Here is a 61,169-nt window from a genome sequence, read left to right on the forward strand (position 1 = left end):
AAGCAAAATGTGTCACTGTACCTATCAGGTTTTGAGCATCAGAAATGAACATCAGAACTGAAACAGATCTTTCAAAAGAAATATAATTTTTATTTAACCATTAACAAGTAAAGCACATACAAGTGTGGTAATACTGCTTTAAGGGAAATATTTTTTCCAAGTTTTTAATATTTTTGTCTTTCTTTTTGAAGGAGCACAATTATCAAGTACAAGGTCACTGTATATTTATTGTGGCTATAGATATATATATATACTTTTTTTCCTAAAAACTTGACTCAAACAGTTTCTCACTCTTCTTCTAAGCCCTGTGACACAAAGAGTCGTGTTTGTTGATGTATAAATTACAGCTGCCTATTCTTCACTGCTCAGTGAAGAAATAACTGACATAGCAGCTAGAGTGCATGGAGATAATGCTCAGTGACTGCTGCCAGCCCCGAGGAATGTGGTGTGAATATATTTTGTGAGACTCTCCCTGCTAAACCAAAGCTTCTGGCCCACCCAGAACGCCACAAGTTCTCCAAGGCAAAGTGTGCTGTTAAAATATAGGCCCGGATCTGCCACTGATACAAGATGTTGACTGTGTGGGCTCAGCTCAGATTTGGTCATGGTGGCTTGGCAGCTTCTTAGACTAAAAGTTTCCTTTTCTTCTATGTGGATGCAAATGGTGAAGGACGTGATGGTGTGAGAGCTGGCTGGTGAGGGGCAAAAGGTTGCTCACTAGTATCAGGCACAAAACAAGTCTGAGAGTGAGTCAGAAAGAACTGGTAAGTGGGAATCAAACAGGAAAACTGGGGAGAAGGGAAGAGGGAGGGGAAAAGGTACGGGTAAGGGGAAAATAATGTGTGGGTGTGGAGGTAGCCATCACACAGGAAGGATATGTGAATAACAGAGTTATCTCGGATGCCTAAGTCTTAAATACGCTGTCCCATCCTGACAAGTAGGACATCACTGGGAGTAATGTGTAGGCTAAATGGCAGAGTATGACCCTCATCTAAAAAAAGTAGCAAAAAGGAGAAACAATGAATATAATGAATATAAGATGAAAATCAAAACAATGAAGTGGCAAAGAGCTTTGTAAAACTTCATGCTGTATGCTCCACAAACTAAGCAGTGGTGAACCTTTTACTCTTTGCCACCTAAATGTAACCGTAGTCTCCAATCTTTGTCTCATACTAGGAATATATGTGCCTGTGAATAATTTTATACCAGCCAAAATTTACAAATGTGATTGTTCATAAATGAACTGAAGATGCAGTTTTTCTAAGACACAACTGCACTTTTAAAGACATTAAAGGATCTTTAAACTTTAAACATTAAAAAAGGAAAATTCTACATACACACACACAAATGTGTATGTGTGTTCTGCCATTTTCACAGAGTTTGAGAATGATTTTTTCTTCTGTGCTGGTCCTGAAACATCTGTCAAAACATTGCTGTCATTTACCCAATGAAGTGCCTTTAGTTCAGCTGGTAGAAGGAACACGTATATTTTCAGCTCCTGTACCAATGGCATAGGTGATGTCCCTCAGGCAGCAAAGAGCTTGACAGCTCATCTTCTAGAAGTGTCACTACATGAACTGTAAGCCGATGTCAGGCACAAGTGTCCCCCTGTGACTGATATAGCTGGTATTATAAAGGCCAGATGCCCAAAGGTGTCCAGTTCCAAGCAACCACTGTGACAGTATTGATAGAAAAGCAGCAGATACCACAAGTGTGCTTTTAAGAGATTTAAGGGGTTAAATGTTTTAAAGAGTGGGACCTGAGGAAGTAATAATTTCACCATCATCAGTCAAAAGATTCAGTGTTGACTTAACAAAGTGGTACTTTGGAAGAACTGAACTTGAATAGCAAGTTCAGGTTTAGGTGTTGGGGAATATTTTGTTGGTCCTTTTTTTTTTCTGTTAAATTGAGTTTATTGCCCACAAATGTGGAAAACTTAGTACCGTTAATAGTTACAATTACTCTGTTCTCATGCTTGCATAGTGGCCTTACCATCATTGCATAGGCAACAATATTTATGGCAGACAGCATCAAGACAAATGAAAAGAGCTCTAATCCCCAAACCTCTCTTTCCTGCCATCAGCAACATTTGGTAGATACAAATTCAAAGGAATCCAAGAACAAAATTCATTCCCCGAGGATGTAGGTCAGTTTGAGGGGCTGCTGTAAGACTACAGGCACATTTTTCCTGGATAAATTATTGCTCACAGTGTCAAACACAGACTCTAATTGAGTAAAATGTAGTGATCTTCCTCAGTGGGGCTTTGTTTTCAATTAGGACACAGTTCCCCTTGGCCTTGAATTTTTCAGGGGTGATTTCTGGATGAGACGAAGAAATCCTGGGGATTGAGAAGGCAACAGACTAAGGAAGCCTGAGGACCCTCATTAATACTGACTTGTGTGATACAAACTCACTGCTCAGCATAGATGTGGCTGTCCATCCCTGTATGTTAAGATAGCATCAGTTGGTCCTAATTATAGGCTTTGCTCCAGGAGGCTCTCAAAGTGCTTCATAAACTGCTTACTAAATCTGAGAATATTTAGCAATGGTATTTTAGTAGCAGAAAAGACCATTTTGATCACATAATGTGATCACATAATGCTACATAGCAGAGGCTGCTTCCACCCTGTAATTTCTGCTGCAAGTCCTAGTCCTTAAACGGAAAGAGGTTTTCTATGAAAGGAAGCTGTAAGAAAAGAATGGGTAGACCTTTATAGATATTGAAGCAATCTTCAAAAAAAAAAAAAAAAAAAAAATTGATCTTGTTCCTTTTTCAGTAAGGTAGAGAGACTACATCCTTTAACTCTTCTTGGCCCCCTGCCCACTCCTTTGTCCTCTAAAACTGAGTCTGATTTCTGTTGTCTTGAAAATTATCAGCCTAGTTTAATTGCTGTTGTCTTTCTTTTCATGGCAGCATGACTTGATGAGACTGTGAACAATGCCTCTTGTCTGACTTTTCTCAACAACAGACATAAAAGGAAAAGATACAAAACTTTCCACTGGCACTGAATGACACATGCATTCTCTGCTAACGCAGAACGAAATTATATTTCTACTAGCTGTGAGCAATTTCTAGTATCTTCTCATTCTGAGCATTTTCAAATGTTGCACAACCAATAAATGACGGGAGAACTTTACAACTATAACAAATTAAATCGCAAACATAATTGTGTGGCCTGACTGAAAAAGCCTGTTATTGCTTGAATTAAGGGATTAATTTCTTTTCTTCCACCTAGATAAGGCTATATTTTTCCTCAGGCTAATTAAGATGGTATAAGACAAACAAGAAAGTTTTCAGTCTACTTCTGATTAATAGAAAACTGTATTTTGAAAACTTGTATGTCAATGTCCTAACACTTTGAAACTCAGTGAGCTCTCCAGGGCACAGGGACAGCTCAGTTCCCCTGTTGGACACTATTAAATACTCAGCCAAGGGCATGTACTTATCTCTTCTCCACCAAAGCCAGGCTAACAAACCCACTGATTTTCAGATCAGGATCTGCAAGGAAGGGCAGGCTTGGTGACAGGGAAATGAAGGACTTTGTGGAGAGTGGCTACTGTTGTGGCCAGGGCTGCTCCTTGGCACTGCCCTTGCACATTGCTAATGCTTCTCGTCGTGGGTAATGGCACTGTTCTCTGTCCTGGACACGGCCTGGGAGTCAAGAAACCAAACCCTCTAGTCTGGATGCAGACATGGGAGCTTAAAGAGATTTAAGTGTTTCCAGAAAGTTTCTGAACACATTTAATTTTCTAGAATGGACAAAGAGTTCCTCTGTGTTTTTTTTTTTTTTTTTTTTTTTTTTTTTAATGGCCAAATTAATCTGTGAAGTAAATACTTGGGTATTTGTGACAACTTCAGGAGGCCGTGCATCTTTACAAGCCTCCTCAGCACTGACTTGAGTTTACGTAGGCCAAACCCTAGGCCCCGGGCCCTGCCTACATCCCTGTCCCCAGCAGCCACTGCTCCAAATTCAGCTTGGGACTGAAGACGCGTGTAGGCCTGAGAATTTCCAGTGCAAACAGATTGGCCAAAACCATGTTTGTATTAGCTACAAAGAATTCTTACAAACACAAGGAACAAATAACTAAATCCCAACTGAAAGACACAGATGCCAGTGGGCATATGCCAAGTTGAAATTCAGTGAAAGTAAAATTTAATTTTCTATGGCCAGCTCCTCGGCCAGAATAAATGCTGCCTCTCAGAACTTGCGCCACAGTTTCTGCAAGCAGTATTTGTCCCGAAGTATCCACAAAAATGGGAGCTACAGTTTCTGAAATCAGACTTGGAAACTTACTGATTCAACTAATTAATGGCAATGATTTACTGAAGCAGCTTTGTTCCTGACTGAAATAACATTCTGCTAGATAAGAAACTACAGAATTGGAGATAATTTTGGGTTATAGACTTGTTCACCAGTATATGTATCCCATAAAAATTAACAGTATGACACACATAAAAATTAACAGTATATAACTTATCACTTTTTAAAACATTTGGATCTTTAAAACATAAGAAATGCTGACTAAATTTAAATTTCTTTCCCGTGAAGACATATCCTCTGTATCTTGTTGCTTTTCTGACAAGACATTCTAGTGCTGGATGAAATGGACTCAAAAAACTCAGCTTGAGTCTGGAAAAAACAAACAAACAAACAAAAACATGCAGCACACAAATCATTTTCCCCTGTGTAAATACTACATTATTTAAGCCCTGTCTGGGGCAAGAGGTGGGCAGTCCAAGTGCCCAGCTGCCAGCTGGAGACTGGGCTGTGTACCTCACAAAAACTTTTCTGACATGCTTTACTCCAGGTTATAGGTTTTCCTGTTCAAAATTCCATCCTCTCTCCCCCTGCCCATTGGGGTATTGGCATCTTGCAGGGTGCTTTGTGCTTTGGGGATTTCTTTGGGCTTGGCTCTGAATCAGTCAACACCTTTAGAAGAGCAAGATTGCTGGGTGGAAATACCTTGTTGTTGGGAGAGTTTGGAGGGAAGGTGATAAAATATTAAATTATACAATTTTCCTGCAAGAAGTGAATTTCAAACTCTCTTCAGAAAGCATTGTGAATTACATGTAATGGTGGTAATGCTGCTCAGTTAAACATTAAACAGCAATAACAGACAGATTTCCCTCAACTTCTATAAATGATGAAAACTGTGCACCAAGTTGTCTTAATTGCTACAAAAGTGATGAATACCATTCAGCCACTACAACACAGAGCATTTAATTTACTTCAATTTACATGTGCATATACATTTTCTGTGATGTTTTCTTTTGGTGCAGCGATTGGGAAATCATTTTAACCTTGAATTTTTATTTTAGGACATAAACTGTAATGACAGAGAAATATTGCTTCTTTAATTTATGCTTTTGGGAAATGGTACACAATTCTCTGAATATTAAACAAGAGTATATATATAGTATTTAGGGAACGATGCATACAGTATGTTGAGCCAAAATAATGTCAAAAATGTTTCAGTGAACATACGTCACAAATTTATGCATTTGTACAATGTTTTACACTCACAAGCCAACAGCTGCTTTACTTCGTCTCAGGGACCTCTGCCCAAACATTCAGTTTCACTCCTACATTTAGGGGCACTTGAAAATGTGTCCTAATGGTAACAGATTTTCTAATACCATATTTACCATATCGATCTTGTTAGAAAAGGAAAAAAAAAAAAGTCAAGGAAATTCTCTACAGTGACAGTATATTCATTCCAGTCCTTGAGAAAGAAGAGTCAGTGAAATTATGAATTAGAAATTTATGTAAAAATTTGTAAATGTGTATTTATTATAACACACTTTGTTAGCAACTAAACAATTGAGATTAAAAAAAAAGAAATCGTGCAAACAATCTTTGTAATGTTTAGGTAATTTTAATAGAAATAAATAAATTGCATGGATTTATCCATAGGAAGTCACTTTAATCTTGTAGCAAATATTTACACTGACAGTCTAATTACATATTTTGGAGTATTGCTAAGGACAGTTTTTGTAGCACCCTTTCTCTACTTACCGACACACACACAGAAACACACACAAAATCATTCCAGCATAGCTAGAATTACATAGCCATGCTGTCCAAAAAAAAAAAAAAAAAAAAAAAAGACTGTATCTCTAGTTACTTTAATACAGCTGTGTTTTTCCTGCAGCAGCTTATCTCTTTTGTAGGTAGAAACTGGAATTAATTTAAACCGATAAAGTATAACTCCATCTACACTGGGCTCTTCAGCTCCTAAGACTGTAAACCACAGACCATAGCTTTGCATACTCCTAAAGGAGATAGATTTGATGGCATAAATTTATACGCTGGCCTTGGCTTATGTGGGGTCAGTATTGACAGCTAGGATAGAGCACATTAATTACCCATGAGGAGTCATCACTGGCAGCAGGGTTTCTTGTGGGTCCTCACAGTGGGCAGCCAGAGCATGGCCAGAAAGCTTGGCTGTTCACTGGTTAACACTCATATCAGTGGTTTGGAGAGAAAACCTTAAAAGCACAGAAAATCTAGTTTCCAGGTGTCCTAACGGCAGATAATGGAGAGGATGGACCAGTTCCTGGTGTGATCTGGGCAGCTGCACAGTCCAGGTGCAGCAGGTTGTTTTCTGGTGCAGCCAGACATCCAGGCAGGGTGAAGCAATGGGACTGGCAGTGGGAATACAATGAAGCATCACCTCCAGGAGGGCCTCTTCTGCTGTGGAAGCTGTCTCATTTCTCTTCTTCTGGCCAGATCCTTTTCATCAATATACCCAGTGACAGCAAAACTGTCAACCTCCCAAAGCTCATGTGACATGTGCCATTTGCAAAAGCTATTTTGAGTTCTTCCCAATATATCGTATTTATCCCTCTCTGTACTAATTCTTGTAATGATCCTTTCACTAGTTTTCACCAATCTATTATGAACAGCATTGACATTTTAAACAGGGAAATAATATTGTTTCTCCGTATCATTGTGGTGGCTTTACTTTCTGTACCCCTTATGTTTTGGTGTGACTTCAAGGAGATTTACTCAAACAGAAATACTGTGTGCCTCAATGCTGTTCCCTGCTTCTGGTCTCGTACTTTCTCACTGGAATGGAGATCATAAGCCAACGTCTTAAAGGGTAGGAAGAAATAAATCAAGATGATGATACCAATGCTTGCGCTTACCAGGACAAGTTGATTTAATGTTATCTCTTTTCTTTCTAACTTGCATTTTATTCCAAACTTGTTTAGTGTGAAGAGATGATGAAACTGTTCCACAATCATCCAAAATGGAAATTGTGACAGATGGTAATAAAAAAAATAAATAAATCCATAATAGGTCCTATTTTGTTTTATACTATTAGGGCAAGGTTATTGCTGTGGTTATGATCTTAAACTCTGTTTTATTTTTATAGCTATGACAGTAGTTAACATATCCTTTTTCTAGCCAGATGCCTTTACTGAGTAAAAAGTCTGTAACAGCTTCATGCAGCCAATTGGTGGAACAAATAATACATTTATTGCTTCAAACTGCTGGTTTAAAGTCCCAAAGGGAAATAAACAGAAGTTCCTATAATACAAAGGTAAAATGCCTGCAGAAGAAGTGTCAAAGAGAAGGAAACACTGTTTTGCAAAGCAAATTGAACCAATGGATTTACACCTACTAGGTCAGTAGAGGTAACTGGTGAGCAGCAGCCCCAAACTGTCTGTCAGACTTTTATTTATTTATTTATTTATTTATTTATTTATTTATTTATTTATTTTAAGCAAAAGCATATCTTTTCAAATATTTGCTTTTTGAATAAAACTTTTATTTTCAATTGTAGGTAAGCTTTGGTACATTTGTGAGTAATATGAAAGGTGTTTGTATAGTCAGACTGATTTCTCATAGGCTTAATTGACTTGTTTTTCAGTTACAAGGTGATTTTGTGGGGGGTTAATTTATGAAATCCTTTAAAAATACTAATATGATTTATGGCTTTAGAATGCTAAAAAAATGAATTGTTAAATAATTTATTTTGAAGTGAGACCATCACATATCATACTTGCAAGTATCAGTGCAGTCATAAACTTTTCATAAGCCAGATCTGGGAGTTTTACCTATTCCACTCTGTCAATATAGGCCAAGTTATCTATTTCAGGCAACAGGAAGATGCTGTTGCTTAGCACAGCCTGAAATTTCATATATGAAGTATGGCTTTTTAGGATGGGTAACACAAGGGAGAAAAGTTTGTTACATGAAGCAAAGCTACAGCTATGCTCGATAGAAATCCCCATTCAACAGATCTGATGGGGCTCAGTTCTGTGGTAGGACATTTCATTTCAGTTATTACAGTCACCATACGTAATGGAACCACTACAAAGTGCACACACAGCTATGGGACATTCCTTCTAACTTCAAATGAAGCATATCACCATGAAGAATTGTAACACAAAGCTTTACTTCAAATAAGAGGAGCCCATCGGCAGCAGCAGACACAACTTTGGCCAGGGAAGTGGTGGAGTCCCCATCCCTGAAGCTATTTAAGTAAAGTGGGGACATGGCTTTAAGGGTTTAGTGATGGGACTTAGTAGTAAGGCTGATGGTTAGATGTGATAATCTTGAAGGTTTTTTTCCAACCTAAATGATTCCATAATTCTATGAAATGCTCCCCAGTATCCCAGCATCATCAGTGGCTCATTGCCCTAACGATGCCGGCACTGGCCCTGCACTATGGGGGCCTGTTGCAAGCCCTGCTAAGCAGCTGGAAGATTTAATTGTGACTTTGGAGGGGTCTTCACAGTCCTGGAAAAGTTGTTTTGCTGTCTTTGTAAGGTACACATTTTGCCAACTGAAAGTCACTGATAACTTTAAGGAGGTGATGGGAGAAAGAGCTGCTTGAAGAGCTATGTTAGTGTAGAATCAATTAATCCCTTCAGATAATTTTCTTTCAATGAGTGTTGCTCAGCCTAGATTTTAATTTCTGTACAGCAGCTCCTAATAGCCAAATTGCCAGCAGAATTATCTTTCTGAGAGAAGTAGCAACCCCATAAACTGATGATTTTTTTCTAAGAACACAGTAATTTTGAAACATTTAATAGTAATACTTGTAATTCCATTGTTCCTTTAGGTAAAGGAAAATAAGTCAAATCTCAGTGTGTCACCTCTAATCACTTTTAGCTTTTTCCATAAGCAGTTGAACAAAATGCTCAGCACCTGTCTGATATAAGCCAGATGTGATTATATTAGAAATAGAACACTCAAAGTAATAAAATAGGTAATTTTAATTGCAGATCTGTACATAACACTCAAGATGGGAAAGCAGAACTATCATTTGAGCTAGATCACCTTTTATACCAACTCAGAATAAGTGAACATATGGTGAATTAGGATGCAAGTCTTCCCTATGTATGGAAGAGCAAAATGGACCCATTGAAACTTGTGTCTCTGTTTCCATGTCCACCTCTGCTGTAGGGGATGCTCCGCAAGCAGTCAAAAATCTGGAAGGAAATTGGAAGTGTGGGGTGGCCAAGAGTTTCAAAAGCGCTCATTAGGTGATGGTTTCTGTGTAGTTACCTGAGGGCAGGTTTGAAAACTGCTTTGCTCTCCAATGGGCTCTTGCAAGGCCAGGAGAGCTTTCAGACATACATGGACCCAGAACCCTGAATTAAACACAATTTTGGTGACTGCTCTCAGAAATGAGGTCACTAACATTTAGAAACAATGGTTCTCATGGCTGTAAAGCGAGGTAAAGTATTATTGATACTAAAACAAAAACAAAAACAAAAACAAACTTCAGAGAGAGAAAAAAATCATCTTGAAGCTGCATTTTGATAAATTATACTGGTTTAAGAATCACTCTTCATATTACTGTGAGAAATATAACTGGAAACCAGCAGTATATTTCAAATCAGAGCAAACTCAAAATTCTTGATATTATCACACACTTTCTTCAATAAATCATTCCATGGTTCTCTTTCCTTTGGCAAAGGAAAAGACTGTTCTCCCATGCAGAAATACAAAGGACAACAAAACACCTTCTGAAAAGAGATGAAAAGAGAGAGGCCCAAAACATCTATTTCCTTACTTGTCTCCGCTCAGAGAGTGCAGCGATGGAGATGAGTGTTGCAGCATGTGTGATGAGAACAGTTTCATGATGCCTGCATTCACTGCCAGGAGATTGCTGTGCTGTGGTGTAAGGACAAATCACGCTCAATCAAGCACCGGTTGAAGGAGACTTTGGAGATGATTCCTCTTGAAAAGATGTCTTAATCACTTGATGGAGCAGAAATGCAGTGAAACTCGTCAAGCCTGTCTTTCAGCATAAAGGAACAGACATATCAGTGACTGCACTTCGTGCTCAGCTATGCTTCTACCCTGACCCAGTCAAGCTATTCATATATCCACAGAGTCACTGGAACCAGAAATAACTGCAGTACATGGAGATTTATTTCAATGTGCCAATGTATGTTTTAGGTTTATAGCAAGAAACTCTGAGTAGTTTAACATTTGCAAAACCATTGCATTTTACTTTCAATATATTTACTCGTCTTTCAGCATTTTTCTATGTCTTTTTGCCTCTGATTTAATCCTTCCCCCTCTCTCCTCTCCTTTTCCTCTCTGTTGTCATTCCTCTCCTGCTGTGAAATGTGTCTAAAACATGGAGTTATTTTCATGGAACTGTCTGACTGTCATTTTCCAAAAACTGTACTCACACTATTACACACGGCATATCTTACACAAATTTGAATAAATGTCTATATTTCAATAATACATTTGCTATGAAAAATAAAGCAGATTAACATTCTTACACTCTAAGCAATCATAATATGCTAAAACTTCAAGTGTTACATATGCAAGCGGGGTTCATTTTTAGTGAGTGTAATTTCAATTTAGAGGACCCAGGTATAATCTTTTGGTTCTTTAGCTATTCAAGACACAAGCAAAATTATTCCAAGTGTGTCTGAATAGAGTAATGTCTGTATTTTAAAATATGACTTAAAAATACATCAAATTAGAGAGATTTTATTAATTGAAAGTTAATTACGTTTGTTGATTAGTATATTTCTTCTGATAAATGCAGGTAGCTGAAATGATTTAAAGTACTATATTATTCTCTGTCTCTGTTTCCTGATGGAATTCACCTTGCCTTCTGTATTGATCTATGTGCAAATGTATCCCTCAAAGTCAGAAGAACAAAGCCCTTATCAGGTGGAATATAGTGGGATCAGCCCTTATTAAATCAGGGGGGAGACAGCGGGATTCACACTCTTCGTGATTGAGTGGCGATATCATCTGACATTAAATGAAGGAATTTAGAGCCGAAGAACAACATTGTATGCTTTGAGACTTCCAAGTTCAACTGGCATATTTGGTTCCAAAGGGCCTGACGTGGATATTATATTTTAAATGACTTTGCTAAAATGTTAAAAATAGGACTTTTTGATCTTTGTCTTGTTACCTAACTTAGTATTATAACTGATACCCTCTGTAAAATAAAGCGATTTTGGTTTCCCAGCAGACATGAATTGAACACAACACAGACTGGAAAGAAAGTGCTAACTTAAGCAACATGATAATATATAGAATTCCTACGACTTCTTTACTCTTGCTAATCACTCTTATTTGAAGATGAAAAATGCATAACATGCCTAATCCCAGAGGGTCATATGAGTTTTATACCTTGAGCTTCAGTGGTTTTTATGTGGGCTATGACTTTCTAGCTTTTCATGAATCTGTGCTTTGCTTTCTCTTTGGTTTCTAATATGCCATTTTTGTGTTATTTATAATCTGATCTGCTGCATTATGGAAGACACTTTGCATACTACAGACATCCTTAAAAAAATCAATAAATCTTTAGTCCTCTAAAAGGTTACATTGCTTTTGTCTGTATTTGTCCCTTGAAAAATAAGATCTTGGGCCACGACCAGAACTTCTATATCCTCCCATAGTACAAATAATAAATAATAGCAATGACTTGAGATCTTAACAGAGAGACAGCACATTCAGCTTTGTCCATTGCATTGGCTTTTCCAATATGAAAGACATGGGAACCAGGGATGTGGACCAGGTACAAATCCAAGCTATGTTGCTGGGTGAGGTATGATTGTTTCCCCTCTTTTTTTTTTTTTTTTTTTTTTTCTCTAAAAAAAAATTGTGTGTGCTACTCAGAGGAATTGTCTCAAATTGAACATTTATCAGTTCTTCATTTATCCTTGTTCTGCCACTTCCCTTCTCTTACTGAACAAACCAAGAGGAGTAGGGGAAATTGAAAGGGGAAACATTAAAAACCACAGCCTTAATAAACAGGCCTTAGTAATGCTGCTGTGGTCTTTGTCTCTCTTTGAACCCTTCCCCCTTCACTGTTCTTATACAAAGCAAACAGCAGTGACATGCTGCAGCCACTTCAATAGCAGAACAGACTGCAGCTGTGGATATTTAGTAGACAATTTGTATTCCTAGGCATCAGCTAAAAAGAAGGGTTGCTCAGCGTCATTCAAACAAAAAGCCTGAAATCATGTAGCAGATTGCACGTCTCCTCTTTTCTCTAAAAATGATATGTCTTTATGCTCCCTCTAGAGTTATTTCCCTCATCTGTGCACTTCCTGCAATACGGAAATGTTATTTTTTCCATCGTTTGATTTTTGCTCAGGCACTTGTCTGATATTGTTGATGTTTTTGTTTTTAATGCCATGGGTACCACATTAATAAATCGCTTCCTCCCATTGCCTTGATTGTTTGGATCCATTGCAGTGGAAATAGGGTAGGGGCAGAAAGCACGGCAGGTGATGCTGAAGAACTATCTGTATTTAGCCAGGTCAGTGACTAGCAGTGGAAGAGATAGTTAGGGCCAGACTAGAGCTCTAGTTATTTTTGAAAGATGTGCCAGAATTAGACTTTCTCTTTGGTTTCTAATATGCCATTTTTGTGTTATTTATAATATTGGGCTCATGTTGGGTGCTACTGTGATTAGTAATAATGAAATATTACAAATAAATAAATAAATAAATGAAAGGAGAAGCAAGGGATATTTTAAAGCAGGCTGTTACGAGTATAAATCAAACAGAGGAAACTACATGCAAGCTGGGAATGGTACACCTTGGAGAGGTTCAGCTCAGGGAAACAGCTAGTTTACTCAGTCCCTCCTTCCTCTTAATCCTTATTTTTTCAGCTAAAGTAGACACCCAGGGACAAAGAGCATGTTGACTTTCATGGGAAGTTTCCGCTGAAGGCCCCTTTGGATGTCAGACAGCGAAGGCCATGTATTTTGGAGTCCTCAGCTGCTGATGGTACCTTCACTTGCTGCTGTGAAGATCAGCTTATTCCACAGCGTGTAAGGACTGGACAAACACCAAGTCACTTTGGTTTCCTCAGACATGCTGTGTGGCCCTGACACATGATGTGTTGGCTTGGGTAACTGTGGCTATGCTTCATGCACTTGCTCCGTGCTGCCCTGCTCAGAGGAGCTGCACAATGTTCTCCCTGGTGTCCCCATCACGTGCAGTTCCCAGCAAGCAGCCTCTGTCAGCTCCAGCTGTAAATGTCACATCACACGGACGTAGTGTAAGCATATACAAAGGCATTATTATAGTTCTTCAAAGCATGAAATTCCTTGGTTTTGCAATCAGCAGGATGGGGTTAGAAGTTGTTCCCATGAAGAAATATGAAACAGTTAATGTGAGCTGGACTTTCCATGCTGCGGCTGTGAGCAGCTACTTCTTCCCGGCTAACAAACCGTGTCTGCCCGTGTGGCTGCAGCCAACACCAGCATTTCTTCCTGCTTTCCTCTCCTGCATGCTTTGCTTTTCATAAGACTGAGCTCCTTGGAGCTGGTAACCTTGCTGCTGCCCTCCCACTCCCTGTCCAAAACCAAAACAGCTCACCTCAGAAATAAGCAACATCCCGGCTTGTCTGGAGATATGGCACACAAATCATAAACTCCTCTCCAGAGAGGCAAGGAAAATAAATCTATGTTCTTGGAGAGGAGCCGTGAGCTTTCAGTAACAGTTGCTTCATGGGCAATATTGTCTATGCTGTATAACTCACAGAGATATAACTTACTCTCTAATGCAAACTGCACTACTGCCTTTAATCTTCTCCAAAACCAAGAGTAGATCTTTAGTAAACGGTGTAACTTTCCTTGGAGTTTAGCTTGAAAATAGTTTGCAAAAATGTTTCCTTTTCTGAAATTTCAGAGCAAGCAGATCTTACTTTTATTTTTTTTTTTATTTTTCTTGACATGTGCTTTTGAAGATTTTCAGAATACTCTGAGCCAGAAGAGCTGAGAATCAGATCCAGAGCACCTATTCTCCTAAAATACTTGTGAAGCGATACTGAATTCTGGGGTTTACACAGTGCTCAGCATTAAAGGTCTTGGCTGCTCTCTCCTGTTTGTTTTTTTTTTTTTTGTCTTGTTTTGTTTTGTTTTGATTTCCTGAGAGCTTTTGAGCCCTGGCGGTTTGCTCAGATCCTCTTGCTGAAGACGGGGGTTTTGTGTCCAGCGAGGAAGCCCCGTGTCCCTGGACCAAGAATAACCAGCCCAGGGTCTGGCAAGACAACACCTGAAATGGGCTGCTCTCTGCCTGGCAGCAAATCTGTGCACAAAGCACTCCCCAAAGCAGAGACAGTCAACAGACTCCTGAACTGCTGGCAGGATTACCGTGGGCAGGGGAAGAAATGTTATCCATTGAATTACTTGCCATGAGTTGCTCCGTTTCTGACAGTGAAATCAATTATCCTGTGAAATACACCTCCACCGGAGCCTCACTACTTGACACATTTGAAGTTAGACCAGGAGGAAAATACACTTGTTTGTCAGTAGGGAACGAGCCTGCATTAGCAGGGCTGGAGATTAGCGGAGCTGGTGCAGAGTGCCCATCTCCACACCCACGATGCCATTTAGTGCGTCCTGAAGAGAACTGGGGGCGGTAGGGCAACACCAGACAGCAGGCGGCACAGCCTGCAGCCTGCAAATCCATTTTGTTCATTAGCTGGCTACAGTTCCTGGGTTCTGTGCAGACCTTGATGTTGTTTTCAATGTTTGTCCAGTGTGGATAGAATCAAAGGCAGCTTATGCACAGAAAAGTGTGCATACACGAGGACACACATTAGTTGTGATTCCATCACAAGTGAAAATGAATTTGGTACACTATCTTTATCTTTTGGATTGTCTTATCTTTTATCTTATCTCACCACCTATTAAAATAAATGTCACATTTTTTCTGCACTTAGTCATTTGATCAGGAACAAGTGGTTTCTCATTTACAGTCTTCCTTCACAGATTAACGATCATTTTCTGCATGCACTGAGGACAAGAATACTTGGCAGACTTAAAAAGTACGCTGCTACTTGAGCAGCACTTGATCCTGAGTGGACACTGCCCATTGCAGCATCACAGTGGCACTAATGTAATTTGGCCTTCCTGACTCCTTCTTCTCTGTAATCATTTAGCTGTGATGATTCTTAGAGAACAAAATGCTTATTTTTGGTGTTTTTTTTTTTTATTATTATTATTATTTTATTATTTTTTTTTCCCTGAACTTTAGAAAAATGTTGATTACTTCCTTTAGGCTGCTTTATTCCAGAGATGTGCTAACGTGGGCAGGCATCCTGCTGCTGCCTGCTGCTGTGAAGAGTGAATTCTCTTGCAGTGCTACCATGTTTTTCAGTACAAAGTGCAGAGAACAAGCCACTGTCTATGATTTCAAAGGTTTTCACAGAAAAGGGTTAGAACCAGGGCATCCTCACCCCCTTTCAACTTCTGGGATTCGCCTGGAGCAGGGAGAGGCATCTTGAAGCCTTGAATCAGTAGGAGTGGTCAGGCCTCAGGGGATCAGTATGGGTATGGTGTGGTGACCAAAGAGGACTATAAAGTCCCCTAAACTGCAGAAGTCATAACGTTGGAGAGGTGACAGTCCCACGGTAAGAACAACACGACCTGCTCTAACCCATGCGGCAAGCAGCGATGGGAAACTCCATGACACTCGCAGAGGGGTGAGAGCCAGGCTCTGCCTCTTGTCTGCAGCGGTGCCGAGCAGGACCAACTCATATCATCATTTAATCCAAGTAGCTCACTTCCCTGAGTGGGTACTTCATTTAGAGAAGAGCTATTGCTTTGATTTATATGGCAGCTGGAAGTTGCTGTTAATTTGTAACAGCTTTCCCATGTGCCTCAAAGTTTCCAAGTGATGAAATATTTGCATATATATTTGGGAGGATACTGTGATGGCTCTTTTATGAGTACATCCTAGCATTTTATTGCATATTGCGGGTGATCATTTTGAGAGGAAAAAAAATGAGCGTGCTGCCACATTTCTTATGATATCTCACAGAATGCATTACAGATCCTAACTGAGACCATTATTTCCAAATGTACACAGACTCAGGTTGTTTTATAGGTTTATAAAGCCAATTCATTATTCTCCTCTACTGAAGTTAAGAAAATTTTATTTGTATCTGATAAACTGGTATGCAGCTACATCTTGGAAAGGAAAACACAAGAGCGTCAATGTTCACAGGAAAATTTATTAAAAATGAAGATATTACTTGGATCCTGCTTGCTACCTCTCTCTCTCTTTATTTTATTTTTTATTTCTTTCCATGTTTAGATAAATACCTGTTGCACTTGGGGAATGTTAGAAACATCACCAGTGTAAAGACAAAGAAAAGAATTGCTCATTATCTGGTTTTTGTTTGCCTGTTCACTTTGGACAATAACAATACAGGAATTATTTTCATTTATTATGTAGGAGCTTTGCATCTAAGACCATTTGCATAGTTTAAGCCAGCATATGCATATGGTTGAAAATAATAAATATTTTGTCAATTGTTTTTCAGTAGTGCTTTTGGCAGCTCTTCTCCCCAGGCTCCTATAAAAGTGCCGGGACACACTCATTATTCCTAATTCCCACGTGCATTATAACTAAAGGAAAGTACCTTTGACTTAGTATCTGCTTTCATCTCCTGCAACTGTTTGCCCATTATAAACATGCCTGTTTACACGACATATGCACTCTTGCATTTTAGAATAGGCTGTGGATCTATAAATAATGAGTTCTGCTGTCACTTAAGCCTCCCTTGAATTCATGCAGTAATTACCATTGCATGACGATGAAATACGTGGCTACAGCAGCTAACGAAGTAGCCAGGATTATTCAAAGCCAGAAGTACTCTGCAGTGCAGTCCAGCATAGATGCAAAGCTGAGCCTGTTGCAGTGACTAGCCCAGGGCACAGCTCTGCTCACAGGAATCTCTAGCCTGTAAGGAAAAAGGCCTTTCTCACAGTGTGTCAAGATAAATCTTAGGCAGCCGTACTACACAACATAACTACAAGTTAGCCCAGTCCCTGTGGCAGGGATATTTGCATCCTGTTGCTTTTTCCTGAGACAGCTGCTTCATCACAGCTCACTGACCACTTCCCACAGCCTCCGAAACACCAGGGATCCATTTCCCTGTGCAGCTGTGGGCTCGCAGCCTTTTTACTGAAGGCCACACGCTGATTCCTCTGCCTTCAGGATGATTATTAACCATTTGGCAGCATCTTACCTAAACTACTGAGTGCTCAGCATGTGCCTTTCCCTGCCTGGATGCCGCAGCCTGTTGGTGAGCAGTGCTCCTCTGCGTGGTCTCCAGGCCCTCTCCTCGCGTGCTGGTAACTGAAGCAGTGCCTGCCAAGAAGAGCTATGGCAATTCAGCTGAACTCCAAAGTTTTTTGTTTCTTTCTTTGTTTTGTTTCATTCTGTTCTGTTTTGGTTTTGTTTTCCAAGTTTTAATGAACTCTTTAGGTCGAAGTAACACAAAAGTTCAAATTCTTTTTTCATAAAAAGTACAACCAAAAAAAAATTGTACAACCAAAGCTGAAATAAATAACTCTTCTAAAGAATAAACCTCAGGATGTGTACTGCACTGTATAATTAGCAAACCTCAGTGAAATTAATTCTTCCAGTTAGCCGGATTCCTCATTCAACCAGATACAGGAGATACCACGATACTACAGAGATTTGATGCAGGATCAGTAACTGCTAAGCACCACTTCTTTCTCTTTGGCTCCATATCTTCCTTGAGAAAAAACATTCAGGGAGCTCTTATTTTGAAAAAAATAAGGGGTTATTTTTATCTGCTAAGACTGATAATAAACTGTATAAATAATGTAAAAAAATACGAGACTTCATGTGCTGCAACTGCAAATTTCACTCAGGAGCTAAAGGTCAAGTACCTTCCTCTATTTCCAAGTAGTTTGATAATTTTTGACCCATTTCTCTCCAAAATAAATAAATAAATGGAAAGCCAAAACAGAATATGCTGGAGATGACAAGCAAAACTCCCCTTCTAATATTTGGTAACTTGAGTTGGTTCTCAAAAACTTTATTTTCTTGTCTTTCCCAATAAAAGCGTGGTTTTCTTTTTGTCAGAACACCACGGTAATCAAATCAGGCTTGTGCCCTGCTAACAGCAAACACATTTAAACATGACAGATTGCTGCAGCTTAGCAAAGGTCTGTCTGTGCTCCAAATCTATACACGCCAATTTTGTATAGCAAAGAGTCTGCAGTTTTTCCAGCTGTTGAGAGCACTTAAAACCATTGGTCTGAGGAAATGCTTTAGATGTTATTTGATTTATACTTGCAATTTTGCAAGTACATTGAATTTTCAATTTTGGTATCCATGCCCAGAAATACTCTCAAAACTATGCGCTAATATATTTAATGCAGTGGCCCAAACCTCTCTCTGTCATTTAAATTAATACCCGAAGAAGGAATATAAATCATTAAAAAGTGTTTTATGAAAATCAGCCCCAACAAGCCAGGTTCTGTTCCCACACTAGAGTGCCAATGTTGAGGCCCGTAACAGATCTGGCCTGACTTCCACCAGACCAACAGACACATACGTTTCTGCTCTGTGCTTGCAGACTGCATTTTGTATTCACCCAGTGACAGGCTGAAGCAAAATATGCAAGTCCTCTCCAGCTGGAGATAAGTGCAGAGCAGCTGACATCCATATGAGCAGGGAAAGGTCACGGCTGACCCAGAAATAGGCTGCTGCCTATAGGACATGCGAGCTCTTTGAGCTGGCTGCTGTGGAGAAAAATGACTGGTTCTGGTCCCTGCTGCCAGCAGAGAGCTGTGATGTGCTCACATCGAGCACCACGAGGCCCGTGCAGTCCTCCGAAAAAATCCCACATGCACAATGCTGCAGACTGCAACTGCTGCAAAACAAGTAAAATTTTGTGGCTCCCCATAGTCCTGCAGGACCTTCTTGGGGAGCAGAAGCCACCACGCATCTCCCAGGCTTCGCTCCTTGTGGTCATAAGCGCTGCAGTGCATCCTGCTTTAGTAGTGGCAGAGCTTGTCTTCGGGCCAACTATGTGGCTGTGCTTCTTCCTCCTGAGTCATCCTACTCTCCTTCTTGGGAATTTCGTATTACATAAGATCCCAAAGTTACTTGCCTGTCACGTTGTGTAAGGTTGCATGTGCTGGGACATGAGCAGTGGAGCTGGGAAACAATGTAGGGTAGTGCCAAAAGCAATAAAATACCACATTTCTGATAGCTTCATGAAACAAAATCCTAAACACTTTTGTCTTGTGTTTCTACTTTTTCCCACAGACATGAAACATTGGGTTTTTCCTCCCCTGGAGAGGTAAAATTACTTCTGAGAAAATAATATTTTCTTAGTAATGCCATAAAATATTTGCCCGGACTTAATATTTCTAAGAAAAATAAAAAATAAAGCAACAACTGTATTCTTGTCCATAAGGAAGCTCCTATGCAATAATACATAGAAACAAAGCCATCTGACCTGCATTAAAACATTGGCTCCTTTGAAATCTCAGAAACCTTTCAGCTAAATACAAAATTAAGATTTCTGGCTGTGGGGCACTCTGACAGGAGTTTGTTTTTTTTGTGTGTGCATTTTTCCATTTTCCAGTGGGATGATTTTTACTAGGAACCCAAATGGCACAGATCATGAAAACAGCATCAGTCCCTGAGCAGCTGGAAAGCATGGAAAGCGCTGTGTCTGGCTGGGCTGCGCTCAAGCTGCAAGGTGTTTCAAACATGCTTGGCCTGTGTCAATCTGTAACTATAAACTGGTGATTTTGAGAATATTTTTTTTCTTGTTATCTGTGAGGGAAAACAAATAAACAAATCATAAATTGGTTTAAATTTTAAACATAATTCACACAGACTCAGCCCCTCTCAACTGTAAATATTTCCTTCATTTGGTTTATTTGATTGAAATCCAGGATCCAGGTCACTGAAATGTCAAGTATGAACAGTCTGTGTATTTGGAAGTATATTTTGCAAGTATATTGGAAGTATATATGGAAGTATATCTTTATAATAGATTGAAGTAAAATTCTACAGGTGAAAATTCCTCAGAGACATTCAACTCGACATCTACACTTATGGCTTAGGTCTGTCATTAAAAAACAATCAAAAATTGTTGTTTTTACTCTTCATAAAAAAGGATTGCAAACAAATGCTTTTATTACTTTTCTACTGCTGGTGATGAATGTTTAATTCACAGTTAATTATTTATTGGATGAGCCTCTCCAGTTTTCCTAACCATGAGCATGTCCACAAGCAGATTGCAAAATCCTCATTTATTTGTTATGCAAAATATTACTGTAAATAAATGAACCGTGAATCATGAATAATTGTACTTTTCTGGTTATTCTTACAGTATTACAGGACTAGATGTTATGGTGCCACTACATCCCTCTTGTTCAACTGCATGGTCTATGCATGTAGCCATGCAGGGCCAGATCCACCTCTAATTAAAGTTAATTTAGCCTCTCCATTGGGAGCACCAAGTGGGACTAAGTCCCTTTACCCCACAATGAAAAGCAAATTTATCTATTAAACATTAAAAAAAAAAAAAAAAAAAAAAAGTATATAACTGTTGCTGCTTCGACTGAATAAGGGACCTTCAAAGTCACAAGAAGATTATTTTTTTATTACTGTTCTCACTAATAACTGGGTTAGCTACTGCTGCTGCTCTCTTCATGGGGCTCAGGGAGTGACAAGGCTGCTCCCCTTCCACAGCAAATAATCCTTGCTGATTGAAGAGGGACAAAGATATTCTGCAATGTGTACCTATAAAGATGCTCTGTATAGACTAGTAAAGCCAGGGCTGTAGTTCAACTTGATTAATCAAACATTTGAGGAAAAGGTGAGAGAAAATACCACACATGTGAGGGAGGAAAGTACGACAGGAGGCTTAATGAATCCTTTTCTCATTATCAGCTGAGCTGCAGATCAACCGTGACAGTGCCACGATCTTTGTGCCTCAATTTCACCCTCTCTATATAAAATGGAGATAGCAATGCTTCTCTTTGTGCTGTTCTAGTGAATTCATGCCTGCTCCTTTCAATATGCACACATGCACATAAACAAGCATGCATAATAGGTATGCCTATTTTAAGTAGGTATGTTACTATAGATCTCATTTTTATCTTTTCCTTCATTGATATCAAACCAATTAGGTTGATACTAATTATTTGATTTCATGAGCCTCAAAATAACATAAATGAACACTTTCCGTATTTATATGTTGGCCATGTAAAAAGAAAGCTGAGGATTTCTGCCTTAGAAATATTGTTTTACTTCAGCTGCTGTTTTGTTCAGCAAAAATGATGTTAGTGTCATCTAATTTGCTGGAGCTGTACTGCCAGGGGTGTCTTATTCCACTGGTATTTCCTTTCTACACAAGGTTTTGGGTTTGTTGTTATGAACAGCCAAGTGGTAAAGCAGAAATAATGAAATATATCCAAATAAGAAATATTTTAATACTTTAATTTCATTTGAATGAATAAAATATATCCAAAATAAGAAAATAAGAATAGATAAGATTGCATGTTATATTTCGGTCATTTGACTTTGCAAACTGTAAGATGCAGAACGAGGGAATAAAGCCTACATTCCTGGAAACCTGAAGGAGACCCATAACTTTAAAACTTTCTTTCTGACTGTGCTATGCCATTTTATGACTCTACTTTTTCTCATTCTCTTCAGCTGTCTAATCGGAATGACATTTTACAGCAGGATAGGAAAGATTTGAGTGATGATCCAGGGAAGAAGGATGGATAGCAATAAATTCACCGAGTCAGCCAGTGGGGTATGCAATTTCTCAGTGCTGCAAAGGGCGCTCTGTTGTGCTCCTGGTCTGCTCCAGACACGGAGGATTGATAGGCAGCACTCTGTAAGCAGGGCTTTCATATCGGGCCATGCTCTCTGCTGCCTATGGCGTACCCTAAAAAGTTTGAGCTGTATGGGGTCTGAACACCAAAATGCTGCGGAAATTGTGACCTCCATGTAGTTCTGCACATTTCAAACCAAAAAGGGAATGGGAACAAGAAGTTGGTAAAGCTCTCCAGACTTTAAATTTCTCTGAGAAAAGATAGAAAATCTAACTTAGAAAGCCTTCCTGAGTGCTGTCTCCAGGTGTCGGAGGGCTGCAGAGCCTGGCTGGATGATGTCTCATTTAGTTACCTAACCTAGAGCCATAAAGGGATTATATTTTACCTTTCCTGACTTATAAGAAAGATGTTGCCTTCTGACGGCCATGTGGTGTTATACTAGCAGTGCTGCCAGTTTGCCCATCATTGACCAGCACCACACATGCTGGATGGGCCCCACAGAAGGCACCACAATAGTTATTAGTGTCAGCATCTGCCAGCATTACCCCACAGCAGCTCTCACTCATGCAAGGGCTCCCTCGCCTGCACCTGAGCAAGCTTGGTTTGGCTAACCCCCTGAGCAGAGAGGAAGGGGGTGAAGAGGGGTGGTGGGAACAGCTGGACACAAGGATGGGGGCTGCAGTGGTGGACAGATGGAATTCTTATATGAAAACTCTCTTATCTCACTTCATATAGGGCTAAATTATAAAAGTTACATGCAGTCAAGGGATTTATGGGATAGGAAAGGGATAAAAATGGAGGAAGCATGATCAGGGTAAACAGTCTCCTGTGCAACTATACAGAGATGATCTCTGTGCTTCAGGGTGTGAGGAGAGAAAGAAGTTTGATAGCCCTTTTTGGAAATGGCAAGGAGTGTTTTATGGCGGGATTTTGTTAGCAATGACCACTCATAAATAAAGATATGAGACTCAGGGCAGAGATTCATTTTCTATTTTATTTTTTCCAGATTTTATTCATATTTTATTAGCACTAGTAGCCTATAAGTTATCATTCTCTCAGCTTGCCCTTCGTGTTACTCGGACCATGGTCTCCTCAGAGGTGCCCTCAAGGACCTCAGTCTGGTCTTGTTCTTGGCACAGCTGAGGGCTGGTTACCTCCCTACACATCACAGCCTAGGCAGCACTGGTAGCAGCCTGCCCATGCTGCTAGTGGTGAGGCTTTCCTAAAACTTTTGGCCATTTCAGGTCTGTCAGCTCATTCCTGACTCTTAAGAGAGACCTCGTGGTTATGGTCTCAGCTCACAACCTAGCTGTAGCCTTGCTCTCCTGACCTTCCTCGAGACATGTCTTCCTACAACATGTCTTTTTTCCGCTTTATTTAGGTCTCTAATAACTTATTTAAATATAATACCTCCCACAGTGCAAACCCCCTCAGAGCTTGGGTCTTGCCTTGGTGTTTGCATTAAATGTCTTCCCAAGCAGCTCATGTTGATTGGGGGTTGTACCACCAATTTTTCTTGCCAGTGATGGGTACTTATAGCACCTACGGAAAGTAAATTTCTTGCTCTTCTGCAATGCTACTCTCCCATTTTTCTTCGTTTGGCATAGCCTTTGCCTTTTGCATATTAATGTCCATTGTGACTAGTGGAACACAAAGGGGCTCCATTTTTCTTACCGCCAGCGTACTGTACATATGCTTGATATGTTCCCCGGGATGAAATATGTCACTGCGCTCTGTGGTGCTGCTCTGCTGCCAAAGAAAGCCATAAGGTATGGCAGTAATTTGAATTTACAACCCCAACAAGCAACTTTTGAGACAGAAAACACTTCCCAGAATTTCAGAGCAGCAGGAAAAATGCCATTTTCTCTCAGAACAGCTTCACATTACCTAGAAGGAACACAGCAGAGACAAGGTACACATAGAAGTATTTCAGAAAAATAAAGTTCAAGAGGACTTTACAATTAAGAATTTACTTCCTTGGCAAGATGCATGCCTTTTCTGAAAGTTGAAGTGTTCTTGCACCTCAGAGGTGCAATATGGTAGGCAGAAATACTGCCTTTCTTTTCCAGCTGTGTGGAAGCCAAGACCACGTCAGTCCTAGTGCAGCAGTATATGTGTCATCTATTTTTTACAATGGTTTGGCAAAATGTCGGGTCTCCATCAACAGTGCTGCCTGCATGGCTGTTACAGCCTGAGCAGCTGCACTATGGCTGGTGAATAGAGGCACTGGAGGGACTGTGTTGTTTTTGTCTTTTATCCTAATCTAGTTATTTATGGACCTCAGAGCTGGACTGTGGGGAATGTTTGCCAACGGGATACATCTTCAGTTCATGGTTAGATATTGCAGTGGTAGGGCTTCCAGCACCAGCTCCAGTATCCGCTGTGGTAGGGACAGATGTCCAGTGGAGATCCTCTTTTCTCCAGGGTCGCTCAGTAACCATCAAACTGGCACTGCAGTTGGGCTCTGGACTGCATTCATGAAGTCAGGTTCCCCTCATCTCTCATCCACCCACCACTTAAACTCAATTACGTACGGAGCCATGTCGAATGTCTATGCCTACACAAGAAGTTGCAATTGTGTTCCTCTAGCTGGCTGCCATTTAAACAACAAAGTGTAATATTAGATTAAGAGTAATTTCACAGATTCCCTCTGCTGACAGACTAGCTCCTTTTTGAATTCTCCACTGGTTAAGGAAAAGCTCATTTCCAGGCTGACCTCAAGCCTTGGTGCATGTGCCCTAGCTTTTGGCTTGCAGTGGCTTCTTGCTCCAGTGTATTCCCTGTTTTGGTTACTGGGACTGTTTACCCTCATTTCCACAGAAAAATAAAGGAGAAAAGAAAAAGAGAAATATGAGAAAATGAGAAAATGTAGCCTGTATCAAAAGAATTATCATCTTTAGTTTTCTGGCCAATTATTATTTTTCAGAAAATGCTGGGATTAAATATATATATATTGCAGAAGGCTGAAGATTATACCTAATTTTACTTGTGTTGATGAATCAATTGGTATCATCAACATGCTGCTTTATTTAAACTATGTTCTTGAGTGCTTGTCTTTCCTGGAAATCAGTTTCTGCCTGCTTGCTTTAATTCTGCATACCAAAGATTGGTATAAATCGTCCTTGCTGCCCATCTGAGTCCTGATCAAGCACACTAGCTGCTTTTGGGGCATACAAATACTGATCTGTGATTGACAATTGTTCCCCATCATCAGGGCTATGAAGATGGTTTCTACATTACTTCTGCAGGAAATACTCCAGCTATTCTGACTGTAATTTAATTCACTGTGGGTGGGAGATTCAGAGAGCACAAGTGCAGCCACCAGACAGGCAGCCCAAACCTTTCCAAAGACATTACAAACTGCGCTATGGCAATAGCTGGAGTGATCGCACTGACTTAAAGCAGGGTTTCTGCTCCTTAAGTTGGTGACAGTTTTTTTACAAACCCAAATAAAATCTAGGGTGAGATTAATAGCTGGAATTGTCATAATCAAAATGAGTTAGTAAATTAATTACTTTGATTGTCATAAAGATTAGAAGGAGTTTGATACTTGTCTGACACTGAACTCTTTATGCCCAGTCCCAGTTCTTATGTTAGCAGGGAAATTAACAAAAAACTTTAAATAATACTTGACTTTAATAAGGAAAGCTGACAATAATTTAAGCTATTTTTATTCACAGAATGCCTATCAAATGTAATGATATTCCTCAGATTCTTAACGGCCTCGTTAATTGTATTAAAACCTTTTCATGGGTCTGCTGCTGTACAAAATATAGTCAGAACATATGCTGTGGGTATTTTGGAGTCTAACGTCATATTCCACAAGTTTTATGATGGTTATTGTTGCTGGTATAAAAGCCTTGAAATATTCCATAAGTCACTTCTTATAAGAAGCTTCTGGGTACAAAGCAGCTAGAAAATAATAACTGGGTTTTGGCAGGTCTTAAATTTAACAAATGCATACTTAAACTAGTCAGGGACTCAGGGAATGCTATATTTCTCTCTCCGTTTTCAAAGCAGAACTTAGGTCAGTCAGAATTTCTTTTTAATCCTTCCAAGGTAGTATAATTAATAGTTCAAGGGCATAAAAATGTTCAGTTGTTTGCACTCTCTTGCTATTAGAGTAGCTTTAGTTTTTGTCAGCATTTCTGTTAGCTATTCTTTAAGCTGGAGGCTTATAATTTTGAATAACACTCGTTCTGACCTTAAACTCAGCAATATATGCATATTAATCAGAGGACTTCACATATTTGTCTGCTTCTTTGCCATATAGCTAGAGTTATGACCCCTTAGTTCCACTAAGAAAAAAATAAAAAAAATGAGTATCTTAAGGGAAAAAGGTAGGGATAACTCTGCAGAAAGAGGTAACAGAATGATTTGCAAAACAAGAACAGCAAGAGACCTTGTGAATATCTATAAAGCATCACATTTATTTCTTGAGGCCAAAACAATCTCCAATCTCCTTTTTCTTTTTCCTTCTATAAAGGAATTACAGGAAAAAAACCTGCTGTCAAATCAGTAACTTGCAGTGCTTTGTGAATTTAGGAAATCCATGTTATTTCCTGTGGTGCAGGCCAGTGTTTTGGGCTGTTCTGGGCACTTCTGTCTTGGAGGTAAGGGGGTGGCTGAGGAGGTGTTGGGCAGGGCTCAGTCCTCTGGGGCACAGGGAATGAGGCCAGAAAGCCACTGGGTAGGGCCCGAGGATGCCTGGATTCCCCACCAGCTTCCTCTTCAACCTCTAAGGTGATTGCCTCTATGTATCCAGTGAAGAAGCAGAAATAAAGGCAGGAAGAGTGTGTTAAGTAATATAAACTCACTGATTAAGGAGCCAGAGTCCTGTTACAGAGTATCTGTGTATCTAAATACACCCACATGCACACGTCTGTATATGTATGTAAGTATACACATACATAAACGCTCACACATACTGAGTTGCTTTGGGGTGAAGTGTGACCTGCCCAGCCCAGGCATCTGAGAGGCAGCCATTTATGAAACTTTTCATTCACCAGGATATATTTTGATTTTCTATGGTATGATTAAATAGCTTTCTTACACAGAATCATATTATTTACCACAGTATTGTTTTAAAACTTTATTTCATCATGATTGCTGTTTTTTTGTTGTTTGTTTTGTTTTTGTTTTAACAGATATTTATTCCTTCTGTTTCTTTAATTTCTTGACAAAGACATTTGATTGACAGGCAGGGATGACACTTGTTACTGTGATCAATTGGTGGCAATACTCGTCCTTCACTATTGCAGTACGCTTCCCACAATAAAAGATATTTCAACATATACGAGAAAAGAAGCACAAAGTATTATAACTGCTTTGTAGCTTTTCTCTGTAAAACATACCTGTAAGATGTATTATATTCCATTTATAATTTACCTTTCATATTTCAGACGTACGGTTAGATCAAAGCATTTTCCTGAACAAGGGGTGTCAGAAGTTAGTCCTTAATTAATACAGCAGTGAAATTAACTTAAGGCTACTCTACTCAGAGATATTAAACTATTTCTAACTTTGATGTCACTCATTTACAGAACATATGCTTCTTGCTGGTAAAAAATATTTTGGACCCTCTTAGAGTGGTGTCACACTCCTTTAAGTGAAAAGGGATAGTCGATGTTCTCAGTTCTGGCGCACATAATGTCATTTCCTATTAGCATCTAAATCTCTCTCTCTCTCTTTTTTTTTTTTTTCTTTGTCATCTGTATGAGAAATGAACCCTCCAAAACTAGCACATTATAAAGGTGACAAATTATTAGATGCAATTCCCATGACTGAATATAAGTAGTTTGTGAGAAGTCCCAGATGGATGGTGTTTTTCAAAGGGAAAAGACAAGTTACTGGTAAGACAGACTGAAAAAGAAATAGGAGAGCCAAAGAGCTGGAGAGCAGAGAAATATGGAGAAAGGTACATGTATACAGACTATGAAGGAAAATAATAATAATACTTACCTTAATGAAACTGCCACCAAAACTAATCCAAATATCATTTGCAAAAACTTTAGATAATTAAAACTCCCTGTTCACATTTCCAATGTGTAAAGAAAAGAAAAACTGTCTTTGCCCTGGTATTCTGTTAGCCTTATCTTTTCCTATATTTGCTCCATGTAGCATGTCAAATGCTTGTCACTGAAAGCATTGTCTTTTTTATGTGAGATGCAATGTACCATGACTAAGGTGGTAAACTGCTGAGCAAACAGAAAAGGCATAAAATGGGTAAGAAAAAAAAAAAAAAAAAAGAAAGAAAGAAAGAAAGAGAGAGAGAGAGAGAAAACCTGCTGTTAAATAATCCTTTAAACTTTGTTCTGAACAATTTGTCAAGATTAATAAGCTTTTCTCACAATAATCCCTTATAAAATGTGATGTGTAGGGACTGGAAACATCCATTTGTCCTGTGTTAAGCAAAAGGACACTGGCAGATGATTAAGATGAACTGCTTTTGGACTCAATGACCGACAAACTTTTTTCAAAAAGTTTGGCCCATACTCCACCAGCCATAAGGAAAGACTTCATTTCCTACTTCAGAAATGTAGTGACACCAAAAAATGAAGGGGACAATCAGCTATACAGATATACATGGACCCTTTCTTTACAACTCTTCCTGATGCTGTTCTTTTACTGTGATTCTAAGGGATTTTACCAACACCCGAAAATATTCTCCAAAGTTTCATAGTGAAGTTCTTTCATTCTTTTGCTCTCTCAAGTTATTTTTTTTTTCCTTTAAAGGTATACATTTGAAGGCAGAGATGGATTTCTAGGATATAAACTAGTAAATGTTTCACATATAAAATATGTTTTCCAAGACAGCACAAGAAAAGCACTTCTTGGAGTTATGCACTGATTAGCAAGGACATCCTTAAAGTGGTATATTGCACCTTACAAGAATGGAGAGTGCAGGCACATGAGTCTTAATTGGGAGCACAGAGGAAACATTTCCTCACTGAATTGAAGGGCAATTGTTATTTCTGTCATGGGCAAAGTTCTCTGTTGCTAGGAAATTTAAACTCTTGAAGTTGGTCAAGGACAAAAAGCTCATGTTGACTTTATTTTTACCCCTCTCCCCTCCCGAGCAAAGGCATATATCTTTCCATGGATGCAGGGGTCCCTCAGAGCCCTCACATCGAGATTTAAGTTGTGGAAAGTTCTCAGCTTACAGACGGTGTCTGTGATCAATGGTAACAGAAAACCTGCTTTAAAATATCAGCACAGGAAGCTACTGTGCTGTTCTCCAAAGAACCTACAGCATTGCGAAGCAAGTGATAAATCTGCCAACAGGTCTAGCACACATCTAGCTTTCCTAGAAAAATATGGCATAAACCGTGTAACATGAGGGGCAGACACACACATCTCTCCTTTCATCGCTTGAAACACCGATAGCTGTTGGGCTCACAAAGCCTGGGCTGCGAGCGGGGCATTGTTCTCCCAGGGATCTGAGGCAGTGGCTGGCACTGAGCAGCAGTGCTGAATTCAATACAGAAACGCTCGACCCAGGCCTTGTGCCTTTCACAGCTGTGGCAAGCGGGCCAACAGCATTCAGAAAGATTCATGCCTGCCATTTGATAGCTGAAGAATGTGTCCTGTAATTGCTTGAGGACTGAGATTATCTGGCAAACAGGATGGCTGTGCCTGTTACCAGACCAGGAACCAGAGGCACAACCTCTCTTCCTTATCCCCAGAACACCAGAAGGTGCCCCTCCAGTACAAGAATATATGGCTGTGGAGGTTTTTCTGATGCAAGGACACATGGATGGTTTCTCTCCAAGCCTTGCTGGCGTTATGGAGGGAAGGAAGAACAAGCCCAGAGTGAGCTGGGCCTCTGAAAAGTGTCCCTCAAGGCCCTGCCTGCCTGCTACATGCATCACCTAGTACCCAGGCTGTTCTTCAGAGCATAAATGTAAATGTATTTTTCTTCAGAGGGAGAGTGCTTTCATGCCTGAGTGATTCCTTTGCTATTTCCATAGGCATTTGCAGTGTTTATTTCTCCATGACAGCTTGGGGAAGGAAAGGACAGCTGAGGCCCATGAGGCCCAAGGCTTTCCTACCCAACTTGGCATTGTGTTTCTGACTGAATTTAAATAGGTGAAGCTGAAGGGGAGATCACAAGTAACATGGGTGTATTAAATAAGGTAAAATCCACTACTAGAACAGCCTGGCCTTTATTAATAATAAGACCTTAGGTTTTAATGACGAGGAACCTCAGTTACAGGCATCACACAAAAGCTGCAGCTACTCTCCCCAGCTCAGCTTTCAGCCATGTCGGTGGATGTGACCCACACACAGACACAAAAAACATTTTTGAGCAGGTCCCAGGCATGCGCTAAATGCTCGATGGTGTGATAAATAAACACTAATCGTGGCTGAGCATGCCCAAAGCAAGCCAGCAATGTGGTGATGCTGGGCCTAATACTGCATGTTAGATGTGTTGGGATTCATAGATAAAATGTGAAGCAAAACACTTTTCAGTTTAATGTTTTTCAACTCTGCTCTGCTTGCTAGCAGGAATTTATGTAAGTTGCTAGACTAAATTCTCCTGTGTTAAAGTCACCAAAGCTGAATCCCCAAGTTTCATTATGTGAGAATATCAAACATGCCTATGTAAGGTTTCTTGTTCTTTTTTTCCCCTCACTTTTGTGATGTTTTCTTTCAGCTCTCCATCAAAATCAGCAAGAGATAATGAGCATTCACTGCATTCACTGTCATACTAAAATCAGTGTCCTTGGCCCATTTTCATGGAAAGCCTGAGCTTGCTCTTGCATTGCTGCTAACAGTGCCTTTAATTGGGAATGCATTCAGATAGCTCTGAGCAACGGATGTGGGACTCAGCAGCTTCCAGCCCAGGGAAATGTCTATTTTTAAGCATGTTTAGGATTCCTGTTAAGCATGTGGTTGTCTTCTGAAGTTTACAGATTTTCAGTTCTTTACACCTAATTTTTGGTAACTTGCCTGCTGAGTTTGTGTGATGTGAGCTCATCCTATTAAATGTATCCAATATGTTGTGCGTTTCTGAGGCATATGCAGGGCCACTCTGATCTGTGATGTACAGTTTCCATTTTCTTTGACAATTAATAAAGTAGTTTTTCCACTTAGTTATGGAGGTGTTGAATCCTGAAACAAGAAACCAGACCCTTAATTTGAATTCTTGAAAAAAATCAGTCTGATAAATGCTGAGTGATTGAAGTTGTAGAGATAATGGCAGTTTGATTTGCCTAGTTTACAAAGCAGTTCTGCATACCATTTCTTTCTTTATTTGTACAATTCTCCTCTTGTAATCATTTGTCCATATGTATTAGAGCTTATAGTTTCTTTCTCTGCATTTTGATAAACACAGTATGAGTGTTAGTACTTCTACATACTTTATCTGGTATTAAATCAAACTAAGGGAAAAGAAAATCAACTTTTCTTCACCTGGGCAGAAAGATGTCAAAACCATTACAGTGAAAGTGTAAGGTAATTTTCACGGGGGCAGTGAATAACTTCACACCCTGCTGAGCAACAGAAAGACAGTATTTCTGAGGCCCTCACACTCTGGATTCTGGCTTTGATTTTCTTTGAAAGAAACCTGTGCCAGTCATTTCCCATTCAGGCCTTGCTTTTTCAATAAGATAGACACCTTTTGTTGCTGCATATTGCCCATGTATGTACTGCACATGTTTGTTGAAGCTGAGCATGAGTGCATGTAAGAAATCTTACTTCACTAGACTGTTCTTCCTGGAGAAGATCCATTTAGCAATCAATACCTATGGTAAGATGTCCCTATTTTAGAAGCTAATTATTTATTTAAATGTAATTTCCGAAACTAAAATGCATTGAGGTGCACATTATTCTGATAGGAGTCAAGGTTAAGCATTGGCTGCAGTAGGCCAACAAAACAGATGTTTAATTGAAGTCATATAAAATATTTACAGCAAAGTTGCAGCTGTTCCTGAAGTGCCACACATGACGTGCCATTTGATACAAAAGGTTTAACAAAAATCCTGGGATGTGGCCTGGCAATGGCTTAAGATAAATAAACCGTCATTAAGGTAGTTTTTCTCCTTTTTGAAACGAAGTTGAATTCCATCTGTCTACGTTACATCTCACTTTGTCAGGCTGCTGGGTGCTTCTGCCACAAACAGGAATGATGGTAGCTCCCCCAATGACTGTTTTGATCTAAGTTTCATAAACTACCTGAAGCTAAAGGCATTACATCTCTGCCAGTTTCCATGTTTGTATTCATCTGGGGAAGCAGAACACAGATGGATGGAACTGGTTTTAATGCTGCATGTGCCTAAGTCAATGTCTACTCTTTTTCCTTACACAGAGTGTGAGTGATAAAGACGTGGGAGGAAATATAACTTGAACTTCACTTGAAAGCAGACTGCTAACTTTGTGATTTTTCTCTCCTGCCTCTGCAAGGTATTTATTACCTGCTTACTATGGAAGAAAACCCAATTGCTTTCCAACATAAACCGGAAAACATTCAAGAAATCCTCTTCTTTTTGTTGTCAACATTTCAGCCAAGAACTGGCTCAAAGTTTCACACCAGAAGATTACTACATAGCTCTGTGCTGAGAACTCCAAGCTGACTGCCACACCATCCTCTGCTCTTTTCAGAGGACTTAATCACTACAAAGGATGTTCAACGTTTTGCCTGGTTTGAGCCTTTTTCAAAATGACTGGCGCTTACATTATTATTATGTGCCCAGCTGGCATGGGGAATCACACACAGACAAATTAGCAAAATAATACAATTGACACTTAGAAATAATTAATCTTTTATTTAGGAGAGAATTAAAAACATGGGCACAATCCCCTACAAATACTGGAGTAGCTGATTATACACAGTTCTCATTTAATCTGACTGCTCACAGGCTACACCAGTGACCGTGTTGGAGCTGAGGGCAGAAATCCCACTGACTTTCATTGGGTCAGGATCTTACTCTCCACATGTGAGTGCAGGTGCAGGTATTTGCAGATTTAGAGGCTTGCATCAAGTTTTTGATGCAGTGATATTACATTTTTTCCCCCCAGGAGACTAATAAGCAGGGCAAAAACTACTTTCACAGCCAAGTCTTTATTCTTTGTGTAGGATTAACTCCTAGTTAACAAGGAATATGTTTAAAGTTATTTTATTTTGAAAACAGGTGAATAAAGAAACATCGGGGTAGGCCCTCAAGCTTTGTTGTTTGAAATGCCAAATGAAAAACAAGGTCTGTACTGGGGATTTTGGAAAACCCTGTATGGTGATTCTCTCTCTTATTACCTCACTTTTATGTTTTAAAGTCAACTAGAGGTAGATTGTGCTTTATTTTATAAGACATTTATATGAGGGAACCTGCATCTTTTCAGTTCAGAATGAGACAAACATCATACATAAGCAAACACAGGCAGTGTCAGTTCGGTCTTTTGATACCCATGTTCACCATATCTTACAAAAATATAGAACTTATGCTACTGCTCAACACTGAAGAGTTTTCCTGCCTTCAGGCACCCTCCAAAACTGTAGGAACAGGAAGAAAATTCATATTTAAGAAGAGCAAAAAGACTTAATTCCTGCTGAAATCTCTAGTCCTATTGAGGGTCTGGCCATGAGTGAACTTGGCCTGTTTGCAGCAGGGTGTAAAGCCCTGCATGCTGATTTTACTCAGGAGTACCAGTCAGGGACAGATGCATATGGAGGAGTATACTTGCTTTGGATTGAGCTGAAATGGCACATAAATACAACATCAATTCAACATAATGCACTGCACTATGCACTATAGTGCACTGCAGTTACCTTCATCTTTGTTTTCCTTGGTCACGTTCATACTCCACTAAAAATAAAATGTAAGTCTAATAAGCCATGCCATGGTTAAATCTGACCAGTTTGGGTTTTGGATGATTATCAACACATGTTGGTTCAGGGGACAGCCCAGACATGGAGTCAAGGGAGATGGAGCACAGCAACCCAGCCTGAAGTCATGGCACGTCTGACACCTGGACCTCACCCTCCAGTGCTCTTCCAGTGGCCATAGTGTAGACCTAGCTGGAGAACCAGCTTGTTGCTACTAGGTTATACATCTCCCAGGGATCTGCTTAGAGTTGCTTTTATCCTTGCTTTTATTAAGATTTAATAAAAAGCTTTTATTAAACTTTATAGCAATAAGCTATCAGATCAGTGTTTTTCACTGAGGCTGCCAGCATCCCCAGTGCTGATGGCTTCCTCCTCACTCTTGAAGAATTGTATTTAGCCGTGCTATGGGTAGCAGAATGGAGAGTGGCTGGCATACACAGCACTTTAAAGCAAAAATCCTACAGGGAGTAGAGAACAAATAACACCTGGTCTCTTCTTTTACTTTCTCCCAGCCAGTGGCCTGGGTGAAAGGAAATATTTGGATTCTGTAGCCCACACCTATTTCATTAAAGTTCAAAGCTTGAAAAACATGCCTTGCTTTTCCCTACTTCTGAAGGGAGAGACAAAATAGTGCTAGTGGGAGGGGAGAGCACCGGGCTGCGTGTGGAAGCAAAGGTTAGGGTGGGAGGAGGTGATGCAGGCCTCTGCATCACACACAACACTTCTGTGTTCCTGATCTCACCAGCTTCTCTCTTCTTGTCCCTGCTGTGACTAGTGACAGGAGGAGGTCTTAACTCAGTGCTGGGCAGCTCCAGAGATGGGAGATGGACTTCTTCCAGTGCTTTGTTGGCATAGTGGTGGCAACTCCCTGTCTGGCACAGGCAGCAGAGACTCGTCACAGCCCTGGGCCAGAGCGCCTTCTCAGAATAGTTGTTTTATACAGATGCAATACAAAGCCAAAATCAACTAAACCAAAACAAAATGCTGCTTTGTTTCCAGGAGATATGAACTGACTGCAAAAATTTATAACTTAGCTGAGGTTTTGCACTGTTGAATTTCTAACAGACCTCTTGAATTGAGGAGGTAGGATGCTAAAGAATCTCTCCAACTCCCTTCAACTGAGTAAAACAGACACATTTTCATGAAAAAACAAAGTTGAACTGAACCTAGGCTACATTTTGCTAGCCGAGAAAATTGACTTGTACACTATAAGGGTATAGCTCCTCAGAAAAAAAGAATGACTACTTGTGATTAGAAAAGAGAGAAAAACACCTTAGAAGATAGTAAAAAAGAAGAAAATGGCAATGGTCACTTCAGAGACAGATCCAAAAGGTGATTGGTATAGTCTTGAAAGAATTCTGGCTTACAGAAGTAGATCACATAGGTTTCTAAGGAGATTTGCAATTTAATTAAGTTCCTCTTATTTCCTGCTTCTGCATTTCCTCGTGGTAATGGAGCATGCTGAATAGCAGGGACAAGAAGAACAGGAGGGCAAAAGAGTGAAAAGTCATTGAATTAATAAAAAATAATAATATGTTTTAAAAGATCTAGTTTAGCTAAATTTAACTTTGGGGCAAAAATCCATTGTGTTATGAAAGTCTTACCATTTCTAGGAGAAACCAAAGGAAAATTAAATTAAACCTTGAATTGCTTTGATTTCCCTTTATTTTGTAGTCTCCACACAGTTCTGACCTTTTTATTTCCTGTCTCCTCTCACAAAAGCAATGGTACTATCCAAGCTCTTAGCAGCTTTTAGAGAACACAGCTGTTCCACTCAGGTTTTTTTGTTTTCTTTTGTTTTGTTTAATTTTGCCAAGTTGTCTGCTTCAGGCAAGAGAATAGTTTTTCTGCATTTATGTATTAAAATGTATTCAAGGAAATATAAAGTCCATTTATAGAACCCACAGAAATAGAAAAATGTCTTAGGCAGTCTGGGATGTAATATAGTATCCTTTTTCTCCTAGTAAATATAATTCTTTCTCAATGTAGGGAGGTGCATAATAAGACTTTATTAGCTAAAAACTAGAGCTGAAGAAATAATAAAGAAAATAAACCCATCAATACAGCAATCTGCAACTTTTTTTGACTGTGCTGTATGTATTTTAATGTGTTCTTGTCTGAGTGCCTATGTGAATGATGTTGTATGCATGGCTTGTTACAGAAAATTTATTTTGTCCTTTATTATAGTTTGTACCTGAATGTGTTGCTTGCAAGCAAATGTGCAGTTGTTAAGGGAAATAATGAAGTACTATCTCTTATGGGAGAAGAAACCATGGTTGGTTAAACTTGTGCATCATGACCCCAGCTCTCACAGTCGGAAAGACAAGGTGATGAAACCACAGGCTTCCTGAGCACAGAAGCATGTAAATGCAAATTCCTTTGTGTGGATGTGAAAAGGGACTTTTAATAGAAAACTTTCTGTAGGCTTTTATTGAAAAGCTAGGGAAAATAATAATAATAATAAAAAGATCTTAAATCTCCATCTTACTTTCACACTGTGAAGAGTTTAGTCCCTTTTAAAAATCAAGAGTTCGTTAAGATGTCTGGAGAGCGCTCTTCTCCCTTCACAAAGGGAATCCACCGAGCAGTTCCCCAGCATACAGAAATAACAGTATACAGACCTCACCTGCCAAAACAGAGAGCCACCTGCTCCTCATTTCTAAACAGTGAAAACCCTTGGATTAGCCGAAATAAACCAGTGTGTGACTTCAAGTCGCAAAGGTCATGTGTCCCAGTAAGAGCGTGGGCAGCTTGGGCAGGTCCCACCACCGAGCCGTGGGAGGAGGACCTGGTGTGAGATGCCTGGTGGGGAAGTGTGAGCCCCCAGAGGTTCCTGGGCTGCAGGAGGTGTTGGAAGGCAATTGCCGAACAGAGGAAAGGCTATCAGTGAGTCACATTAGGTTTGCTATTCAGCGGCTCTCACTAGCAAACAATTAACTTCAAAGGAGAGACTGAAACTGGAAAACAGGATGGCCAGCATGGGCTGCAGCCAGTAGGAAATGGAGCAGAATTGCATTTTATTTCATGCCACTGCTGCCTCTGAAAACATTTTCTGTTCTAATTTTTATGCAAATTGGGAATATAAATGCATTGTATCCAAAGTAGTTTGGGCTGGGTGAGTAACCATGGTTTGGGCAATGGGTGTTGACTTAAGGAATTTCATTTTAGACAACATGAATGTTGAAGAGATCAGCTATCTCTGGACCAGGAGCTGAAACTTGTATGGGGGTGCAGTGCAGAGCTGATGTGTGCATGGTGTGGTGGCTGTGCATGTCTGCCTTCAAAGAGCATTTGAAATCAGCAGCCACTTTTCAACTAATTTTGACACAAGTACTCTTAAAGAGAATTTTGTTTTTACATTAGTCTAAGTAACTGCAGAGAAGCAAGGGATCTGAACGAGAGAGAAACTGGGGATAGGGGGATCCTTTTACAGGTCTCTTGTGGAGTTTAGTGGTCAGGATTCCCGTTTTTCACCCAGGTCATCTGGTTTTGACTCCTGTGTATGGAAATCCAGAGAATATGTTACCAATTTTCAGCTGTGTGCTTGGTAGTTCAGCAGCAGCCACGGACTCCCCTTCCACCTCCTAATGACCCTACTGCAAAAAGCTCGTGCTAATGATGCAAAAAGCTCAAATCAAAGTTTGGTTTCAGCTACATGACAAGTCTGCAGGAAGCCAGTGATCCACAGCTGTAGTGGTAATAAATCTGATATCATTTTTATTTATTTATTTATTTTTAATAAATATTGGCTTTTGTAAAGCTATGGGCTTGGTTCCAGAGTTACATGGTGAAATTCCCAGGTGTTTTCTGTATCACGTCTGTTCTGGCCTGCAGCATCCGCTGGGCCCAAGATGCATAGCACAATATGAGCTCCTGTCAAGTTAATTTAGCTTTCCGTGTCTGTTTCAGGACGCAGCCACCCGCAGCAGACTGCTGACTCTCCATCCTTTCCACCTGCACTCTCCCACCTCCACCTGCGTGTTTGCACTGAATATTGTGTGTTTGATCATGCAGCTGTGCAGTGAACGCAGTCAGCCCATTGATCCTGCTGAAGTCCACTGCTGTCCTTCAGAATTTATTTTTGGCAGGATCTGTGAGCTGATCCAGTTTGCCATGTGAGTGCACCAGCTGATACAAGGCTGGAAAGGTATGGATGGGGTTAAATTTAATTAAAAAAAAAAAAAAATTATTATATCTCATAGTGTACAGATCCTTTCTGTGTCTGTATTGGATTTCTCGACCCGTCTTACAAATGGATCAGGGCTATAGGCTTTTTTTGAAGGGAAAATGTCAAAGCCCAGGGGATCTGGCCCGAGCCGGAGGGTTGTTAAAGAAACAAAGGAAGGATGGAGTGGGTAGATCATTACCAAATGGTCCAGCTACACGGGGCCTGCTTCCCTAATGAGTCTGACAGCATGCAGTGCCACCTCCCTCTTCATATGTAAAGCTAATCCCTTGCCCTCTCTGACAGCCGGTATTTACATTTGCAAATGAATCTTCCCACATCGCCTGAGCAGGGGCAGGGACAGCACAGACGCGAACAGCATCCAGGGGCCCAACTTCATGGTCCTCCCCGGGCAGCAGGTCGGGGTGTCCGACTTCCCAGGAGGTGTGGGGAGAAGCACCTGGGTGACAGGAATACCAGTGGGGCTGTCTCTGGTGGTAATGATCCCAAGCAGACAAGTTAGCCAAAGCCCCTCACGGAACTCAGGCAAGTGCTGTTTAGGAACTGGAAATTTAGGTGGTGTGGAGATGAAAGCAGTTATTTTTCTTCCTTTTTTTTTCACCCTACCTCCCACTTTTTACATGGCATTACTATTTATTCCAAGCCATAACACGCAGACTTTAAAGACACTAAGGAACCACATGCCCAAAGACTTTCTGTGTGCGTGTAGTATGACAGCAAAGTTAGTGGGAGGCTCCCCATCAGGAGGGTTGTGTGAGTGGGGACCTGCCACACTCTTCTGTGATGTTTGTCATGGTGGCAGGAGCTTCCTCCTGAACTTCATGAAAGCCACCAGAAACAAAGCAAAACTTCTGCTGTCCCATACTCCTCTCCCAAGTCCCTTGGCCACCCATCCCCACAGCTCATGTGGATAGGTTTGAGGCATGTTAGGGAGCCAAAAAGTAATATTTTCCAAAGAGAGACACAAGATTTGGGGCTGGTTTCAGTGTCTGAGTGCCCTTGAGGTAGTGGGCACACGTGGACCACGGGGTGGGAGCTAAGGGTCAGTTCGAAGTGCCACCAGGCCTCGCCCTCGGGTACTGCTTGGTCGAAAGCATTTTCATAAAGCAGTTGGTGCTTCTGGGAGGCCAGTGTGGAAAGTAATGAGAGTTTGTGTTACATTCTCATCTAATGACAACCGAGTCATTGATTTGACTAATTTGCTGGGAATGATCCTGGAAATGCATTTCTGATAGGAGAGTGAAGGCGAGAAGTCATCCCTCCAGCATGGGATCTTGTGGTAATTGCTAAATATGCTGAAGCAGGGGAGAAAAAGGGGGGACCATACGCTCTGTATTCCTTCTTTTGTTTTACGTGAATAAGCAGTAATACCCCTGCAAATGCAGAGAAACCAAGAAGGGAAATCACAGCCCTTCCTGCAGAACACAGCAGGGAGCCCTGCGCCTGCAGCTTGGCCATTGTGTGCCTCCCAAAGAGGGGCTTGTTCTGCTGAAATGCCAGGCGTTTCTGGAGCTAAGGTTATCCCCTGAGCAGAATATATAAATAAGAGATTACTTGCAAGCTCTGCAGCCAGGCTTGGGTTGTAGGAAATGTTTGTTTTCGTTTCTGTCACTAGGCAGCAGGGAACCTGTCGCCTTTGTTCTGGGGGTCATGCTGCTGGAGATGGCAAATATTGACATACATGGAGGTAGTTTTCATTTTCATGTGTTTCTTGTTACTTCTTACTGCTATGTGATTTTGCTTCTCTGTTCTCTTGTTTTCCAACACCTTTTTTTTTTCTCCTTTTTTTTTTTTTTTTTTTTCCCCCTCCTTGGACACTTCTCTGCATTGACTATATTGTCCTGGGTTGCAAACAACATGACAGGGCTGTAGGGGATATTACAGCCTCATAGCCCTTACCCCAAATGAGCTGACAGCTTCAGTTTCAGCCCAGTGTGATAGGGACAGGGGTTCACATGCCGGAGGCATTAATTAGCAGGCATGACAGGGATTCTCTTGTAGAAATTGCACTTCTCTTCTGGTCCTTTCACAGTTGTCATTTCAGCTCAGGGTTCAGAAATTTTGCCAGGTGCTGCACACTTCATCCTGTATCTGCTTATGCTGTACCTGGCTGGTGCCTAGACAGAGAAACAATTTTTCAGGATTATAAAGCATGAAAATGAAAGGAAGGAGTCACAGAGACAAGCAACTTGCCCAAGATACCTTTTCTTCTCTCTCGCTGTACTTCTTCAGACAATTTTCCTTGGTGCACTCTACATGCAGCCAATGAATTCTACTTATTACTGGTCACAGAAAATACTTGTTTCATTACTGATCAGTTCTGAAATGCAGGAACATTGTCATGCAACTCAACTCACCGAGGTACAAAGATCTTCCAGGAAGAAAAACAGCCATGTTAGGAAAATCCAGAAAGGTCTGCACAAAACCTGTAATATGAAACACTAAAATGTGGGAATAAATGACAAAAATTGTCCTGGTACTACAAGCTCAAAGTTGTAAAATCCTAGTTAATTTTCATTTAATCACAATGGATAAGCAGGAAATAATGTTTTAGCACTGCAGTAAATATTTGCCGTAGTACTCCTTATAACCACATACAATGGGAATTTCTTTAATATTGGATGCTATCCAAATTAAAAATAAATTCACAAATAGAAGGGCTGATAGGGACCTCAAGAAGCCACCTAGATCCTTGCAGCAATGTCTCAGTTTTTGAGGAACTTGTAAGTTTGATAAGGATTGCTAAGAGGCATCATGTTAACGCCTCACAGCAACTAAATGGCTCCATAGTTCATATTGAAATATTACCAACTATTACCACCCATGGAGGTAGAGTTTTCCATTCCATGTGTTCCTTGCTAACCATTTCTGCTACATAATGTTGCTTTCCTGATAATAATATGTGTGGACATATATTCCCTGCACTGATACATCCTGGGTAGTTAATCCACTCTTCTAAAGGCTCTTCGTGTCTATGTGCAGTATTTCTGAAGCATCTTGGTAACCACGATGCTTTTTCAAAAAAGCTGTCTTGGAAATGATCGCATAGCAACAGTCATTTAAAGTTTGCTGTGAACAAAAGATAGGGCATTTGGCTGACCTGCTCGTGATTTAGCTTCTCAGCCTTCCTACATGAATATCCAATTACTCCTTAAAGCTCCCGTGGTGGCGAGGGAGGGAAAGGGAGGAGATGCTCATAATCATGTTGCAATTACGATTCTGCCACTGTCCCTTCCCTTTCATCTGAAAATTATCCAGATTCGAAGTGAGTCATTAGTGAGCTGATCACGATAGCAGGTATTTGTTAATAAATACACTCAGAGCAGTTTGGATGAATAATTCTTGGGTGTTAAAGGATTCTTTGGATTGTCTCATAGGTGGCTGTGTGATTAGCCATTGACCTTGAGTGTTGTTTCTGTCCCACCTGGGTGAATGAAGTATCTGAGGAAGGAACATAGAGCTCTGATTATAAATTACACTTTCTGATGCAAAATGTTGGACTGATAATAACTCATCGTACAATCCGTGAAACATTCAGCATTCACAAACCCCTCATGATTAGAGTCCTCACAGAGAAATGGCAACATGCCTACCCTGAATCATTCACAATTTTAATTTGTGAACATAATCATAAATCAAGTCTCGCTCTGTAGGAGGGCCTTACCCTTTTGCTAGTTGTATGGGTGCAGTTTTGTTCAGAGAGAAGACTCAACACTAGGTTTGGCAGAGATTTTCCTTGATAGGGAAAGGGATGTTGCTCTTCACAGATTCAGTACAGAAGGTCAATATCCCCCATCTGCAGGCAGCACCCAGGGGCAGCTCTCTGATGTCAAAACCCATCTGGTTCAACAGCATCCACTTCTGCTGGTGCTTTGAAGTCTGGGGCTTTATAGACCTGTTGAAATGCTGCCCCAACTGCCTGGCGGATGGCACTCTAAATTTACCACATCTAGCACAAGAGGTAAATTTCTATGTGTCAGGGGAAAGCAAAGCTATTACATATCCTCAAAAGTTTTCAGGATGCTGCCCTAATTTATGTAACCCTCCTGCACTGCAAGGTACTTCAGTAAATGGTGATAGCACCCTCATCAGCCAATACTGAAGAATATTTATCCATTGTGGGGGGCAAAGGACAACCTCCCCACTTTCAGTCCCGAGCAGAGAGGAATCCTCATTCTCCCCTGTTGAGGCAGCTACAGGAGGCAGCCAGCTGCTGTGATCCTCTGTGCCTTTTCTAAGGTCATAGAATGAAGATGGTAGCTTGGATGAGGGAAATACTCAGCACAACAAGGAACAAGGTCCCGTTCCACCCCCACCACTTTGAAGGACTTAAAACCTGTTAAACTTTAATCTGATAGACACTTCTGGACCATATGTAACAGAGGGATGAACCAGCAGCTGCCATGGGATAGTTTGCATTTCATAAAGGCATAAACAAAGTGTTTGAGGCAATTTACCTCAGTTTTCTTTATTTTATATATATATGGGTGAAAAATAGAAAAGAAAAAGGTTGGTGTAAACAGAGGGATGAAGCTAAATATAATATACAATGCATTACCAAATCTGCGCTTAGCGCCCTATTTTTTCAGTGGCATTATAGCACTGAATTATTTATCAAACATTAACAGTATGTACATGTATATTTAATGTAGAAATAATAATCCATTTGCAGAGGGGTTTTAAATTAGCACATGGGAGAGTCTGCTTCCTTGAGTGTTTGCACAACTTTATAGAAGATGTCTGTGAACCCCATTCTATTTTTGAACATATTTCTCTGAGTTGTGATGCTGTTTGACAGAGGTCTAATAGAAATCATACTAATTCCTCAGGCATATGGGGACTTTGATACCCTGAGGAACAGAAGAGAAAGAATATGAGCAGAGACGGGGACCCTAGTACACCCAGCAGGGCCATGTCAGAGGTATAGGGAGGAGGCAGGGGGAACGTTCAGACCAGGAGCCGGGTGGGCACGTTACCAGTAAGTCTAAACCAGCCTGATCCCACTACCTGAAAGTCTTTTGCAGGGGGTGCGATACACTTGTCATTATATGACAAAGCACCGTAGGCAACCAAGCCATTGCTTAGCTATCCTCCAAAGCAGTCCAGCTTTTCCAAGTTTTCCAGCACCACCATCTCCCCACCCAGCTGAATTCTTGCCACATCCCAAGGGCAATACATCACAGTGTAATTTCACTGACCTCTGGGTGCAGACCCTGGGATGTTTTAAAATCCTTGAGATGACATTCAGATGTACTTCTTAGGTAGTGAGATGATCATTTCTCCACAAAGACTCTGTTTGAGTTATTCTGGGCAGCTCTCAAGAGAGAGGAAAAATAACAATAACAGAAGATTACCTACAGCTTGCAACACTCTAGCTGGGGAAAGAATTGCAGTGGTACAACTAAATATTTATAGCAAAACACTTACTAAAAAGCTCTGCACAGTAAATAATTACCATATTACTTTAGTCAGGATTTCTCTGATGCAAGCCAGGCAGGGCCCATTCCTGTTGGTATTTCTGGATGGGAAGAAGCCATTGCACATATCTCAGTTGCATGCTCCAGGGTCGTAGGGGAGGATAAAGCACCCAAGAGATGCCTGCACCATCTTCTGCCACCACCACAAATGACTGAATGCAGGACACTGACTGGAAAGCTCTGGCAGCAGCTGTTTCACAGGACATCCCATGGTCTGCATGAAGACACACGCTCATACCCAGCCAGGCACCGTGTCTCACTCACATAGCACCACGCTGCTCTCTCCAAGCAGTGGCCAAGAGATCTTCCACCCAAGACCTTCTTGGGTCCGGATCTCCAAAAGAAATAGATGTGGGGCTGAGATGATTTGCATTTGGCCTTTTGTTTTGTTTTCCTTGGTGATCTGTGCGTACTTCCTTTTTTGTTTGTTTTTGTTTTGCTTTGTTTTGTTTTTGTCTGAATGGAGGCAAATCTGCTTTTAATTTTTCTGAGATCCAAAATGATCTACTTCCTTAGCTCCACAAAACTTTCATCTGAGGATCAAAAATTTCTTGGCATGTTAAGAATATTGAATTTGCCTTGCAGGATAATATATTTTGATCCTCTTGTGAACAAGCTCTCCTGCCAGTTTTAAAACAGGGAGGCCTCTTAGGAGTCTAAAAGACTTGAAAGACTTGATTCTTCTCTGCATTAATGCACACATGTATTGTCACTGATTGTTTATCCTCTCTTTAATCTATTTAAATGTGTAATATAGACTTCATTTTATTTCCATTTCAAATTGCACATGAACGATTAAACAGAGAGATTTGTTCACTAGTAGTTTTTAAATGTTGATACAACAACCAGAATTTGCTGTGGCCTTGGCCTTAGAATAAGTCTGTAAGTCTATACAACTTAGAATATCAGTATTATTTCTTACAAAATCCCTTATTAGCAAGGCAATTTGAAATGGCTGACAGCTCAGAGGTGGTGGATTGAGTAAGCCCTCTTTGTGATAGATGAACATGGAAGCTATTAAAAGCTCTCCTTACAATGAAGAGTCTTCATTTTTAAGAGGTTTGGAAATAAAAAAGTTATAGGATAAGGTTGCCTTTGAAAGTGTTTGCTTGTGTTTACAATACACATCAGCATTGTGAAATATGTTTTAGTGTCCACGGGAGGCAGGACAAATAAAAGACCATATTTCAACCATCATTTTCCCCAGGAGCATTTACATCGTTAATGAGGATGATAGCTGGAATTTTTCTCTTGAGAGACATTGAAAGGAACTGATTGGTATCACTGGACAACAGTGACAAATAACTTCTGTAATTCAACCACTAAACTGTGTTTCAGCCCCTAAAGCTTGGAGGACTGTGGTAAATTTGGTGAGAATTCTCTGGTTTGTCCTGTGAAATAACGCCATTCATTTAAATGGCAAAGATAGGGAAAAATGAAGATACCAAACATATCATGAAGAACTCAGTGTGCCCACAGCCACTGAACATCCTTACAAGGCAGTGCCAGAAGGCCAGAGCTTGCTGGGTGCACTCTGTGGGAAGGCAAGGCTCACCCTGCTGTCTCTAACAGGAAATGTGTCCCTGGGAAATGTGTGCCTCCCACAAGCTTATTGTTCCTGTAGGGCTGTGGCAGGTGAGGAGAAATTAATACATTGGTGAGGCTGTCTGGACACCTTGGAGACAGAGAGGAAAAAGCCAAAGACAAAGCTCCTGTGTTTTTTTAGGCTTCATATGATAGAACTGGATTTATTATTATTATTATTATTCTAATCCTTAACACACTGCCATCAGGGTAAATGCTATACATCATCAGGAGATCTGGACAACATCTTTTATACAGATGGAGCAGTTAGACATTACTTGCACAGTCAAAATTGCAACGGATGGTTGTTTTTATTGGTAGCCATCAGGAGAATCTTTCCAGGCTGCTTAGAGAGATGGTTACATGGAAAATGTATTAGGGTGGAATGAGGCCATCCTATTTATAGAGTGAATCTGCTGAAATTGTTCTTTGTTGATAATTCTTTGTCAAAATTATCTGAATCAACACAGCACCTCTTTACCTCTTTTGGAAGATGGAGCAGTAGAGCAATTTGGTATGTAGAAACAGCAAAATGTCATTCACAATCACACATCAGTTTAGTGATGTGGTTTGGTCTTCAAAGCAGATCTCACAGCTCTCATAGTTAGTTGCTATTAGGCTGCAGGATAAGACCCAGAAAAGGAAATTGTTCGGCACAAGTAAGAGAACATTTGTGAAACAGTCCATTCACTTTGGTATCAGCCTTAGTGTTAGCTTCAATTCAGTAAATTTCGAAGGTCGTCAGGAGTTATGGCCGCAGATCGGTTTTGGTAATAAAATCGCAATGTTCCGCTTTTTTTGACATATCCCAGCTTCTTGCTATGACTGCTTCAGCTCCTAAGGGAGTGTAACGAAGAAAAGCTGGGCACAAGTAGTGTTGATTCAATGAATTTGCAGCTTGCTTAAAGATCACCACTCTGCCCTAACAGGATTTTATGGGAAACAAAAGAAGAGAGGGGAAACGGCTTCTCTGATGGAACAGAAATCTTCTGGCTTTGCTAATAGCAAACTTGGTGCCACATGATGATACAACCCAGCAACACATAAGTAAGCACTGAGGTCAGATTGGTTCCACATTCAGTGGAAAAGAAAAAGAAAAAAAAAAAAAGAAAAAAAAAAAAAGACATAACCATCGAGCACCATTAAATCACTACAATGACCTCCAAATGAAAAGATTTCATGCGGGCGTCACTGGAGAAAAATCCTGTAACGAGTTTTATCTTGGCAATGGGGCAATGGTAAGCTTGTTCCAAATGCCTTTTAAATAGAAACACTGGGCAGGGGCTATTCCAGGGACATCTGGAACTGGGAGCGCCCAGGGGTGGGTTTAGACATCCCCTGCCTCAGCCAGGTCCTGCCAAGCTCCTGACAGCACCAGGGAGACCCTGCGGCCATGAGACTTCCTTCTGGGGGTGGGGGGTGGGGGGGGACCAGACAGAATCCACATTTCTGTCTTCTTCTTCCTCCACTCGGATCAGGAAGCAGGGAAGGACCAGGCTGAGGCCAGGGAGTGTGAGTGAATCTCCAAACCCACCGTCCTCAGCTGGACAAAAGGCCCTGAAGATGCCAAGCACTTATCCCTTCTTGGCCAGAGCAGAGCTGTGACTGCTAGTAGCAGATGGACGTTTTTTCAGTTTTAATCTTTAGACACGTCTGAAGGAAACTGAGGGAAAAGATTCTGGGGTCACACTCCTCTGGGGCCTCATTGTGTTCTGCTGTTTCGATGCAAGACTTATGAAATGTCAGATTTAGAGTAATAAATAAAAGGATAGTTATGGATTGGCTATATAGTTATATTTTGACTAGAAAACCATACAATGCACTCTTCCCTGGAGTCAACCTTCTTGATGAAGCAATACATGTAAAGTAGGAAACCTGACATTGAGACTGCTGGACATGACATATTGTGTTATATTGCTCGACTGAAGCAAGGACACATGGCTGAATATAATTTCTGTGTTGGAATGATTTTTGTATTATTATCATTACTTTAATTGCCAGCATGATGCTATTTCACTGCTGAACCCTGAAAGCCAAAGAGCTAATCTTCAGTTTTTTTCCTGATTTCTTCTCCTCACACCTAATCAGCTGTATCCAGGGCTTATGAAGGGCAGGTCTCTTTTGCAGTGTGGTGGTATGACTACAGTTTGTGTCCACATACCAAGCTTCCTTTAAGCTCGCTCCCTGGGGTGCAGCAACAGAGCAATGCAGCACAGATTTTGAAGCAGGCAGCTTGCCTGCCACTATTTTGAAGCCAATTCCGAATCCTGCGTTACTGTGTGCAATCCAGTTTGGTTGTTTGAATCTGACTGGGAAACACCTCAGTCCACAGCAATTAGGCTCCCGGAGCACCGTGCGCTTGTCTCCTGAGCTGGATGCCCGCTGTGCTGCAGGAACCCCGCACTGATGGAGCAGGGGTGAGCGGCTGGTTGCTGCTTCATAGGGGAGGGCACATCACTGCTGAGCAATGAGCAATTCGGTGCAGAGGTTACAATGTCAGTCCACTTACAATTCTGGTGAAATCTATGTTAAATCCATGAGAACAGTGTTTTTTTCTTGGACAGACCAGTTTTGGGGATATAAGTGTGCATTAAATCCTGTCTGGAAGAAAAACAAGTAATATGAGCCTCAGCATGATTTCTCCTAGCATAGTTCTTGTATATTATTTTTTTTATTATTGCTGTTCATCCAACCAATTGTTTTGAATGTAGGTGATCTTGGCAAAAACTAAGGAATCCAGAGCACAAAGGGAGAGGTGGCAAGCATCACCACTGGTCTCCGAGCAGGGAGCATCAAATCTTTCTGCATGTGAATGGCTGAAGTAAACACTTCCAGCTCTGCTAATCAACACCCTTTTTTATTATTTTTTTTTATTTTTTCCACAAGGAGAAAATTGCTCCTGGCTTTCACTGTGTGAGAACCAGTGAGCAAAGTCCACTGCTGGCATGTGCAGTGGGAACATCAACAAGGGTCGGGGGTGGGAGGGGGGGGTTGTGTGCTTGCGGGATTGGAAGGCCCCTTGTATGGCTTTCCTTGTGTTCCCAGCGGCTCCAAGGCACAAATCAGGGCTACTGGGACTCAATTACTCTCCCTCTGAAATGGAAAGGCTCAGACATGATGTTTTCTTGTCATTTTCATTAAATATGATTTACAGTCAAGAGGACTGATTCAAGCGAGCTGTCAGTGCAGGAGGAACGGTAGCAGAGCTGTTCAGTCCCTTCTCCAGGGATATGATGGCATTAATAATATCATCATTTTCATTTTTTTTTTTTTTTAATCTATTATACAATCCATAAGAAAAAGCCTTTGAAACACCTCCTCCTATACCCTGTCTCTTCCAGTAGCTGTTAGCAGTTGCTGAGGGAAGGGACTAATTATGTACTCTCAGATAGGCAACTGCTCTAACTAACAGGCAATTATTTGCAGGATTCTAGTATTTGAAAGTAGAGAATTTAAATAGTAAATGCAACGCATAATTACTGAGGCAAATTGTGAAATGTTCAGGCAAAATGACACATGGCATCTCAGTGGGATAAGTCTGTCAGGGTTTGGGAAGGGATTTATTTATTTGGAGTAGCTTTCATTTTCCCTGCTTCTATTTTCCATCTGGCCATCCCAGACTTTCATCAGCTTGACCGGTAGCCATTCACCTGTTACAGGATGGTTGGCCTGCACTTCACAAATGTTTTTCCCAGCATTTATTTGTGCAGCAGGGGTGTCTCAGCCATCCAGCCAGATAAGCAATCGCATTGCTTCCATTGATACTGTGCTTCAAAGTATTTTTGTCTTCAACAAGATGGTATTTTCCACACTTCCCATCCAACAAGCAGGCAGCCCACTGGCTGCTGACTCCATAGTGCTAAGAGCCCAACCACTGCTGTTTCCCTTTTATCATCCTCTGCCCTACAGGCTGCTGAGGAGGGGACAGAGGAGGATTCTTTCCCCCTGCACCAGTAAATGAGATAGCAGCCGGCGAGGTCAGCATCAGCACCTCGATTACAATCAGCTGGGTTATCTGCTCACCACCATCAGGAACTGTCTTTATTAACAAAGGGCCTTCACTGCAGCAGCAGATAACTACTGGGGCAGGTTAGCAGAGAAAGAAGCTACTTTTACAACCTGCTATTTCAAGATAAAAAATTACCTGGAGAGTTCCTGATATTTGGGGTAAAAACCTATTTGGGGTAAAATCCTATTCCACACACCTCCTTGTTTCTTTCTTTATGCTTTCTCTCTTTTTTTCCCAACCACAGTGTATTATATCTATAAAAGAAATGTATTTTTATATTCTGTCCAGATTAAAAATACTAGGAAGTTTCAGAGAAAATGCATTTATCAAACCTCAACTTAGTTTTGCAGGGTCAGTTTTGTTATTATGAATTCAGAAATATCAGAGCAGATCCTCTGTTATGATAAAACACTGTAGCTATGACAGTTAATATAAAGTGAAAACATGCTCTCTGTAGCTAAACGTTTATTTAAACAAGACTATTATTTGTTTATATATATATAAATAGGTCTAGTCATCTGAATTACCGTTGAAGAAAAATCTTGTTTAATTCCAAATAAAAACTAAATTTTAAGCAAATTTAGTCAGTTCTTTATTGTTTGTAGCTGCCTCATGTCACCTAAAGTGATTTGGTTTCACTAAGCTGTAACTTCTTCAGTTCTGTTCTTTTCAAGAATGATTGGGCAAGGAAAGGATCCTAACTATGGATCTCTTCTTCATAAAAAACAAATTTGCTGATTATTCATTACTTGTTATACCTGTTTGACATTACATAACTCATAACATTGACTAATAAGGCATGGCAGAAGTGCAACTACTTTATATTAACACTCCAGTAATGCACTATTGCTTATGTATCCTGAAATGTTGCATATTTTCAAATTATACAGCACAACAGAGACACTAATCTTCCTGTAAGACCATGAATGAATGAATGTGTTCCAGCACCACGTACCGTTCTCATAAATCAGCTCATTATCTCTTAGGCATCAGTATATATAATTGAAATTGATGTCATGTTTATAACCCCTGCTCACAGAGCGCGTGTATGGAAATGGGCTCAAATCTATTGAATAGATGTTTTGACCTTAAGCGACCTTCATTTAATTGTCTTTCATACAACATGGAAGAAAATAGCAGTGTCACAGAAGAAATTAATATAATTATAGTGAGTTTTCTCTAGCAGTCTCATAAGGTCAATTATGAAGTTCAGTAATCAAGATAGATGTTCTTTTGATGCAGACTAATTGAGAGGTCAATATTGGGATTTTTTACCTATTTTCAGAGCCTCACATGAGTTGCTGAGCAATATTCCAAAAAGATGTACTTCACTGGCATGTAGCTTATTGGGATATCAGAAAGGGAAATTTATGTCAGGAGTTTAGCGGAGTGAGCATTGATGTTAGAGTGAGCATTGGAGTGAGCAAAGTGAGCAAAGGAGTGAGCATTGGTGTTAGACCACCTACCAGATAAAATTACGCACGCAGCGCCACATCACAGAAATGCAGTATGTGAAGAATAGAAATGCCGCGGCTCACTCTCACTGCTGGGGGAGGCTCTCCTGTTTTGTCTCCACTCAGAAGAAAAAAGAAGGCCCTGAGATGAAAGCCCAAAGCCCACATCGCTCCCAGATGCAGCAAGGGGTGGCCGTGTTGGAGGAAGCGGCCAGACAGCACCTTGGTGTGGGCCCCGCAGCCTGTTGGTATGATCATGCAGGCTGCACAGCCTGCTCTCCATCATGCGCTTGATGGGAAGGAAAGAGGGAGAGGGTGGAGCCAAGATCTGAAGTCACTTGTGTGACCTCCTGGGAAGCGATTGTAATGTACACAGTTTTAGAGTTAACACTAATGTTGTTTAATTTTCTCAGTAGGGAGAAGTGCCATGAGCCTTTCCAAGGTAAATAAACCACGGCTACTTTGCACTCTGCATGAATGCCAGATCCAAAGGCCACCACTTCTTCCCCCACAGCCTTTCTTTTCAACACGTGGCCTTCCCATTCTGCTCAGACAACAACAATCCCTCACAGCCCGCTCCTCGCCTCCCTCAGGCATTTCCCATTGCAGCTCCTGCAACTTCCCTTGCTCAGCTTTGCAAAGTTGCCCACTTCCCACTCAGGTCCCTTCCAAAAATGCCCACCAGGGCTCTGCCCTCCACCTCCCCACCCCTCGATCCCTGCTATGGGTGGATGTTTAGCTCTTCCAGTGCCTCAGATGCAAACACCATCCTCTGCTATATTGGGGGAGATTTCCCAGCCCCCTGCCCACGAGCAGGTCTGCAAAAATCATCCCCTCTGCCCACCGTCTCCTCCCAGCCATCAGCCCTGGGACTCCCACACTTCCCACCAGCCCCCTAGTCTCAGTTTCTGCTACCCTCCAGTGCCTTTCCAGTCACTTTGTGTTTCCAGTAGCACACTGTCCCTGATAACTTCCAGGTCAGGGATGAGTTAAAAGAACAAGCTCTTTGATATTCAGAAAAATATTTCAATTCTGGGCTCTCTGTGGTGTGTCCCTGCCTGCACTAGACTCCCCAGCTTGTCTTCACTCTTCGGGAGAGCTGTTCTGCTGGCAGTAAGCCCCTTCTGGTCCTCTTGAATTGAAGCTGTTGATACCACTGATAAGGCCAACCGTAAGTGTAGGCAGATGGGCAAGGAGCATGACGTTCTGTGTCCAGCTGCAGAATAAAAGTCTTTATGTCCATGCAATGTGCGAAGGGGGTACAGATGATATATCCACACAATGACAAAAACCAAAGACCTTCTTGAATTACTACCAGGCTTGAACATGTTAAGACAGATCAATTACTTATAATCTTATAAACCAGGATATCTTTTTAAAATGAGTAAAGCTGTTGAGTGCCTCTGCCAGAACTGACACTCAAAAATAAGACACGGAGATTTTCCAATATTCTCCTTAGGTAATTTGTTTAAGCAAAGATTTTTCTATTTTCATCATTTAATAATTCCTCTGCCAAAGCTGTCAGAGTTGAATTTTGAATTTCAATTCAACAGGAAAAAAAATATTGGCTCATTTGACAAGACTGACTTAGTGCCTCTCTTTGACTTGAAGCTATAACTACAAGCTGTGTCATAACTACCACTACTTCTGCTGAATATATAACGCCAGGCACTGGCCAATTACACATCCCAAGTTCTGTACATATCAGCATTTAATTTCTTGTTCCCAGTACAAAAGCTGAGGTAAAATCCAGATCTAATGAACTCCATAGCTAAAATTCCAATTTCTTCAGGTGGAGCTAAAAATCTCCTCCCAGATTTCCACAAACCACATGCATAAGAAGATATTTTCCATGCTGGCAATTGTATAGCTTTTCACATCTCATATTTAAACCCTCAAATAAGAACCTGCAATTCCATTCATGCAACCATATACATTAATCTCTTGCTATCTTATTTGATGTGAATTACTACTCAGATATTTTATGGCACTCTCCACTGCAGTTTCCAAACCCCTCACAAATCGTAATATTTTACCTCTGTCAAGTACAGAAGGAAATCTGCAAGTATTTAAGCGTAGATTAGATGCAGCTCTGTTAAAAACTGATTAACTAACTTGGCCAGGACAGATGCGAACCATGGAAAGTCATGGGCCTTGTCCAGAAGCAAGCAAGTGTAGAGCTCAGAGTGTGCAGCAGAGCTGCAACCAGGACCTGGGTCTGCAGGGTCCTGGTGATTTCACAGGGCAGCCACCTCTTCTCTGCTCACTAGCCTCAGTCTCAGATGCCCACCACTTTGAAAATGTGAGATGTGAGCAGCTTTGCTGGACCCATGGCAGAAACCTGTGTTCCCATGTGTGTCATGGATTGCCCCCCTCCTACCCAAGGGTTTTCCTCATCTGTGCTGAAACCATGCTAAGGGGAACATTAGTCATTGCTTTAATTCCTTGCAAAAAGGACAACCCTGAAATCCCAACTAACACAGATGGAAGTTTTAAAATAACCTTATGTCTGATCCTGATCTCCTTTAGCTCAGCATCCAGCCAGTGGGAAGCCATGAATGTGCTATTTGCATTCAAGTCAGGTGAAGGAGAAGTGGTCAGGGAAACCCATTCTAAAAATTCAGCATCACATGTATGGCATAATGTCAGAGCATGAAAATGCAAACAACACTGATTTTGTTTGTTTGTTTTTTTGCCTTTGACTCAGGGTGGGAAGGAGGCCTTAAAGTCTCCCTGTAAAGAGGCATCAAAGAGAAGAATGTGATGACCTCAGTGAAATTGCAAATTACGCCACAAATCTCAGAAATATGACTGCTGCGGATCTCACAGGAAGCCTTTTGAAAGAGGTTTTACTGTACGTAAGAGCTGCAGATCAGGGAAGCCGAGGTTAGCAATCAGAGCAGGGCTTTTAAACACCAGCCTGAGAGGTGAGTCAGGTGGCCGCTGTAGAGAGGGCAACCTGCTCTAATAAGCCACTGCACTAATAAGGAGAAAGCTCATTTCATCCACCATTAAATATCCATTAAGGACTTTAATTCTTGCCAGCTCACTTGTGTGAAGTGCAGTCAGTGGAGATCTATGTTTATTAAACTTCACTATTCATTTTGCCCAAAATGGCCTTGTACCCTGACAGGGAAAAGCCAGCAATTCAATAGATGAATCCCGTGAAAAAATGTTTCCAAATAATTTTCTTACTAATAACATACATGTAAATGGAAATAGGCTTTGGTTGCCTTAAGGAAGCAGATGCTTTTCAAGCTGTACTTAAAAAGACTGAATGTCAGGCTTTTCAAAGCTGCTCATGAAATGCAACCCCCACCAACTTACACAGGGCCTTGTGCTCCTAAGCATAGCTAAATGGTGTCAAAAATATGAGAGTGTTGTGTCTAAGCTCTTGTAAATATGTTAGATGACTGGTAATAGTCCAAATCACTCTTCCCCTGCAACCCATAGGTGCAGCTTTGCATCAGAGGTGATAATCATGGTGTTGAACTATGGGGACCCCATCGGCATTGCAGGGTGGTCCAAGCAAGGCGGCAAAAGGTTATATATTTTCAATCATCTTTGGAAACAAGGAGTTGTACTTCTTTAAAAATAGTAATCACAAAGAGAGTCCTCAAAAAAGGCCATTAATAATTGGTCAAAATCAGTTGTTTCTTCTTCTGCTTCCAGTTGTATCTCTCTTGGATTTTGAGGTACTCCATGAACTGTAACATTCAGTGAGCCATAAGCTCACCTGGGGAGAGAATAGAGCAGCTGGAGCTGCAGGCCACAGGATCACAGAATCATTAAGGGTGGAAAAGGCCTTCAAGACCATCAAGTCCAACTGTCAATCAAATCCAACTGAACCATGCTTTGTTCTGTGTTTCCTAGTATTGATGCTCCAGGTGCTTCTGGATTTGGTGCTGTACTTCACTTCTTTTCAGCCTCATTCTTTCATTTTGAAGCTTACATCTCAGAGACCTTTCCTTCACACTGTTCAGCTGTCCAGTAAGAAACTAGATAAATCTTCCTCGGCCACCATGAATGATCATTTGCCCATGATCCATTAGCACTTGCTATGGCAGTTAATCAATTTTTGCACAGACACTCAGAACAGCTGAGGAGGCTGGACCTCCTTTGGGAGAATGAATCTGGAAAAGAAAAAGTGGGAAAGCAAGGGTGAAACAGAAGGCCGGTGTCGATGAAGTGCCTCAGATGTGAAGCAGGAACTTGGCAATTATGGTTTGTGCTACTGCCCAGCTGCACGCAGCTCTTCTTCACACAATAGCAAATCTCATTCAAGCCTTTACTTTCCATCCCCATAGTTACTTAGGTTGAATATTTTCTTCTTTATAATAGAATTTGGAAATAAAAATTCCCACACGTGAGTTTTTTAAAAAACACCTTTACTTGTAATTTAAAACTTCTGTCTAATCTAGCTTAATGTACTTTGTTTTGCAGAGTGCTATACCACAAGAGGCTTCTGTTCTTGTTCAGCTGAAGGCTAAAGGCTGTCTTTCATGGTGTTCACAAAAACTTCAATATCCTTCTGTATAATCCATCCTCAGGGTGTTTATGTCTGATCAGACGCGGGAGGAACACAAGCCCTCTGGAACACACAGTCCTATTTCCTAATTTACAGGAGTTGAGATTAACGTCAGATATTTCTGGGATCTCATAGAAAATGAAACCCCTAAGACATTTCAGATTTGTCACCTACTAATTTTGGAAAAAATACTTTACACAAACTTAGATACTGTATCTTTAATTCATTTTTCCTGTTCCTACATCAAAAACAACTAATTAAGTTTCTGAAAATGTTTGAAAATATCAGCACTGCTACACTTTATTCTTCTTCTTCTGATCAAAAAGCATGACAAATAAATCCTCTACAATAGATTTCATTTCACTACTGGCACTGCATATCAGTCTACTTGCAACTGCTACCAGTTTAACAGACTTTGTTTCCTATGGGAGAAAGTTTAGCCAGCCTCAACGAAATATTTGGGGTTACAAGCTGTTAAGAGTGCTGTATTAGATTTATTTTTATAGCCCTAAAAGTGATCATGGCTGCTTCTCAGCACAAACTTGGTATTAGAGCCCCTGCTTCAAAGAGCCTGTAATGTAAACCATGGAAGATCAAAAGAAAATGAGTTGCCATGGTGGAAGAAAAGTCTCATAGACCATAGACCATGGTTACTTGCTGTATGGTAGTAAAATTTGTCATGGAAGAATTTATTTTGTGGTGGAGTTGGTCAGAACAAGTCTGATTTTATTTTCTTATATCGAAAATACTTAAAAACATCGTCAACAACAACAACAAAAAAGCAACTAAAATTATTTTGAGTCATGATAAAAAGTAACCTGGAAATACAGAATGTTCCACGGTATCAATACTGTGGTCCCCATGGATCTCCAGCATTTTTTTTCTTTAGTGCAAACTTTTTAAATATAAAGCACTAACATGAAAATGACACTTAGATTATCATCTAAGTCCAAATGCCTCCTAAAGATTAAATCTTCAGTCTATAAAGAAAAATGCAGCTTCTCATAATCTTTCAAAATGGGCAAAAAGATAGGTGATTCTAGTTATTTTCCTTGGTCTCTCAGAAAGCACAGCACAGAGACGTAAACTCACTCAAGATGGGAAAAAAAATAAAAAAGAAAACAATAGGTTATTTTTAAAATGGTCTCTGAATTGATTAACTTCAGAGAAGGATACTGTGTCCATGATGATGCACTTTAGCTCTGGCACAAGTACATAGATGAAGAGGAAAAATCAAGTGACCCTCTCTGAAGTAGAAGCTGGATTTTGTCTGTTTGCTCACTTGTTTGTTGGCTTTTCTCTGTTTTAAAGCCTCCTGATGTAAGATGTCAAATGCTGTTGACTTTTTCAGATTTCCTGAGAGCTGTGTATCTTCAGCTCCCAGAAGATGGCCTCCATAACTACCATTGTTGCTGTGATCAGCATATTGATCTGCAATGAAACAGCACAACATCACCTACTTGAATGTTTCTTTTATCTTTAGGATGAAGTCTTGGAGAGCTTATTTTCATGTGAGAATATATCCTTTTTCTTTTTCATGCAGACTATTGAAAATATTAGCAAATTAGTAAGGTTTTATCAGAAAGAATTTTATAGACAGCAAATATCTCAGAGATGGATCATTTTTATTTATCAGGTAAAGTGTCTAATAAAAATGAATAAATCATGCAGAGTCAAGCCCTAATGCATTATTTAAAAAAAGGAAAATGACAAACATGAGAATGCCAAATTATTTAGATATTTTTGCAACCTTTGGCCTACCTTCTTAATGCAGCTAACATAAGCTTCTTCCAAGATAGGTCTATGGCTTGCTGTAGATTAAACTATAAGGGCTAACTTCTCTTTCATTAATATGACAACACCAACAGATTAAAGAATAGGTTGTGTTGTTCTCGTCTTAGGCACATGGGTCTGAATTCTGCACCTAGTGTTGCTCCTTTATATGCTATATTCGTTTGCTTTTTGCTCTGGGCAGATAAGCTGAGTCCTATTAATATGCATTTCCTTGTATTAATATGTTAATATGCAATGGCTAAATGCAGATAAGTAAGGAGGTGGAATGAAAAACAGTCCTCTAGCCATCCGGATTTTCAGACATGTTCTGGTTTTCACTGTTTCTTTTTCAAGCACTTGGTTAAGATTTTGACTTTCCAAACTGAAAAAAAACAGCCCCTGAAGAAAAGCCAAGAAGAACTTAAAATGAGGAAGGAAACCCCCACCTGCATTCATATTGGTCCCAGTATCATTTGTGAGATCACAGCCATCACAGGCTTCCTTTCTTAAGTCAGTTTAAGCCAAGATGTTATTACTCTTCTGGGTGCTGTCTGTGTTTTTTAAGTAACTTTCCTTTGAAGCCCTGTTTATCAACACTGTCACTCCACCGTTGCTCTTCTGGGCCAAGCAGACTAACTGCCTAACCAAATTCTCCTCTTACTTCCTACACGTATATAAACTGAACACTATAGAGTGTTGATATGCACTTTTGGAGGGAGGGAAGGAGAAGAGTCAATGCATTGCCAGTTTTTCTTTTTTATTAGGAGAATCATATCGTACAACCAATTTTCATCAGTTGCAATTAGAATAAAAAATAGGAGTCCTTTAATGGCAAGGGACAGATTATTTGCTTACAAAATACACACAACACTATTGTCAACAGAGGTCTGTTAGCAAAGATGTGCTCCAGATTTTTAGGTCTCATAGTCACCTGAAGCAAACAGTGGCAAGTGTGAACTTTCCTACTTTGCCTATAAACGTGAGGGTATGACAGAGATGAAAGATATTCCAAGTTATTTCACAAATATCTACAGGGAGAAGTCGTGCCTTGGTCTCCTGCAGCTGTATGGTATCATGAATCACTGGGTCATTGGGTAAAAGTTTGTTCTTGCTATTGTGTTCTTTGGTGTATCACAGCCTAAATTATTCTTGGCCAAAAATACCTCCAGCCACGATTGTTGACTGCATTCAGCTTAAGTCTGTGAATAGTTTGGGGGTGAAAATAAACTGCAGATTTTGGACAACAATTTATTTGCTTCCAAGAATTTCTTGGCTTTGTGCAGAGCAGCACCACAGACTACAAGCACAAAGGCTCTCTCCTGAAGCTGGAGTGGGTTCGTTGGGCAAAAGCCAATGAATTGTGTAAGCAGTATGGTGATACTAATCTCAGAGATTCATGCGGGTATTAAGAGCTCAGTCCTCAGGAGCTCTGGGCCTTGCCCTGTTAATGTAACAAGGTTTGACCTGTTTGCCTCCAGAAATGATAGGCAGAAAATGCAAAATTTACCTAGGCTCAGGATAGTTCTTCTGAATCAACTAAAGGTATATATTTAAAATGCTCTAGTTCAGTTTAGTTCGGTACATGGACTTGTGGTACAGCTATGCTAATTTAATACTAATCACCCTTACTAAGATTCACTTTGATTCATTGAGATAATATAACTTTGAAGAAAGAAGAAAATGTACCTGAATTTTAAATGAAGCTATCCACTTGTGTTTCAGCACAGTTTAACCTGTACAGATACATTCTCATTCAGATTAACTCTCATGAGAGTCCCAAAGTAGATAAGAAGACTGTTACTTTCTTGAGGGGTTGTTTTGGGGAACACACTAGTTTTGAGTAACAGATGCATTTTATTTGTGACCTCAGCATGCAAAGATTTGTACTCAAGTTTCAACACACTTAATATTACTAAACTGATCTGCTCTACTACTCAGAAGTAGAGGGAAATAGAGGGAAAGGATGACACAAAGAGGCTTATAGAAGAGAATAAGAGAATTTATTATTATTATTTTTTTTTCAATGAACTTAAAGAAGATCCACAAAGTCCAGCTCTTTGAGACTGAGACCACTAATCAGTGTTTCTGTTTGGCAGAAAAGAGAAATGATATTGTTTCAATTTATAACTAAATATTGTAAATCAGAAGTCTCTGTTTCATCTTCTTTTTCTGTCATGACCATTGTAGCTTTCCATTTACTTACATGCCACTATCCCTTATTCTTCACAACTCAATTTGGTTCTGTCAAGGCATAAAAAATGTCATTGACTAAGCATGTAAGAGATGAAAAAGAAATCAACAATTACTGGGGAAAAAAAAAAGTATGAGATTCTGATTAAAGCTCAAGAACCAAGGATATACACTTACACAGATTGTATAATCTCACCTTTCATTTGAAATGCTTGCTAGCTATTTTCTTGTACTATTATTCATAAATTATTAGTAATAAAAATTACTACCTATAAAAATCTCAGGATAAATAAAGAAAATATATTTCTAAAAGAAAAAAAAAGGGGGGGGGAGGGTGGGAATAGGGGAGCATTTTTTTTTTTTTTTCAGAGAAATCTGTTCAGAGACTCAGAATGCAAATCATTATGCAACTGTACCTTAGTTTCCCTTACCACTGTAAGAACAGCATGTTTGTTTGTTTTCTGAAGTAAGTGCTGTTTATCAACCTCCATCAACTTCCTAGAGTGGCAACAATTTAAGAATGTCAGATGTACCTATATAGAGAATCTAACACTTCAAGATTATAATAGGGGTTTGAAACAGCCTTTGTATTAGTTAATTAGATTGCATGTAGCATGGTAATGAGGTCACAGGGACTCTTTTGATGACCTTTGTTATAAATAGCCATTAATTAATGTATAATTAATCTGCACATTCATCAGAGACATTGCATTTGAGCTGTACATGAAAACAAAATTAGAAAACATCATTTTCTATGATGTAGATGATTGTTGATTAAATGGCTACTGTATCTAGATGATTCCCAAATCATCAGACTAATAAACTATGAAGGTAATCAGATAACAATGATTTGTACAGTATTATAGTTTGCTCTGTGCACGTGTCTGATGACTACAAGCTAAATCATCAAGCAGCTGCTTGAACACAATGCAGACCCGTCAAGACATCCTAAAACAGCATCCCGTGTTTACAAACCCAGGGTCTTACCTCTGCTAAAGTTTGGATTTCATGAGGAGGAGAAAAATGAAACATTTTCTACTATAAGCAACTATTTAATGTCATGTGGACATTTTATCAGATCTCAGAGTCACTGGAAATATTCCTTAGTGACAGAACATGTAATTTATTGTAAGAGCAAGGTAAAATACCTCTGGATCCAGGGATTTTGACAGCCATGCTCTCCCACCCCCTCTCATAGCCTGTAGATCAGGAAGCTGTGAAGCCCTTCTAATACAGCTACACAAACTGGGGCTCTTTTTTTTCTTTTTCTTTTTCTTTTTCTTTTTCTTTTTCTTTTTCTTTTTTTTCCATTTCAGTTTATCTTCAAAACCTTTTGTCAAATTTTGGTGGCAATACTGAAGAAAATAGAGTCCTCTGTGTTTCTCTTCTCTTTGCCCTCAATCCCTCCTCCCTCAGCATAGCAGAAAGAATAAATATTAGCAGAGCCTAATGGCCACCAGCTCTGGAGTGTGGATTTAAAATATATGAGATTAATTCAGTAAAATGATTTTAAAACTGGTACATCTTGACCAATATTATTAATGAAGAAAACGTCATGCTTTCTTGCTTCACAGATGAGGAGATAACTCTTAATGAGAAGCTATATACTAGGACTTAATACGGGGAGCTGGCAAGAAGGAAACTGTTGGTTTATGGGATACTCAGTGTTCTAATGCTCACAAGTAGCCACACTGATCAGAGAAAAGATAACTACAATTTCTATGGGATCTTATCCTTTATGTGTTTGCCACAAGCATGTGAAATGGTAGTAGTGTAAAGAACTACAGTAGAATAGAGACAAAATCAGTCTCAGATTGGAAGAGACAGGGAAGAGAAAAAGAGGAAGAAGAAGAAGAAGAAGAAGAAGAAGAAGAAGAAGAAGAAGAAGCAAATAAGAAGGAGGAGGAAGAGGAGAAAAAGGAGGAGAAAAAGGAGGAGAAAAAGGAGAAAGAGAGAGAAAGAAAGAGAGAAAGAGAAAGAGAAAGAGAAAGAAAGAGAGAAAGAGAAAGAGAAAGAGAAAGAAAGAGAAAGAGAAAGAGAAAGAGAAAGAGAAAGAGAAAGAGAAA

At 40.2% G+C, this 61,169-nt stretch overlaps 2 long non-coding RNA genes across 2 annotated transcripts; both read left to right on the forward strand.

Moving 5' to 3' along the window:
* The first annotated feature begins 36,634 nt into the window (after nucleotides 1–36,634).
* Nucleotides 36,635–38,239, forward strand: LOC118165509. Its single transcript, XR_004750082.1, has 3 exons — nucleotides 36,635–36,788; nucleotides 37,381–37,598; nucleotides 37,812–38,239. It is a non-coding gene; the product is annotated as an uncharacterized LOC118165509 (long non-coding RNA).
* Nucleotides 38,240–39,674: 1,435 nt separating this feature from the next.
* On the forward strand, nucleotides 39,675–60,121 carry LOC118166813. The gene is made up of 3 exons (XR_004750737.1): nucleotides 39,675–39,775; nucleotides 56,492–56,651; nucleotides 59,473–60,121. It is a non-coding gene; the product is annotated as an uncharacterized LOC118166813 (long non-coding RNA).
* The last annotated feature ends 1,048 nt before the right edge of the window (nucleotides 60,122–61,169 follow it).

The sequence above is a fragment of the Oxyura jamaicensis genome, chromosome 4 (assembly GCF_011077185.1).
Source record: "Oxyura jamaicensis isolate SHBP4307 breed ruddy duck chromosome 4, BPBGC_Ojam_1.0, whole genome shotgun sequence".
In the NCBI taxonomy this organism is placed as follows: domain Eukaryota; kingdom Metazoa; phylum Chordata; class Aves; order Anseriformes; family Anatidae; genus Oxyura; species Oxyura jamaicensis.